Source organism: Heterodontus francisci, chromosome 12, assembly GCF_036365525.1.
Source record: "Heterodontus francisci isolate sHetFra1 chromosome 12, sHetFra1.hap1, whole genome shotgun sequence".
NCBI classification, from domain to species: domain Eukaryota; kingdom Metazoa; phylum Chordata; class Chondrichthyes; order Heterodontiformes; family Heterodontidae; genus Heterodontus; species Heterodontus francisci.
The window spans coordinates 67,136,040-67,208,128 of NC_090382.1; the positions used below are offsets into that span (position 1 = coordinate 67,136,040).

General features: G+C 41.5%; 1 long non-coding RNA gene across 1 annotated transcript; it reads right to left on the reverse strand.

Annotated features, from left to right (window-relative positions):
* Nucleotides 1-15,087: 15,087 nt before the first annotated feature.
* On the reverse strand, nt 15,088-41,173 carry LOC137375611 (uncharacterized). Its single transcript, XR_010976041.1, has 4 exons — nt 41,127-41,173; nt 22,731-22,767; nt 20,789-21,315; nt 15,088-15,635 (listed from the first exon to the last, which is right to left on the reverse strand). It is a non-coding gene; the product is annotated as an uncharacterized lncRNA (long non-coding RNA).
* Between the last annotated feature and the right edge of the window lie 30,916 nt (nt 41,174-72,089).

A 72,089-nucleotide genomic window follows, 5' to 3' on the forward strand; every position in this document is an offset into this window, starting at 1 on the left:
CTAAAGTGAGCGTGGGACCCTTGGAGGATGCGACTGGAGAATTGATAACCAGGAACAGGGAAATAGATAATTTAAACCAATATTTTGCATCGGTCTTCACGATGGAGGGCAGTATAACCATCCCACAGATATCAGGTAAGCATGGAGCTAATGGGAGGAAAGATCTTGTAACAGTCTCTATCACAAGGGACAAAGTATTTGACAAACTGATGGGACTAAAGGCAGACAGGTCGCCAGGACCTGATGGCCTACATCCAAGGGTTTTAAAGGAAGTGGCTGCAGAGATAGCAGAGGCATTGGTCGAAATATTCCAGAACTCACTGGATTCTGGGAGGGTCCCAGCGGATTGGAAAACTGCTAATGTAACGCCCCTGTTCAAGAAGGGAGGGAGACAAAAAGCAGGAAGCTATAAGCCAGTCAGCCTAGCATTGGTCATTGGAAAAATGCTAGAGTCCATTATTAAGGAAGAAATAGCAGGACATTTAGAAAAGCATAACGCAATCAAACAGTCAACATAGTTTTGTGAAAGGGAAATCATGTTTGACAAATTTGCTCGAGTTCTTTGAGGATATAACAAGCAGAGTTGATACAGGGGAACCAGTAGATGTCGTGTATTTGGATTTCCAGAAGGCATTCAATAAGATGCCACATAAAAGATTATTGCACAAGAAAGGAGCTCACGGTATTGGGGGTAATGTATTAGCATGGATTGAGGATTGGTTAACTCACAGAAGACAGAGTCGGGCCTAATGGGTCTTTTTCAGGTTGGAAAGACGTAACTAGTGGAGTGCCACAAGGATCAGTCCTAGGGCCTCAATTATTTACTCTCTATATTAATGACTTGGAGGAGGGGGCAGAGTGTAATATATCCAAATTTGCTGACAATACAAAAATAGGTAGGAGGGCATGTGATGAAGACATAAGGAATCTTCAAGGGGCTATAGATAGGTTGAGTGAGTGGGCAAAAACTTGGCAGATGCAATTTAATGTAGGAAAGTGTGAGGTCATGCACTTTGGTAGGAAGATGCAGACGGCAGACTATTTAAATGGAGAGACTCCAAAAAAGTGCAGCACTGGGATCTGGGTGTTCTTGTGCATGAAACACAAAAAGTTAGCATGCAGGTGCAGCAAGTAATTAAGAAGGCAAATGGAATTTTGGCCTTTATTGCTAGGGGGTTGGAATTTAAAAATAGGGAAGTCTTGTTACAACTGTAGGGTGTTGGTGAGGCCACACCTGGAGTACTGTGTACAGGTTTGGTCCCTGTGTTTAAGAAAGGATATACTGGCATTGGAGGCAGTTCAAAAGAGATTCACTAGGCTGATTCCTGGGATGAAGGAACAAAAACAAGAAATGCTGGAATCACTGAGCAGGTCTGGTGAGTGATTCCAGCATTTCTTGTTTTTGTTTCAGATTTCCAGCATCCGCAGTATTTTACTTTTATCCTGGGATGAAGGATTTGACTTATCAAGAATGGCTAAACAGGTTAGGCCTTTATTCATTAGAGTTTAGAAGAATGAGGGGTGACCTTATTGAAACGTACAAGATTCTGAGGGGGCTTGACAGGATAAATGTTGTGAAGATGCTTCCACTAGTGGGGGAATTTCAAACTAGGGGACATAGTTACAGGGTAAGGGGACACTCATTTAAAACTGAGATGCAAAGGAATTTCTTCTGAGGGTAGTGAATGTCTGTAATTCTCTAACCCAGAGAGTTGTGGAGGCTAGATCACTGAAAGTATTTAAAGAGGAGGTAGATAGAGTTTTGAATATCGGGGAGTTGAGGGCGATGAGGAGCTGGCACGAAAGAGGAGTTGAGGTGTGGAGCAGATCAGCCATGATCTTATTGAATGGCGGGGCAGGCTTGAGGGGCCGAATGGCCTACTCTTATTTCTTATTTCCTTTATGTTCATTCTTTCTCCCTCATGTGTTTATCCAGCTTCCCCTTAAATGCATCTATGTTAGTCACCTCAAGTACTCCTTTGTGGTAGTGAGTTACACATTATAAACACTTGCTGGATAAAGACATTTCTTTTGAATTCCCTATCGGATTTATTAGTGACTATCTTATATTTATGACCCCTAGTTCCGGCCTCCCCCACTAGTGGAAACATCTCTATGTCTATCAAACACTTAATAATCTTGAAGACCTCTATCAGGTCGCCCCTCAGTCTTTTTTCTAGAGAATCATTCAATCTTTCCTGATGGGTATAACCTCTCAGTTCTGGTATCATTCTAGTAATTTTTTTTTTTGCTCCTCCTGTGCCTCTATATCCTTTTTATAATATGGAGAGCAGAACTGTTTACTCTAAGTGTGGTCTAACCAAGGTTCTATGTGAATTTAGTATCACTTCTTCACTTTTCAATTCTATCCCTCCAGAAATGAACCCCGGTGCTTTTTCTAAATGACCTTGTTAACCTGCATCACTGCTTTTACTGATTTGTGTATCTATGCCCCCAGATCCCTCTGCTTCTCTAAACAATATAGTTTCTTATTTTTGAAGGAGTATGTGGTCTCCTTATTCTTCCTACCAAAATCCAAAACCTCACACCATTTATATTGAAGTTCATTTGCTAATTACATGCCCATTCTGCAAGTTTATAAATGTTTACCTGTATTTTGTAACCACCTGCCTCTCTATTAACTACACCCTCTCCCCACTCCCACCCCACCCAAATTTCGGGGTCATCTGTAAATTTTGAAATTGTACTTTCGATTCCTGAGTCCAAAACCTTTATGTAAATGGTTAATAATAGTGGTCCCAGCACCACTTCCCATCTTTTTCCATCTGAGTAACTACTGTTAATCCGCTATTCTCTGTTTTCTGCTTTGTAGCTAGCTTGCTATCCATTCTGGTACTTGTCCCTAGACACCACATGTTCTGACCTTAGTCATGAGTCTACTTTATGAAGTAACAAGGAATTGAAATGATTATTGTTTTTGTACACATTTAAACATTTGTATACAGTGATTTATCACACAGATTTTAGTAAAATATATTGGTGGCAGAAAAATGTTTTCTACTAGGTCTTGTTACGACTGGGTGAGAAAGGTGTCTTGGGGTCCTTTTTAGTCTTCACCTGGTGGTCTTGTAACAGGATTTAATTTTTAAACACTGTGTTTTGACCTCCCCCTTGGTGAATCCTTGTTCACCACTTTCCAATTATAAGGCAAAGAATTGAGCATAAACAGGCTTTCTTAGGTTTAAAGAAGAAAAGTGAAATTTATTAAGCCTTAAACTTGAACTCTAATTCGGTTAACGTCTACGGATACATGCTGCGCCCCACACTAGCATGCATATACGATACGCACATGCAAATAGAGACAGAAAAGAGAAGGAAGAAAATAAAGTAGAGAGGTTTGAGGCAATATCAGAAGAGTTATTTGTTTACTGTGCTTCGATCTCGGTAGTCCTATTGGTAAGTAGTCTTGCTTTTCATTGGGGCCCAATATTCTTCTTAAACCTTGTTCACTGTAGGAGACTTTTCTCTCTTGGGGTTCATGTGTCTTCAATGGGTCTTCAGTTCCGTGAGAAAGAGATGAGAGCAGACAGGAGACAGATGTTCTCTGTCCGGGAGCAAAGAACTTTGAGTTCAAATGCCTTGTGGCAAGTTCAAATTCAAAAAAACTCCAACAGTCATGTGACTAAACTGGTCTGACCACATCTGTTTGTGTATTCGGCCATCTTAGCAGTTAATCTGAAATGCTAGCCTCTCCCCCTCCAACGTCTGGTAATCAAAAGTTCATTGTGGATTAAATTGGAGCAGGGAATGGCCCCTTTGTCCGTCACAAGTACTGTCTGTTACTATGCAAAAACGGTCTTTCTGGCGAGGGGCCTGGCAATTCTTTGTGTTAGGCCCTCTTTTCTTTCCAGCAGCAATTTTAAGTTTTAATGTTCATGTGGCGAAATAATGTGTGCCTCATTCTTGGCAGTTGGGGGCCTGCATGACAGTCTTTTTAAAATGGAGGGAGAAAACCTCTGAGTGCAAATCTAAATTTTACCCTTCTGAACATATTGTGCCTGAAGGGAGCTATAAAATACCAGAGTGAAATCATGTTGATGTTGGGAGCAGTTTCAGGTGATGAGTTAACTTTTGGCTCATGTGATTTTTTTTTTGTTTAAATCTATAGTGTGTTGGTTGTAGCATGTTAAATAAGCCTAGTGATAAAGGTGCTACAATCTAGTACATTTTTCTGCTGAGGAAGGAGTTGTTGTCAAGGAAACTGCTGTGCATGAATTCTATTTCTTCAGTCTCAATTCTCTGTTCGCTATTTTTCTCTCCTAACTTTAGGAGTGTAGTGGTGGAGGAAGATAGAGAAAGAAGGAAAGAACCCAATATGGCCATGATGTATGTCAGTAGTTATCTAGGCAGTACAATCCAGCAGAGTGGACTCCCTTAGCTCCCAGTGGTGTGCGACAGCAAAAAAAAAACCCTTAATCATTTCAGCTCCTTGTTACTATTTACTAGTTTACTCCATAAAGTAGACTCGTGACTAAGGTCAGGACATGTGGAGTCGAGGGACAAGTAGCAGAGTGGATAGCAAGCTGGCTACAAAACAGAAAACGGGGGGTTAACAGTAGTTAGTCAGATGCAAAAAGGTGGGAAGTGGTGCTGGGACCACTATTATTAACCATTTACGGAAAAGATTTGGACTCGGGGAAACGGAAGTTCAATTTCAAAATTTACAGATGACCCTGGATTTTGGGAGGAGAGGGTGTAGTCAGTACAGAGGCAGTTGATTACAAAATACAGAAAAACATTAATAAACTTGAACGGGCATGTAATTGGCAAATGAACTTCAATACGCAAAAGAAGTTTGTGCACTTTTTGGAAGAGGGATCTCATTTCCTATGCACCCATTTCCCCCCACACCAACCCCGCCAAATTTTCTCCTTTCCTAAAAGTGGTTTGTCTTCCTGGCATGGTAGCAGCTAGGTCTCGGGCACTTCATTAAAGTAGCCATTCTCCAATATATGACCTGGACAGTGATTGTCAGTATGATGTTCTTCACGGCCAATCTGTCAGCAGTTTAGCTTCAATGTTAAGGCAGCAAATTGCTGAAATTAAACATCAAACACTTCAATCAGAAGACGATGGAGGATGGGAGCATCCAAAGAACAAAGAGGTCCACACAACAAAATCTTTTTAATGTTTCATTTTGTTTATTGCCCAAATCTTAGAATGATAACACCAAAGATGGAGTGGCTTCCCTGTAATTATACAATAAAATACATTTTTGAGAGATTAAAGAGAGTTCACCACATAGATGTCTTAGAAACTTGTTATACTATACCCATAAATCCACAATTATTCATTCCAGTTGGCAATAGCACTTGTTAGGTAATACTATATTTGAGCAATGCAATATATGACAGATTGATTAGAGTCAGGGATAGGGCTGCCAGGCAGACAAAGTTCAAGTTTCAAGGCCGGAAAACAATATACATTTGAGGACTAACGTATTAAAAGAAAAATGATCGATTGGAGTATTTGGACACCAATTAATCAGTTCATGAATTACAGATGGAAGCCAGAATGTGACAAAGTTGTCATGTGTAATTGCTATAGATTGCAGAGTGACTTTCATTTTATAAACTGGTGGATCAAAAACCATCATAGTCTAAAGTGTATATGTACCAGATGTAATGCATTTTCAAATAAATGTGTAAGTTTGGTATTTGAAAAGGGCAATGTGAATTTTAGCTGTTGAAGTGTTTGAAATATATCTGGTGATTCACAAGGCAGTTAGAAAGAAGATGGTTAGTGCAGAATATGATAATCTGCACACTTGCATATTTGGCTGTTGAAAGCTATGAACCATCTTTAAGCAAGTTTGCATCTATTGCTTACAGAACTAGGATTGTTGCATTTGTTGGGTTAGCTCCTTTGGTGGTAATCAAATAATTAGTCGGAGGGTTTCATTCTTCAAGAATTCTTCCCTAGTAGACAAAATTTAATTGCAGCAATTCTCAAACATGTGTTAAACACAATTTAGATGACACATCCATTGAATTAGAGGGCTTGGATTCAGGTTAAAAATGCATGGGCAAGTGAAACAATATCTGAAAGTGTTAATTGTATTGGTTGGGAATTGAGTTTTGACAGCATTTGAATGATCACAAGAGCACAAACGTTTGACCGATGGAGTCTGGAAACTGTTGCCAAGCAGGAGCACTGGAAATGAGGCAAAAGTACCAAGAGAAGTGTATACCAAAAAGATGTTTGTGATTGGGGCTTTAGCCCTTAAACTGCATTTTGTGTAGAAGTTGTATATTGTGTTTTCTGGCCTTGAAACTTAAACATTGTCTGCCTGGCACCCCTATCCCTGACTCTAATCAAGCTGTCATATATTGTATTGCTTGACTATGGTATTACCTAACAAGTGCTATTGCCAATTGGAACGAATAAATGTGGATTTATTGGTATGGTATAACAAGTTTCTAAGACAGCTATGTGGTGAATTCTCTTTAATCTCTCAAAAATGTAAGCAATGCATACATTTGTGGATTAATACTATGAAAGGGTCTCTTCTTAAAGTTCTGAAAGGTCAAAGCTTTCAATTCCTTTCATGAACCTCAACAACCCCATGTACAAAGAGGTGAAGGATTTCAATGGCCACTAAATCAAACTTAGTGTAACTAGGTTCAAGGCTTTGTTTAAACAATTGTTGGAAATAAAGACAGACCTTTTACGTGTCTGACTGTAAAGTGATTGCAGGCTAGAAGACAGATTTTCTTAATAAGAGTACATCCACTACAAGATTGGAAGACTTTTATTTACCAGTCTGTTCCAATTTGGGTACATCGGTTGCACACTGAGTTAGTGGCGATTTTGAGCTGCTGAGTAATACTTCAAAATGTTCATATTGTTTTTAGATTAGCAAAAGCAGTGCATCAGCCAGTTATTTTATTTTACATGCTGTAAGTGCACATTAGGCTGATCATCTGAAAGAAAAATATAAAACATTAGGTTAAACGTGACGTTTTATAAGAATTTAACTTACATGTATTTCTACATATTTTGTGCTTAATTTTAACTTATTGAAAGCATTGCAACATAATTTAAGTGATCCGTAATCATTTTGTTGCTGGTAATTCATATATAAAGTATTGAATTGGTATGAATACAGCAATCTAGATCAGCATTTCAAAGTGTACCAAATAAAATAAGACAGGTGTAAACTTAAACCCGATCAGGAACAATTTCTCTACTTAGTGAGTATTTGCAATAATCTACCAACCAATGTAATAAAAGCAAAAACTTTTTGGTTATTCAAGATGCAATTAAATGCTGTGATGGGAGTTAATGGAATTTAGAGGTGAGCCTCAAGGGACTGAATAGTCTATTCTCATCCCTGACATTGCCTATATTGTATTCAAGAGCTAAATTATCTGTGGAAGTTAACTGCTAGGAACTGTGACAAGTTCAAGCATTGTTCTACAACAGTGAACCCAGCTTGTGGGGAAGTAATAGAAGTCTGAGATGTTAGCTGTAATTGATATTAGTATTAAGCTTTTATGGAGTCAATAGTGCTTCACTTGGAGATTTTCAAAGAATTACCAGAATGCAGGGGCACGGAGGGAATAGTTTCTTGAGTGCAAGACTGAGAAGTATTTGCCAAAGTTGTAATTGCAAACTTGTCAGATTTGAAGAAATGCAGTTCTGTTTGATTCAGGTATAACTTGCTATTCTATACCTATATAAAATGTAATCTGAATGAGGATCTGGATCCATTCTTTATTCTGGAATATAATTTCCCTTTTTGAGAGTTGAATGCAAAAGTAGTAGATGTTAGTAATAGCCCTGTTTAGAATTTGAACTCATTTCCTTTACAATATATAAAGGAGAAAGTGAGAATCCTTACACTTGAAAGTCAAGAAAAGTCACTTTAAGCAGTTGCTTACTATTAACTAAAGTGATGACTTTTGTTGACTTTCGGTTATAAAGATTCTCAGTTGCTGCTTAATATATTGTAAAGAAAATCAGGCAATGAAACTAAAACAGATTTCTTAAATAAAGATGAAACTCTGGTGTCTAACATGCAACATGCTAAAACATGATCAACCGAATGTTGTAGTTTCAGTGGCTGATATCCTGTGCGGTGCTTAATTATTTTTAATTTATAGATTTTATGTTTATGAAAAATTGATGAATCTTGAGGCCTTTCAAGGTTGTCTAACTTCATCAACCATTTGAGATTATCATTTTGGATGCTGAAAAGGATGCAGAATGGGTCAGTAGTGACTCATCAGTTTGAGAACTACAAAATGTGATTAGTACAATCTTTGTCTTAGCCAATTATAAACTGTTTCTCTATTTTCAAATTGATCTTAAATGAACTGTTCCTTTTAAAGTAAGGATGCTCTAACAGTCTTGCTAGTATTTTACATTGAGTTCTCATACTTTCAAAAAAAGTTGAAGATCTTTCTTGTAATTGGAATAGAAACTGGGAAAGATGTAGCTCATGGGAACTAAAAAGAGGCAGCAACTTGAAAAAAGGTTAGGTTTAGGCCCACAGCTCTATTGATACCTTGTGTGGATTGCTTTGACCCAGATCGAAATACCTCTTTGACCCTAAAGTTAATACATTTTCCTCAGTGGATTTTTCCAACTTTAGAGTTAATCACCCTTTGGAGCCACTTCTGGGATGTTTTTCTATTTTTGGTGTGTGTTTTTAAATAAATGTTACCAATATTTTGTTTTTGTGTTCAAGCATTTCTTCATCCTGTTCCAGAAAAAGTGTTTTTCATGGAAGGGAGCCCCAGCAGTTTTGTCTGAAGATCCACAGAAATTTCTGAAATACAAAACTAGTTCAGTATATTGAACAGGATATCCAAGGCAGCAGAACATTCCTGAACCCCCTTCCCTGAAGAGCACCAACAACACTTTTTTTCAGACTGAAAAATATCAAGGGTTTTGGTCAGTTCTGTATCGTATTTGGAACATCAATGAAGAATCCAAGAACAGAAAAAATGCCGCCTTTGATGGCTATTGGAACTGTAATGTTGTCCACCCTGCCTGAGGAAAGTTTTACTTGTCCTTCCAAACCAAATCTACAGTCAACCATAGAGATGTTGTAGCGGGAAGTACAGAAAACCCGTGAGGTAGATAACCTCAATAGACTCAGGACTGACCCATGAGTTAAAGCAAAAGGGATAGAAGGAAAGCTTACACTCAAAACTATTGTTTAGGCATTAAACTGAACAAGCAAGATCTGCCTTGGAGGTGTTGAGGTGTGTGTGCCAAAGGCTAGTATACCCTCCATTCTGAATTAGAAGATTCCAAAGGGTTGTCTTGAGTCAGCAAAATCCTCGAAACCAGTAAGTAATTTGGTCAAAGCAGACTGAACAACCATTACAGCTGACAAAGACAACTGAATTGGGACACCATCCAAGGCTAGTACCAGTTACCTTTTTGAAGCAAAGGTTGAAATCAAGGCTTGTACGTCTTTGGGTCAAAACAACACTCTGGGCTGCCAAATCTCCATAGTGATATCAAGTCTAATTCTTTCATGGTGGATGATTTTAAAGGAGGGTGGTACCCATCCAAGAACTTTACAAAGTAAAGCCTTTCATCATCCAACTGCTTTAGGTCTGTTTCAGACAAAAGATTCCCCATAAGATAAAGGATTCAAGAGGATGCAGCAAACCTGTAATGTTGCTCGTGTTCTGTCTATGTTGGCCAGAGCAGAGGCGACTAAGTCAAAGACCTACCTGGAAATATGAGTGTTAGCCGGGGCAATTATAGATCCAAGGTCAGAGGTTCCTCTTGATGACACCTTCCTGACCGTGGTGGTGGTTGGAACAATCATGGAAGACATAATAGCAGATGTTGCAGCACTATGCAGTACCAGGGCTGTCTCCAGCATCTGCTGAGGTTACTGCGACACCATGTATTACCAGAGTCTACTCGGGTTTTGAGGCAAGAGCTGGAAAGACAGTTGTGTCATTGGAAAGTCTTGATGCTTCATAAAAGACAATTTACAACGTGATTTCATTGGTGTTGAAACAGTCGATGGTACAACCAATTACAATTGCTTACGGTGCTAGATGAATCTGTCTGACCTGGAGTGTTTGTGCTTCATTTTAGGTTTGGACTGAAGACAGACTCCTGGTGAGTTCAGGTGTATCCTGCAAAAACTTCTTGTGTTCAGCACAGCCCACAACAGGATGTGCAATATTTGAAGCCTGGTATGAACATGTAGTGGAGCACTTTTAATTGGAAAAAAGCAATGTATCAACACAGAAACTGAGGATGCCAAAGCTTCACAAGTTGCTGGGTAGATTTAGGAATTGTCTTTGAATTGTAAATGCCACACCATTATTTAAGAAATGAGGAAAAGAAACAACAGCAAATTATAGACCCATTAAACTGATGGATCTATAGTTAGACTAATATCAATTGTGGAGAAGTTACTGAAATCTAGCATGAGAGAGAGAGTAACTGAGTACTTGGACAAGTATGCACTGATCAAAGTCGGGATGGATTTGTCAAGGCTAGGTCATGTCTGACCACTCTAGTTGATTTTTTTTGAAGAGATTACTGTCATGATGGATAGGGGAATATTTGGATTTTGTATATATGGACTCCCAGAATGCATTTGATTTTCTACAGAAGAGATAATTAGCAAAAATGAGTGCATTGGAATTGGAGGTAACCATGTGACATGGATTGCTACTTAACTGGAAGGTAGAATTGATAGAATAGGGATACAGGGTTCATTCTCTGATTGGCAGGATGTGATGAGTTGTTATTATGCAGGGATCTGAACTAGGGCAGCAGCTTTTCACCGTTTGTATCAATGACTTGGATGAAGAAATAGTGTCATCTGCAAATTTGGATATACACTAAATTAAGAGGGACAGTGAGATGTATTGATGGAACCAGGAAGATACAAAAAACAAAACAAAGACTGAGCAAAATGTGGAGAAGTGTGAGGTAATCCACTTTGGATCTGAGAAAGATAAATTGGAATATTTTCTTAAGTGTGAAAAACTAGGAGCTGTGGGGTAGTAAAGGGATTTAGATGTCCACATAAATCATTAAAAAGCTAGTGCATAGGTACAAAAAGTAGTGAAAAAACTAATGGAATGTCTTGGTCAGACCCTATTTAGAGTACAGCATTCAGTTTTGACCACTGAACCTCAGGAAAGATATATTGAACTTGGAAGAGATGCAGCACAGATTCATCAGAATGATACCATGGCTTAACCAGTTAAATTATGAGGATGGGTTGCATAAAGAACACAAGAATTAGAAGCAGGAATAAGCCATTCAACCGCTCAAGCCTGCTCTGCCATTTGATAAGATCATGGCTGATATGATTGTGGCCTCAACTCCACTTTCCTGTCTGCACCCCCCCCCCCCCACCCAATAACTTGGGTTAGATTCCCTAGAAGGCTAAGATGTGATCTATTCAAGGTATTTAATATGATTAAGGGATTTAATATGAAAAATACAGAGAAACTCTTTCCTCTGGTGAGAATCCAGAACAAAAAGGCATAATAAAATTAGAGCTAGGACATTTAGGAGTAAAATCAGGAAGCAATTTTCATGCAAAGGATAGTGAAAATCTGGAACTTGCTCTCCCAAAAGGCTGTGGGTGCTGGGCCATCTTGAAATTTAAGACTAAAGTCAATAGATTTTGGTTAGGTAAGGATGTTGAGGATATAGAACAAAAGCGGATAAATAGATTTGAGTTACAGATCAGCCATGATCTAATAGAATTGCAGAAAAGGCTCGGGGCTGAATGAACTACTCCTGCTCCTTTTTGTTACATCTATATGATCATAATGCACTGTCAAAAAAAAGCTAAAATGTTAGTCCTGATAAGAAAGGTTAAGATTTTGATATGTGTAAACTTTTAAATTAACAAGTTATAGGTGTAGTTGGATATAAAACCCGTAAAGACAGTAAGTTTACTGTTTTGAAAAAAATAGAGAAAGCAACATTTAGCATTAGCATATACTTGTTAACCTATTTTGTACACAATATAATTGTGCGTAAACAAAATTTGATTCTTGTTTCTGTAAATTTGAAATGGGAATATGCTAATTGACTACTTTTTTCTGCATTTATAGTTTATTGAAAATTTACTCATTAAATGAAGAATGTGATTTTTTAATGGAAAAAGTACATTTCTTAAACCAAAACATATTCCTAGAATAAGTTTGTGCTAATTTGTACGAAGTTTTTGGCCTTTCTCCTGTTCATCTGTTAAAATATGTAAAATAACCTGGTAATTAGACCAAATGGGGTTATGGGGAGGTGTGGGGGGGGTGGGGGTGGGGAGCGGGCAGTAATCAGGGGTAAAATAGTGGTGGTGGTCTTTTCCTGCAATATGGAATTTTGCTACTTTCATCATTTTTTTTTGGAGAAAATATGGAGGAAAAACTGGCATTTTCTAGCCTTTCACTAAAAGAAATAAAATGAGAGCTTCGGATAGCTGGAGGTTGGAATGAACCTATCTTATTAAGATTAGGATTTTTTTGATTTGTTCAGGGGATGTAGGCGTCACTGGCAAGGCCAGCATTTTATTGTACATACCCATCAGCCACCATCTATACCCTGCCCCATTGAAGTGCTCATCTGAGTCCTCTGCAGTAGAACTCTTGTGTGACCTCATGCTCTGGGGAGTTGTCACCTGCGCTATCCTTGTCCCTGCCCTGGCTGCAAGCTGCTGATGCCCAGTGTCCCACTGTATGCAGATCCTGCCTCTATGCTGTCCTCTAAATTGCACGCACTGTCAATAACTGAACTGATGACTGTGAGTGTGAAATCAAGTGATGGTGCTGTGTCTTGATCATTACTACCTTGCTGTTCTTCCACTGCCTGGTCAAGATGCGCTTCTTATGCCTTTCTCCTTTCAGATGCCCATTGAGTAAGGTTGAGGTGCAGGAAGGGGTAAAGTAAGAGGTGCATTCTTATCCATCTGCAGCTTGTAAATCAGGAGAGTGTGTGGGCTGAGGAGGTGGTGGAATGTGTGAAGGAGGATTAGGTAGGAGGATATCCTCATCTTCGTTTCAGCACCTGTGATGGCCAAGATGGTCACTCACCATATTGGCCTCCTGCTCAGGCAGTTGGTGCCGGCTGGATGCTGCAGTCATGTTAAACAGCCTGCCTTGCAAGGGTTAATCCCTGCCCGGTTTCGGCAGCTATCAAATTTAGCCCACAAGTTCATTTAAACCACGTTCATATTAAGAAGCAAGATTGTAGGTTGTATTTAGAGGTTTCTGGCTATGAACTACTGAAGAGAAAACGTTTATCTACCGAATCTTGAAATGACAAGCTTAACGCGATATACAAGTTGTTTTTCACGCAGTTGAAACTTTTTTCAGTGGACGCTTTTGGTCATTTTGATAAGGCGTTTGATAAGGTTCCCCATGGTAGGCTATTGCAGAAAATACGGAAGTATGGGGTTGAAGGTGATTTAGAGCTTTGGATCAGAAATTGGCTAGCTGAAAGAAGACAGAGGGTGGTGGTTGATGGCAAATGTTCATCCTGGAGTTTAGTTACTAGTGGTGTACCGCAAGGATCTGTTTTGGGGCCACTGCTGTTTGTCATTTTTATAAATGACCTGGAAGAGGGTGTAGAAGGGTGGGTTAGTAAATTTGCGGATGACACTAAGGTCGGTGGAGTTGTGGATAGTGCTGAAGGATGTTATAGGGTACAGAGGGACATAGATAGGCTGCAGAGCTGGGCTGAGAGATGGCAAATGGAGTTTAATGCGGAAAAGTGTGAGGTGATTCACTTTGGAAGGAGTAACAGGAATGCAGAGTACTGGGCTAATGGGAAGATTCTTGGTAGTGTAGATGAGCAGAGAGATCTTGGTGTCCAGGTGCATAAATCCCTGAAGGTTGCTACCCAGGTTAATAGGGCTGTTAAGAAGGCATATGGTGTGTTAGCTTTTATTAGTAGGGGGATCGAGTTTCGGAGCCACGAGGTCATGCTGCAGCTGGACAAAACTCTGGTGAGGCCGCACCTGGAGTATTGCGTGCAGTTCTGGTCACCGCATTATAGGAAGGATGTGGAAGCTATGGAAAGGGTGCAGAGGAGATTTACTAGGATGTTGCCTGGTATGGAGGGAAGGTCTTACGAGGAAAGGCTGAGGGACTTGAGGTTGTTTTCGTTGGAGAGAAGGAGGAGGAGAGGTGACTTAATAGAGACATATAAGATAATCAGAGGGTTAGATAGGGTTGATAGTGAGAGTCTTTTTCCTCGGATGGTGATGGCAAACACGAGGGGACATAGCTTTAAGTTGAGGGGTGATAGATATAGGACAGATGTCAGAGGTAGTTTCTTTACACAGAGAGTAGTAGGGGCGTGGAACGCCCTGCCTGCAACAGTAGTAGACTCGCCAACTTTAAGGGCATTTAAGTGGTCATTGGATAGACATATGGATGAAAATGGAATAGTGTAGGTCAGATGGTTTCACAGGTCGGCGCAACATCGAGGGCCGAAGGGCCTGTACTGCGCTGTAATATTCTATGTTCTAATTTTAAACCGTCATGTAAGAGAAATCCACGACAATTTAATTCGTTTTATAAAAAAAGATCTGACGGTTGTTGCAATGTTATATAATTCCCATCTGTTGTGCTTATAGTTTTTATTTACAAATCATAGTTTCGTGGAGTTAGATCGTCACTTTGCTTTGCGTTTTTTCACATTTAAAATTCAAGATCAAATAATGTTTCTGTGCTGTATAACTCTAATAACGCAAGCCTTGTGAGAACCCTACAGGCTGATTGAAATGTGACAAACTGGTGTCTGTTGTGTACGGATAAATATATTTTTAATAAGTGTTTGAAAATCAATGAACTTGAGAAAACCCCGTTATTTATGGAATAGGATTTGATCAAGTCTCCACGTTAAGTGTGAACACGGACGTTGCTCATAAATCATAATCAGAATGTCTAAAAGCAGGAACCGACAGAAGGAGCAAATGTTCTAACAATTCTACGATTTGAATGGTCATTTTTGAACCAGTGGAAATAAGCGAGAGATCCAGTTTGTTTTAAAATACTGCTAGATCTTGTTACAAATAAACATTCTTTAATACCACCAGTGTTTGCAAATCGGAGTCGGGTAGTGTTAAATTTAATGCTGCGGCATCAGAGTTAAAAGATAGATTAAAATATACATAACATAAAACATATATTCTGCACATTATAGATATTAGTACAGAGCTGCAATGCTTCAATTCAAGGACCAGCAGAAAACTGGATACAAAGTGGGATCTTTGTTTCTAATTCCATTCCTTTTTATAATTATAAATGCATAAACAACATAAACTGCCACACCGACTGACAACCATCTGTCTAACTACAACCCCACAAACAAGTTGGCAGTGTGTCCAGTCTGTTTAATGACAGTCCAGTAGAATCATGCAATAATCGTGTTCATTCAGCACGGAAACCTGTTTGAACAAGACATTATCAGAGCTACAGATTAACAAGTCGTCAGTTGCAATAAAGCAAATCAAAGATGCATGGGGTGATTTAAGAATGCAGAACCACAGATTTCAAAGAAGTCATCCTTTGACTAAACATAAAAGTGTAGGAGGAATCTGGTTAGGAGTCGTGTTTCTGTCCTGGTTGATTGCTTTGGAAAAGTTAACGAACGTCCATGCTTATAACCTGTTAAAAAATGAGAGAGAAGTTCAACAAAGAAATCTTAAGCTCCAAATGTTATCGTTTTATGTTTCTCTTGGGGTCAGATTTTGTTGTATAAAGTTGTTTTGACTGAAGCAACTAACTCCCTGACAGAACTTGACAATTCTGTAGTTTAACAATTGAAGCCAATAAACATTACTGAGTATGAGTACGATGGATAACACCGCAATTTTACACCAGCATTATAGTCACTCTGAAATATCTTTTTTAATAGGATGCGTGTCTAGTCCTATTTATTCAGAGCTTTTCCCAAGCTCAGATTAACTTTAAGAATTATAATTCAATTATTTTAAAACAGCTGTTTTGAAATTTGTAGACCTAATTGTTGAGGTATTCATATTGTTTAGCTTTATTGGCGGTCTTTAGCAGACCCGATAACGAGTGAAAACAATTCAGTGAAACGTGGTGTTATAAAGCTAAGTATCTTCTTTTGTAGAAAAAGCTGTTATCTTAAAGCTGTGGTAAATATAGAACAATAATATTTAGTTGTCAAGTAGTTTTGAGATTTTTTGGCGCTCCAGGAAGAAGGCAAAATAGTCGGAGAAAAAGTTATAGCCCAAAAAGATAATGAAGAGTCGAAGATAACAGTGCTGGACTGGAAAACATTCAATGAGGTAGGAAGGGATCCGACCCAAATTAATCGATCAAAAAGTAGCAAACAGATGTGTGGGAAAATGAGATGCATCGAGTGCAAAATAAATATATTCGCATAAGGCAAAAAAGAGGATGAATCAAATTATCGAGTTCTGTGGATAAATAGATAGTAAAACGAATTTGAACTTAAAGTGGAAGTATATGATAAAATTAATCTAACAATACTAAAGATCATGAATACTGAAAGTTAGCGCAGGTTTTTTTGGTAAATGCAGTAGATGGATTTTTTTGAGAGATGTTTAGTAACGATATCTCATGAGAGGCTTGTTTAAGAAAAATTCAGGCGTTTGGTTTAAATGGAAATGCAGCAGCAGGGGTGGACTGAAAGGGAGCGGAATTCTTCGCTATTCGGAAAAAATGGGGTGTGGATAATACAGCGCTACGGAAACATTCGTACAGATAGATATTCAGCAAATCTCCCGATTTTCTATATGGCCAATCTGCTCCTTTGTAGCAGCATGAATGGAAAGCCGATTGATAGACAGGACATAAAGAGGGCAAATGGCTATTTAGACTGGACAAGAGTTGGAACTGGTAGATTCTGCGGTTCGTGCTGGGTCCAGTTTTGTTCGAAGTATATATAGATGTTTTGGGATTGGGTATATGGAGCACAGTCTTGAATTCTGCTGACAAAAACGAGAACTGTAAAATACTTCAGGAAGATATAGATTGGTTGGCAGGGTAGGAAAACAGGTGACAAATATAATTTAATGTGATAAGTGAAGTTTTGGGGCAAAAAAAAGCGAAGGATGGAAATATACAATTAATGGAAGAAAACCTGAAGGTGTGGATGAAGACGGGATTATATATGTAATTTTCTGAAAAATGCAGGAGGATAAAGCTGTAAAAACAGGCAACTGAATTTGTTTTTTTATATAAATAATGTATTTGTGAATTTACACAAACGTTAGGTCACAATTCGAATACTGTATGCAGTTTTGGGTAGTCCATTAGGGAAAGGACATTTAAGCTATATAGACCATTCAGCATAGATTCACCAGGGCAATATCAGAGATGGGAAACATGTAGATCCAAGGAGAGAATTGACATATTGGGACCATTACCATTGCAGCAGAGAAGGCTGATGGGAGACCTAATCGAGCTTTTAAAAATTATGAAGAGGTATGGTAGAGCAAATAGGTTAAGACCATCTCCTCTGTATAGGGAGCCCGTGAGGAGGGATTATCAGCTTAAAGCCATCACTAAGAGAGTGAGGATAGACATTAGGAAAAATTTGCTTAGGCAGAGGGTTGTTGTTATGTACAATGCTTTGCCATGGCTAGTGGATGAGGCAGAGACCATTTTTTTTAAAAGGGAAAATTCATTCAATATTTGAGGCAGAGAAATAGGGCTATGGGTAGAGGGTAGTACACTGGGATTAGTTTCGGAATTCTCTAACAAGTACTGGCACAGACATGATAGGTTGAATGGTGCCTTATGTGCTATAATCGTCTGTGGCTTTATTGTTGAATGCCCATTTTAGATTGGTTTAGTATGGTCAGATTGTTTCAAACTCTAATGGGTATATCTATAGCTTCTAATTCAATTACAGTTTTATCAATAGTGAATTTTAGAAGAAATGTATATTTTAATCTCTAACTATATGTTGAATAATGTTTCATCATGTGATCAGGATTTCTAGCGAGCCTTAAAATACTTCAAGGGAAACTGATATCAAACTTGAGCTCTGATTTTATTTTAATATTTTTAAAACAATAATACATCACTAGACTATGAAAAAAATTGATCATCTGCAGTAGAGGTACTGCAGTTGATTATATATGTGCAAAATCAGAACTTTTTAGAGCTTTAAAAAGATTAGTGAATGTGAAAAACTAGTTGAATGCCATTTCTTTAAAAGAAATACAGATGAGGTCTGATTTTATGTTATAGTTCCAAAGAGCTGCGTCATTCTTTGTATTTAAGGCACAGATAATAAACTAACTTTTCTGATACTGTACCTATTGTCATAGATCAGCTTTAGTATATTGTATTAATATTGATGTACACCTTTTGAGATTTTTGCAGTCAGGTATTGAATGATTCAAATTGAGTGCCTAAAATTTATTTTATACTATAAAATGTTTCTGTTTCTCTTGAATTAAATAACACAATTAGTGCAATTGACAACTAGCTTGATTTCACAACATTTATTTAGTATGAATGAATTAGCTTTTTAATGTTGAACAAATTCAAGCATCTTATCTAAAAACTTTAACAGATATGTCAGGGCCTACAATTCTGGATTATTTCTCAAAGCTCAATGTAATCAAATATGATTCATATGCACTTTATTTTATTTGAAAAGGTGTAGTATTCAAGTTGACTTGTGTTACTGATTTAATGTGAATTCTGAAAGCACTCAATGCTAGATTGTCTCTTTCTAACTACCTATCAGTATCTTTATTTTTTTTTTAAAGTCCAGCAAACTGCATATTTACTAAAGAATTGGTTTGGAAATTTGTTTCACTTGATAAGGGGACAGATAATGTGGCACTGAATTTTAGTGCTTGTCAGTTGCAATAGTTAAAATAAAGATTTAAAGTTCAAAATCTAAGCTAGTTGGCAAGAGCAGTTTATTTTTATCGGTCCATACTCTTGATACGTATCTCCCTACCCATTTCTCTCTCTCTCAGTACTCCCTCACTGATCCCTGCCACTGGTGTGTAGGGTGCTAACATGCTTTCTTCACATGCAGATGGACTTGGCAATCCTACGCCCAATCTCTTCACTGCTTGAGTAGTCTTTCCTACCCCTCACTGCATATTTACTTTTGCTCCCTCTCTTGTCCTTCCTCATATAGCAACATTGCATTTTTGTTATGACACATAATTACTAGGGTAATTTTGCTTGAAACAAGTGTGAAAATTTTAACTAAAAGATTGGTGAGAACTTTTCAGGATGATCCACATTCATTGAGACTTAATTTTCCCCTGAATATGACTGAAAAATCGACCTCCTCCTTTATTTTGAGGTTAATCCATCTCTGAACTCTTATGTCAAATTTCCCTTCCTTTTCATTTTCATCTCTGACCACTCTTACTCTAGTCAGCACTGCTTAAAACAATCACTCCATCTGTTTCCAAATTTGGGAATCATCCCTTTTGCCTGTACTTTAGGAGGGGAAGTTCGCAGCTAATATTATGCTTGTCTTGCTGCCTGTTCTTGTAGCCACATAGTTAGCCAGGCATAACAGGATCTAGTCTCAATTTCAGATCACAATTACACCCTGTAGCCCTCAGCTGACTAACTGCAGGATTCAGCACAATTGACAAGTACTGAAACAGCTATGATTTAAATATTCGTTTGGTGGCACAGAACTTGAGTATTACTAAAAACAGAGACATTTTGTCGAAGCTTTTCGTCTTTCACTCATCAGGATAATTTGCAAGAATACCAATGTAAGGATACAACAAATTTATACTATGAGAAGAGAGTGCTGATTGGTTGACAAGTGAACTCTGGTGGAGGCGTTGCCATGGAGAATGCACCAGTTTCTGGTGACTGACAATTAACCACCAAGCTTTGTTTGAAATTTAAACCAGGCAGTTTGATTCCCTTTCTTTAGGAAGAACATGTACACACGTTGCGCCTGTTTCAGCTAAACAAAATAAGTGACAGCCATTTGCTGGTTCATTCCTCTGGGCAATGTTTTGACCAATGAGAGTAAAACTGCCTGGTTTAAATTTCAAACAAAGCTTGGCAGTTAACTGTCAGTCATGATAAACTGGTGCATTCTCCATGGCAACGCCTCTACCACTCAGAGTCCATTTGTTAACTAATCAGCACACTCATAAGGTTGTTGCTTCTCTTACATTGGTATTCTTGTGAATTGTCTTGATGAGTGCAAGATGAAAAGCTTCAACAAAATATCTCTGTTTTCAGCAATACTCAAGCTATGATTTAGTTAATGATATTTACTGATCGGGGTGGGGGGTGGTGGAAAAGCAAAGTTATCTACTTCGGGTATGAATCTGACCGTAATGACTAGATGGTTAGTCTGACTATCCTTGGTACATGGACCCAGAAAAATGCCTTAGAGTGTAAATGTAAACTCAGTTTTGTAATATTTTGGATCTTTATACTATGCAGGGCACAAGTCAAATTTCATTTTTATTAAATTACATTAAGATTTTTACTGGTGCTTGCTGATTGAATTCTGGGCATTATTCTGTGAAAACCATAAATGTGGATCCTGCGTTTTAATTTTCCTTTATGTATTTAATTTTTATCCCTTACTACTTTTAAGGCTGAGAATACACAGAAAGATGATACACAATATGCACAGTTTGCAGGCAGACATTGGACATTTAGAAACACTGGATAAAGGGAATTTTGTTTAACTGTATTTGGAGAGCAGTCCTGCACTTAATTCGAGACACAAAATGCTAGAAACAGGTCAGGGTTGCTGTGCAGAAAGCAAAAAAAAAATAACATTTCAAGTCTAAACCTGAATCACTAACCTAAACTGTTTCAATTCTCCACTGATGCTGCGTGATCTGGTGAGTGTTTTCAGCATTTTCATTTTTTATTTCAGATTTCCAGCATCTATGCAGTATTTTGCTTTCTGCACTTTGAGGGCATAGGGAATGTGTTGGGCTTTGGTAACATTAGGAAATGGTCTGGTGTTCTACACAACTTGGATGGAGTAATAAAGTGGGGCTGCTGGTGTTGGCAATTGTGGAGGTGGGGAGGTTGGTCTGGCATCACTGTGTAAGGAGAACCTATGTTTGGAAGAACTGTTGAAGGCAAACCTGAGTTTTGGCACATCTAGGAATGGAATATGAGGCTTGACTGGTATCTGTCAGCAATGATGGGAGGGGGAAAGGTATGGGCCTGACAACACTGATTAGATGTCATGCACAGCAACACTATTTTGAATATATTAGGGGATTGCTGCAAACATTAATTGTGGTATTATGGTTTTTTTCACATGCTTCTCTCTCTGTCTTTCTCTCTCATTCCTTCAATGTCTGTCTGTTTCCAGCACCTGTAAGAAAATGTAAATATTCAAATCACAAACAATGCAAATTCAGTGATATTTATTTATTTAGAGATACAGCACTGAAACAGGCCATTTGGCCCACCGAGTCTGTGCCGACCATCAACCACCCATTTATACTAATCCTACATTAATCTCATATTCCTACCACATCCCCACAATTCCCCTACCACCTACCTATACTAGGGGCAATTTATAATGGCCAATTTACCTATCAACCAGTTAGAGATTTTCTGTTTGTTTTCAAAATTTAACCGCTTGCTATTTCAATTTGAAAAAAGAAAAATATCTCCTTCCACTGTCTGACAATTTTTTATACGTCATATGTTTAACGTTTCCAACCAGCAACAAAACACAAGTGCTAAGCAGCTGGTAATAGAAGACATTCCATTTGCTTTAAAACTTAACTATTTTTAAATAAACTCATATTAGGATGAGGAAAGGCCCTCAGATTTTCAGATAGCTGCTAGGTATAAAACTGTGATTGCAGCTCAGCTGTCCATTATAGAAATATCCCAATTTTAATTTCCTGGGTGGCAATTTGAAAACCCACTGCTCTATGTCTCTGCTATGCTTTCTAAACTTTAAAGGATGTAAAATATAATCTGTAACTGGAGTGTAATCAATACAGTTTGTCATTTCTGTTCCTGACACTGAAGTACACACCCTCTCCAGTCAAAAAAAAAATCACAAAATTTGTCCTTTTTTTCTTGAAATAATTTTGAAGAACAACTGAGCAGAAGCTGCTAGATGCTGAAGAATGTTCCAGTGGTTCAGCTGAGTAAATGCTGCTGATGCATCATGGGAAATTGGATGCACTGTACATAATCAGACAGCACAATCTGCCTTCAGTAACAGAGGCCTGGTTCGGGGCAAAAAAAAAATAAAGTTTCAGCCCAGATTTTTAGGAGAGCTGAAGCCTTTAAATAAAAACTTTAATGAAGATAATCAAAGACAATTCAAGTGAAAAATTTGATCATGATTGTGAAATATGTAATTACATGAATTTTTAAATTTTGTTTAAAACCATATTTCAGAATTATAAATTTCAGTTACTTCAGTCGCAGAAAGCATTTTGAATGATTTGTGAGGAAAAGATAAAGTGCCACCTCGTGGTATAACGGATCATTACAACTGTGTTGCAGGTAAGTATTGACATTTTAATATTGTAATTACCATTAGAAATTTTTGCATAACATTTAACAATGTGAATTTGTGACACAGGAAGTGCATGCCACCATATACAAGACTTTTAATGTAATGCAAATGTAATTGCCATAAACATTTCAAAAATGTGTACAATTAAAACTCTATTCTTCCTAATTTATGTGTGCATAGCACTGAAATATAATGTTGTACTGGCTGTGGGAACAACAGTTATGTGATATTACAGTTGTACTGACCTGACCCAAGGTCTACTGTGTGTCTTGGACAGATTCACTAGAAATGAAAGAAGGTTAAAGTTCAAAAAAGTGAATTTGATCAAAAATCATATTTTCACATTTTTGACTTACAGCTAAGTAAGTTTAATTAAAATAGATTGGTCTCTAAATGTTTCAAAAATTGATAAACATCTTGCACCAAGATACAGTATTTGACAGTATTACTGAAAATGGATGCAAATTTTATTTTGAACTAAATCAACTTTCTTAGATATTTTATGGAGTATTACTGAAAATAATTATATCATGCAGATTTGATTGTAACTTATAGCATTGTGTATTGAAAAAGGGAGTGATTATTTTAAAAATACAAATCTAATCAAATCAACACTAAATAAGCATTAAAATATTGTTTGGTGTATACTTATTACTGAATTGTTTAGTTTCAGCTCATTAAATTCAAATAAAATTGTGTACAAATAAAGGTACAGTCTCTCCTTTGTTGGACTACGCTTTGTTGAATTAGAATTGAAAACACACAGCATATGAACTTAAAATTAAGTGATACAAAAAGAACAGCATTTGATTGTTGTCGGTATGCTGTGTGTATGCCTAAGCACTCAATAGAGAGAATCACCGTGGATGTAGTCTCTAAAATGCTGATGAGCAAGGCCACTGATTTAGTTTTCACAAAAAAATAGAATCAAAGTTCAATCCCCAGAATATTAGTGAAGATCCCAGAATCTCTTATAATAAAATGGATTCCAACTCAGTCATTCTGTCAGTGGTTCCAATTATAAACAGAATAATATGGATAAAAATCCCAGATTCACATAATAAAAATGGAATTTAACTTATTCAGTCAATATAAGTAAGTGACCAATGTTGATGAGGTTGGGATAGCCACGTAATTCTTTGCTGCATCTTAAAGGTGTTTCCTCGGGCTGATACATTGGTTCGTTTTGTCTGTCATTACAGCGAAGAAAACCAATACTGCTGCCCTCTGTTTTATTGACAACAAAAGGTCCATGTTTTGGTTTCTGCAAACTAGAAGATATAGATGGAACTTAGACGATGTATAAATAGTTGCTGAGCCTTCAGTGTTTGTTTTCCAAGCATAACTCAGCATCTACACAGTTTATACTCTTCCATCCATACCAGTCTGCAGTAGTGCCAATAAATACCCATCTCCTGTCAGTGTCAAAAGTCCTGGGAAGTTTACAGAACCCAAGGATGAAAATCCTTGAGTCCTATGTGTTTCTAGGACACCTGGCCTTGATCTGTTCATTTTCCCCTGATATCGGATCCCAACTCTTTTTTCCAATATATTTTCAATACATTAACCCCATGACACATGTGGCTAATTGTCCAGATGTGGCTAATAGTATTTTGATGAGTAAATAAAAATGAGTAATAGACAGCATCATTCAGCATGTCACCTCAGTACTCATATTAGCCTGGTGTATGCATGTGTACTTTTAACACTTTTGCATAAATTGGTAAGATGAACAGTGTGAAAGTTTTTTGATCATTGTGCTTTCCTTCCTTGGTTACTGTTCATTGATTATCAACTAAAATGGTTTGAGACACGGGTGACAACGCCAGAATTCAGCACCATGGAAACACCAACTTTGTATGGAGAGGAGAGATATGATCATGGTCAAGTCAACCAACCAACAGAATAACCATTCAGCCCAGTAGGCCCAAACCGCATCCAACCTGGATGGAGAGCAGTGGCGTCTCTGACACATTTCGTGCAAGTCAACCTTCTCAATAATCACCCTGACGTCAAAGATACCACCTGCAACTGCTGGACAAAAATTTAGAGGATTCACTAAAATGTGCTTTGTCTGAAATTCATGCCAGAATTTAAACGTTGAAAGAGAAAGACTGCAAGGTTTTGAACTGATTGGTAGATGTTTAAGTGAATATGCACATGAAGTACATTTACTTGCATCATGTGTAAAACATTTTTCAGTAAAATTAGTACATATTGGGTAAGAGTGTTGTAGCCACATTGGACAACATTATCTTCGGGTAAGCCAGGCAGCACCAGGCATGAAGTCTCAAGATTGGAAGGATTGATACTGAGAGATGAGTGCTGTCTTAAGGTATGTGATCTTACATGTGGCATAGTCTTATAAAAGGATGCTGTTCCTTTTTAATATTTTACATGATAACCATACATAGACTCACAGATGCAAATTAAAACAACTTTATCACTAGTGGTATCTATTATGTTAGCACCCAATGCTGACTCCACCTTGTGTTTAGGTCTGTGTAAAATTCATATATTATGACTTGAAAAAGTATCATATTTAGTACAGACAATTGTTACAGCTGTCAAGGTCTTATCATCTGACCATGCACTATCTTAGAACAAGCAGGAAGCAGTTGTTTCTACCAACAGATATTAAACCCATGAGGGCCATTTAACCATGGCATAATAACTGCAAAACTCAACAAATGTGACCGACTGGAGCGTCATGGGTAATTCCTGGTAAGATTATTTAAAAAGAGCACAACATATCAGAACAGTGACAGCACTCCCATTTAATGAAGAATCTGAAAAGTGACATCATGGCCAATGCACAGGAAGAAGCAGTGGAGTAAAAGCTAAGTGTTCAATTGTTTATTCATGCTTTATTTAACTATATCATAGATTGAAGCAACTACATTTTTTTAAATTAATGTGCAAGAGGTAAGGCCAAAACCAAACTATCTGCTTTAAGTAAACAGACGTAACTAGCTAATCTACCAAACTGAGAAATACAATAACTAATGGAAACCAAATTATAGTTTAGTGTTGAAGGCAAATCAGAAAATAAATTTTTAAAACTACTATAATATAAACAAATAAATAGAGTGATAATGGCTGCACAGGGGTGTGTCAGGACTGCAGAAATTGGGAATTTGTGAACAGTGGGACTGTCCCAGATGAACACACAGGAAATTTCTGTCTCTTGATTCACTTTGGGTCAGAGGCATTGGGCTGGAGCACAAGTTAGAGACACTGCCACACATAAGTGGGGCTGGGGGCTGGGGGGTGGTGGTGGAGGTGGTGATGGAGAAATAGCTGGATAGCTGCAGAACACCATCACACCACATAGAGAGGGACAGGAAGAGAAGTGTGTGACTGACAGTCGGGCAATGAGAACCTAGCGGAGACAGAGAAGGAAGAACTGCAGAAATTGTTCCAGTCCAACATGTATAATATACATACTACCTCTGGGAATAAGGATGAAAGCTGTGGGGAGGATGACAAGGGTGCTAACTAGTGCACTTTGGAGCAGAAGGCAGTCCGGGGGTGGAGGGAGCTGCAGAAAGGAAATAATTAGGGGATATTTTCTTAATGGTGAGAGTCTGGAAATGGTTTAGAAGAAAAGGGTCCAAATTACTAAAAGCTACTGCTTCAGTACAAAAAGTAATCAAAAAGCTAATGGAATTTTTTTTCATTCTTACATGGGATGTGAGTGTCACTGGCAAGGCCAGCATTTGTTGTCCTTGACAACTGAGTGGCTTGCTGGGCCATTTCAGAGGGCAGTTAAGAGCCAACCACATTGCTGTAGGTCTGGAGTCGCATGTAGACCAGGTAAGGACAGCAGATTTCCTTCCCTAAAGGGCATTAGTGAACTAGATGGGTTTTTATGACAATGATTGTTTTATGGCACCATTACTGAGACTAGCTTTCAATTCTAGATATTTTTATTAATTAATTGAATTTAAATTCCACCAGCTGCCATGATGGGATTTGAACCTGTGTCCCCAGGGCATTAGCCTGTGGCTCTGGATTACTAGTCCAGTGACATTACCACTATGCCGCTGCCTCCGTGCAAATGTTGACCTTTCTCTCAATGGAGTTCAAATACAAAGGGGACAAAGCTACGCTTCAGTTGTATGCAGTCTTTGTAAAACCCCATCTGGAGTATTGCATTCAGTTTTGGGGACTACACCTCAGGAAGGATAAGAATATACAAAGAAATAGGAGCAGAAGTAGGCCATTCAGTCCCTCGATCCTGCTCCACCATTCAATAAGATAATGGCTTAACTTTTACATAAACTTCATTTTCCCACCTGATCTCCATATCCTTTGATTCCCTTAGTGCCTAAAAATTTATCACATTCAGTCTTGAATATACACAGCAACTGAGCATCCACAGCCCACTGAGGTAGAGAATTCCAATGATTCACAACCCTCAGAGTGAATAAATTTCCCTTCATCTCAGTCCTAACAGGCCACCCCTTATACTGAGGTTATGATCACTATTTCTAGACTCTTCAGCCAGGGCAAACAGTCTCTCGGCACCTACCCTTGTCAAGCCCTCTTTAAAAAAAACTTTATACATTTCAATGCGATTGCCTCTTTTTTCTAAAGTCCAAAGAATATAGGCCCATTAATCTCAATCTCTCCTTTTGGACGGTCCTTTTCATTCCAGGAATCAATCTAGTGAATCTTTGTTACAAGACAAGTATATCCTTCCTTTGGTAATGAGGCCAAAACTGTACACAGTGCTCCAGGTGTGGTCTCACCAAAACGCTATATAATTACTCTTATACTGCAGCTTCCTTTCAATAAAGGGCAGCATACCAGTAACCTCCTAGTTACTTGCTGTACCTGCATGCTAACCTTCTGCAAATGTATACAAGGACACCCAAGTCCCTCTGAACACCAACATTTACTGCTGTCTCACATTTTTAAAATATTCTCCTTTTCCATTCTTATTACCAAAGTGGATAATTTCACACTTCCCCACATTATATTCCATCTGCTGCCACCTTGTCCAATCACTTAACCAGCCTGAATCCCTTTGGATCTTCTTTAAACAGGATATATTGGCTTTGGATGGGGCTCAGCACAGCTTCACCAGAACGCTACCAGGGTTTAAAGGATTAAATTGAGGACATGTTGCATAAACTTGGGTTGTATTTCCTTCAGTTTTGAATCTAACAATAGAACAGATGTAGTGAAGCTATTTCCTCTGGTGGAGGTATCTAGAACAAGGGAGCACAACCTTCGAATTCGAGTTATACCATTGAGAAGTGAAATTATGAAGAACATTTTCCACACAAAGGTTAGTAGAAATAGGAAATTATCTCCCCAAGAGGCTGTGGATGCTGAGTCAACAGAAATCAGCAAATTTGAGATTGAACGTTTTTTTTTAAAATTTGGTAGGGTATCAAGGGATATGGAACAAAGACTTGTAAATGGAGTTGAGTTATGATCAACCATGACTTAATAAGATGCTGCAGCAGGCTTGAAGGACTGAATGGCCTTCTGTTCCTCTGGGGTTTATCACAGACACTGTCAATATGCATAAGTTGGGACCATTCAGTGTCACGAGGCTGGATTTTATGATGGTTGGCGGGGACCCATCCACTGGCTGAAAAGTCGGTGGCAATCCCACCTCCACCAGGCCTGGGGATCCAGACTGGATTTTACAATCCCCAGGCCCTTAATTGGTCTAGGGTGGGACTTCCACCTCATTGAGGCAGGAAGTCCTGCCTAATGGAGCTGCTGGCCAGTCAGCTCAGGGTGCCCGATCAGGAAGGCCCCCCAGAATGCCGCCTGACTTCAGGTGGGTTTTCTGAGGCCTCAGTCACCGCCAGCCAAATGTAAAATACCTGTGGCGGAGGGTGGAGGCTCTTAAGTGGAAGACAATTGGCCACTTAAGGACCTTGATTGGCCTGGGGCGGGTCATTTCTCGCTGCCCTACATAAATTGCCAGTGGAGGCAGGAGTGGGTTGGGAAGGGGCCCCCAGCCTCCCACTCCATTTTACAACCCCATGCCCATCCCCACTGCCCACACCACCCCACCCCCCCCCCCCCCCCCCCCCACCACCAGCCCACTCTTTTGGGGGGCGTAAAAATCTGGCCACTAAATTTGAAAAATGCCCTCCTGAGAGTTAATTGTCAGTGTATACTTTTTTTTAAAAAAAATGCATGTTAGGTTCTACAGATATTTTAGTAAAATGTGTAAACTATTGGAAATCAAACCAAAAAGTAATTTAATCTTGGCCCCCATTGTCAAGTACTTCAGAACCAGTTCAATCTCATTCATGCTCCAACCTTCTATCAATCTGCAAGAGCCTTCGCCATCCAAAAAATGCCATTTTTCCTTTTCTCAATCTAATGGCCTAAATCTCGATGCAGCATTTAGTGCTAGATTTACTGTCAACAATATCCAGCATGTCTAATGTAAGAAATGCCTTGTGTGGGGTTAATGTAAGTGCAACCTCAGTCCAGTAAGGTGAAAAGATAGATGCATGTTTGCATATTCCAGTAGCTCTATCTGTTTCTGTCAGTATATTGTAAGGATATACACCAGACGTCTTCAAGATACCCACTTAAAATAAAGGACAGTAGTTGGATTTTTACAGCACAGCCCAAAAATGAATCTGTTAAAAGGCATAATCCATTACTTCACATACGGATTATCTTGACTTGAAATTAATTTTCTTAAGGACAATATAAGTATCCTCAGCTCAAAAGCATAAAAAAAAATTGTTATTCATGTGTGGAAATACTGTCTCTGTGTCCTTTGAATTGCTTGAAGATGCTGTTTATTCAAGTTACTTAGGATTAGCTTGAAATAAAAATTGTCAAACTCATTCTTAAAGCTATGTATAGGATTGCCAACCCTCCCAGATTGCCCAGGAGTATCATACTGGAATTCATGCTTTAAGTTTCTCACCGCAGCAATGTCTACTCCCTCTCCATTCTCACTCCGTGACACCACCAACTCCCTCCACAGAGAAACCTGGCTTGGTAACACAACCCATAGTTCCCACCCCCACCCCAACTTGGCAGCTGCAGAGCCAGAAACAGTTGGGAGTCGGCCCTGGTTTGCAGGGGTTGCTTTGGAGTGAAGGAGGTACAGAAACAATAGTCAAGAAAAGGGAGACTGAGGCTGAAGGGATTGAGGAGAGTGAGGGAAATTCTGGAATGGTAGTCAGAAATGAAGGTTCAGGGGAAAGAAGGAGACTGTGAATGGGGGCTCCGGGTGAGGAGACTGAGGGTCGGAGGATTTGGGGCTCAGTCAGTGGGGGAGAGAGCAGGATTGGATAATGGGATGGATGTGATCAATGTTACCTTTAATTATTCTTTGTTTGCAGCCTATTATTTGCACTGTGCAGTCCCTTTAAGATTGCTGTGAAGTCACACACATGTGCATCTCAACGCGAACATTGGTTGTGCACAACCTGTTTGTTGCACTACATAGCATGTTCCTGATGGCTGCTCATATGCACAGCTCATAAGGAACATTGGACGTGGGGATCAGTATTTTCTGAAGAGGTGAGAACAACAGCTGCCACAGCAGAAGCAGTGCTAAGAGAGGAGCAGCCAGTAAAGGAATGAGTGAAACCTGGGGTCTTTACTGTGAGTGCATGGAGACAAGTAGATGTGGACAGTGGATTTTCACTGGAAGAACCAAGGAAGGAGAAGGAAGATTCTTGAACTGAAGACTGTTCTACCATGGAATACTTCATCATAAGTGACCATTAAGGTATTGACTAGAATATTGTTTAAAACAATGTGATGTGTTTGAAAAGGATGAATATAAAGTTTTTTATTCTTTCGTGGGATGTAAGCATCGCTGGCAAGGCCAGCATTTCTTGCCCATCCCGAGTTGCCCTTGAGAGGTGGTGGTGAGCTGCCTTCTTGAACCACTGCAGTTTGTGTGGAGTAGGTACAACCCACAGTGCTGTTAGGGAGTTCCAGGTTTTTGATCCAGTAAGAGTGAAGGAACGGCGATACAAATCTAGGGATGATGTGTGACGGAGGGGAGCTTGCAGGTGGTAGTGTTCCCATACATCTGCTGCCTTTGTCCTTCTAGGTGGTAGAGGTCGCAGGTTTGGAAGGTGCTGTTGAAGGAGGCTAGGCAAGTTGCTGCAGTGCATCTTGCATGTGGTACACACTGCTGCCACTGTGCATCAATGTTGGAGGAAGTGAATGTTTAAGGTGGTGGATGGGGTACCAATCAAGCGGGCTGATTCGTCCTCAATGGTGTCGAGCTTCTTGAGTATTGGAACTACACTCATGCAGGCAAGTGACGAGTACTCCATCAGACTCCTGACTTGTGCCTTGTAGATGGTGGGCAAGCTTTGGAGAGTCAGGAGGTGGTTTACTTGCCTCAGAATTCCCAGCCTCTGCTCTTGTAGCCACATTATTCATATGGCTGGTCCAGTTAAGTTTCTGGTCAATGGTAACCCCCAGGATGTTGGTGGGAGAATTCATCGATGATAATGCTGTTGAATGTCAAGGGGAGATTGTTGGATTCTCTTTCTGGGGGAAATGGGATTATAGGAGCAAGCACAAGCCTCAGGGCCTAAATGACATTTCCAGTGCTGCAATTTCTAGGTTTCTACGAAAACACTGAGTCTGAGCGGAGGGGATGGTTTCGAAATGTTGGTGCTGAGCTAGGTGTAGGGTGGTATGCCCTGTGAGAAGTGCCCCAAACACACTCCTTTGTGTGATCTCTCATTTTGCATCAGGTCAGTTTGTGCGACAGGGAATCTGAGTGTTACTTATGAGTGTAATTTCATTAGTTATATTTGGAATTAGTTCTTCCCACCTCTGGTTTCCCCTCTGCAAATCACTCCTACACCTTTTGGTTTCCCTTCATCTCCACTCTGTTTCCTGTCTTTGCCTGCGCGCGGGGGACCTGGTTCTCGGAACTTCTCGTATTAACAGTTGCTGACGCGACCACAAGCAAAGACAGTGAACTATAGGAGACCCAACCTTTATAAGGTAAATGCATAATTTTTGCAGATGTCACGTGATCCAGTCATGTAAGAGCGTCGTCTTCCAGCCAGTGTTAACAATCCTAGCCACGCAAGAAAGCATTACTTTGATGTGATCCTCTTTCACGACGACATACTCTTAAATTGCTCTTGCCCTCTTTTGCATTTTCCTGCAAAATATATTTAAGGACGTATGCAGTTTTCAAGTCTTAATTTTTGATCCTTTTACAATTCGTCTTTTTTTCATTAGAGAACGGCCACAGGACAAACCGACCACACACAATGCATTTTTGTTTATTATCAAATTCATAAGAGATGCTCATTGATTGGATCACGGTAATATCCTCTGAAATGTCATTGTCGTATCTGTATTGAGCAACCCGGAATATCCTGGAAGTAAATTGCCAGATGACGATTTCTTTTTCTATCTGTAACCCAGAGGTTCCTTCTGCAACAACGACATAATGCTCCTCCAAAATGAAAATTAGACCAAGGTTAGGATTTTAAAAAGAGCTTCAAACCTTTCTGGCATATGGAAACAAATGTAAAAAGTGCGGACGAATGTGGTGATTTGCGCAAATGCCCAATATAGTGTAGGTAGATTAAAATTCTGTTTGACAGATAAATCCAATATTAAAGGAATTCTGGAAACCTTTCAGCACACTGGTGCTTTAAACAGAAATCATCATTTCACTGAGAATGTTGACCAGTGATACTGGAATGTGGATGGTTGGAGTTTCGGAACCATTAAATCATGCCAATTATCAGCGATCACAAACTTGTCCCGTCCTGCGGGGAGCAATATTCCCCATTATCTAATGAGTTTTCTTTACAATTGAATATCCTACAATGTGACGATCGAACCTGCCCTCCGCTGTGGGGCAATCCCCGACGAGTTGAATTCACATTATCATTTTTCTATGCTATTTATTTTCTGTCCATTTTGAATCTCTGTTTCTCGCTAGACTCCATCTTGTGGATTTTTTTTTTTTGTTATTCACTCCGTGCTGCAGCAGTGAGCGCTCACGCCATGAGCGGAGCCTCGTTACTTGCCAGCCGGGGCGCAGCGACCTCAGCCCGTGGATCCCTGCAGCTCTCGCTTCTGAAGTGCAACTCAAGTCTCAGGCTATCAGAGACTGGAACACACACCATTTCAGATTAACGGATAAACAGGAGGGAAAGACACGCATTTTTTATTCTGGTTTAATTGTATTTTTTAACCTTGTTGATCCAAAACAGGCTGCTGTTAATATGCAGTTGATTTTGTTTTGTAACTTTCAGTTTAGACAAAATCGGTTCTTCTCTTACATCTGTCCCATTAATAATTTTGACAATACAATAACTTGTAATCTTCTAGGAAAATTCTTAGGGGATAACTATTTCAACAATCCAATGCAGCCCAAATCAATGGCAGATAATGCACCATTCGCCGAATTGTCAGCCTGTCTATTCATTCAGAGGCATTTATTGAAATCAGTACTGGAAATGTAGAGTAACTAGTTGCACATAATGTGGCAAGGGGTAGTTGAAGAGACAAAGAAGGATGAAATGCCGCAAAATAAAAAGACAACTAATACAAATGCAACGTAAAGCAAAACATTAACGGGAAGTAAAAGGGGTAATAAATGTGGGGGAGGGGTGGCATAGATAAGAGGGTTCTGAGTAGCTGCGCCGTGGACGTTTATCTCATTGGTTTTTTAAAAAAGGGGTTGGGAACAAAGAAGCAGGAGTAGGCCATTCAGCCCATCGAGCCTGGTTCTACACTCCCCAACCAGGGGAAACAGCTTGCCTGCATCTACCCTGTCTATCCCTTTTAAGTACTTTGTAGGTTTCAATGAGATCACCTCTCATTCGTTGAAACTCTAGAGAATACAGGCCCAGTTTCACCAATCTCTGTTCATAGGACAGCCCCACCATCCCGGGAACAAGTCTGGTGAGCTTTTGTTGCACTCCCTCTCTGGCAATAATATCCTTCCTAAGGTAAGAGGACCAAAACTGCACACACTACTCCAGGTGCAATCTAACCGAGGTTCTATACAATTGAAGCAACACTTCACTACTCCTGTAAGCAAATCCTCTTGCGATAAAGGCTAACATACCATTAGCCTTCCTAATTGCTTGCTGCACCTGCATGTTAGCTTTCAGGGTCTTATTGACGAGGACACCCAGGTTCCTTTGTACATCTACATTCTCTAATCTCTTGCCATTTAAGAAATACTCTGCACATCTGTTCCTCCAACCTCACATCACCTTTCCACATCATATTCCATCTGCCATGTTCTTGCCCAGTCACTAAATCTGTTCAAATCCACTTGAAGCCATTTTGCATCTTCCTCACAACACACATTCCCACCTAGATTTGTGTCATCCGCGAACTTGGAAATATTACATTTGGTCCCCACATCCAAATCATTGATATATATTGTGAACAGCTGGGGCCCAGTACTGATCCTTGTGGTACCTCACCAGTCACAGCCTGCCAATGCAAGAATGACACGTTTATTTGCCAATCTATCTTCATAACTGAAATTCCTCATCCCTGGACCCATTCCCGTGAATCTCTTCTGTACTCTCTCCAATGCCCCCATGTCTTTCCTCATGTGCGGCGCCCAGAATTGGACACAATTCTCCAGTTGAGGCCGAACTAGTGTCTTATACAAGTTCAACATAACTTCTCAAATAAAAGCAAAATACTGCGGATGCTGGAAATCTGAAACAAAAACAAGAAATGCTGGATTCACTCAGCAGGTCTGGCAGCATCTGTGGAAAGAGAAGCAGAGTTAACGTTTCGGGTCAGTGACCCTTCTTCGGAACTGACAAATATTAGAAAAGTCACAGATTATAAACAAGTGAGGTGGGGGTTGGGCAAGAGATAACAAAGGAGAAGGTGCAGATTGGACCTGGCCACATAGCTGACCAAAAGGTCACGGAGCAAAGGCAAACAATATGTTAATGGTGTGTTGAAAGACAAAGCATTAGTACAGATTAGGTGTGAATATACTGAATAATGAACATCAGCAAGTGCAAACCTGAAGAAAAACAACCTGAAAAAAACAGTGGGTAAGCAAACTGAACAAACTAAGATGAAATGAAATAAATGCAAAAAAAGATTGTAAAAAATGTAAAAAGGAATGCAAAAAAAAAAGGAAGAAAAAATGACTAAAAATGAAAGTAAAGTGGGGGGCTGTCATGCTCTGAAATTATTGAACTCAATGTTCAGTCCGGCAGGCTGTAGTGTGCCTAATCGGTAGATGAGATGCTGTTCCTCGAGCTTGCGTTGATGTTCACTGGAACACTGCAGCAATCCCAGGACAGAGATGTGAGCATGAGAGCAGGGGGGAGTGTTGAAATGGCAAGCAACCGGAAGCTCAGGGTCCTGCTTGCGGACTGAGCGGAGATGTTCCGCAAAGCGGTCACCCAGTCTGCGCTTGGTCTCCCCAATGTAGAGGAGACCACACTGTGAGCAGCGAATACAGTATACTACATTGAAAGAAGTACAAGTAAATCGCTGCTTCACCTGAAAGGAGTGTTTGGGACCTGGGATAGTGAGGAGAGAGGAGGTAAATGGGCAGGTATTACACCTCCTGCGATTGCAAGGGAAGGTGCCCTGGGACGGGGACGAGGTGGTGGGGGTAATGGAGGAGTGGACCAGGGTGTCGCGGAGGGAACGATCCCTTCGGAATGCTGACAGGGGAAGGGAGGGGAAGATGCGACTGGTAGTGGCATCACGCTGGAGGTGGCGAAAATGGCGGAGGATGATCCTTTGGATATGGAGGCTGGTGGGATGAAAAGTGAGGACAAGGGGAACCCTGTCACGGTTCTGGGAGGGAGGGGAAGGGGTGAGGGTAGAGGTGCGGGGAATGGGTCGGACACGGTTGAGGGCCCTGTCAACCACAGTGGGGGGAAATCCTCGGTTGAGGAAAAAGGAGGTCATATCAGAAGCACCGTCATGGAAGGTAGCATCATCAGAGCAGATGCGTCGGAGACGGAGAAACTGGGAGAATGGAATGGAGTCCTTCCATGACGGTGCTCATATCCAAAGGATCATCCTCCGCCATTTTCGCCACCTCCAGCGTGATGCCACTACCAGTCGCATCTTCCCCTCCCTTCCCCTGTCAGCATTCCGAAGGGATCGTTCCCTCCGCGACACCCTGGTCCACTCCTCCATTACCCCCACCACCTCGTCCCCGTCCCAGGGCACCTTCCCTTGCAATCGCAGGAGGTATAATACCTGCCCATTTACCTCCTCTCTCCTCACTATCCCAGGCCCCAAACACTCCTTTCAGGTGAAGCAGCGATTTACTTGTACTTCTTTCAATGTAGTATACTGTATTCGCTGCTCACAGTGTGGTCTCCTCTACATTGGGGAGACCAAGCGCAGACTGGGTGACCGCTTTGCGGAACATCTCCGCTCAGTCCGCAAGCAGGACCCTGAGCTTCCGGTTGCTTGCCATTTCAACACTCCCCCCTGCTCTCATGCTCACATCTCTGTCCTGGGATTGCTGCAGTGTTCCAGTGAACATCAACGCAAGCTCGAGGAACAGCATCTCATCTACCGATTAGGCACACTACAGCCTGCCGGACTGAACATTGAGTTCAATAATTTCAGAGCATGACAGCCCCCCACTTTACTTTCATTTTTAGTCATTTTTAGTTATTTTTTCTTCCTTTTTTTTTTTGCATTCCTTTTTACATTTTTTACAATCTTTTTTTGCATTTATTTCATTTCATCTTAGTTTGTTCAGTTTGCTTACCCACTGTTTTTTTCAGGTTGTTTTTCTTCAGGTTTGCACTTGCTGATGTTCATTATTCAGTATATTCACACCTAATCTGTACTAATGCTTTGTCTTTCAACACACCATTAACATATTGTTTGCCTTTGCTCCGTGACCTTTTGGTCAGCTATGTGGCCAGGTCCAATCTGCACCTTCTCCTTTGTTATCTCTTGCCCAACCCCCACCTCACTTGTTTATAATCTGTGACTTTTCTAATATTTGTCAGTTCCGAAGAAGGGTCACTGACCCGAAACGTTAACTCTGCTTCTCTTTCCACAGATGCTGCCAGACCTGCTGAGTGAATCCAGCATTTCTTGTTTTTGTTTCAACATAACTTCCTTGCTCTTGTACTCGAAATTCCTATTAAAACATACAGTATCCTGGGCTTTATTATTAACTGTTCTCTCAACCTATCCTGCCACCTTTAATAACTTAAGCACATATACACCTAGGTACCTCTGCTCCTGCACCCCTTTTAGAATTGTATCCTTTATTCTATATTGTCTCTCCATGTTCTTCCTACCAAAATGAATCACCTCACATTTTTCTGCATTGAACTTCATCGGCCACCTGTCTGCCCATTCTACCAACTTGTCTATGTCCTTTTGAAGTTCTACACTACCCTCCTCACAGTTCATAATGCTTCCAAGTTTCGTATCATCTGCAAACTTTGAAATTGTACCCTGGACACCAAGGTCTAGGTCTTTAATATATATCAGGAAAAGCAAGGGTCCTAACACTGATCCCTGGGAAATTCCACGACAAACCTTCCTCCAGCCCAAAAAACATCCATTAACCACTACTCTTTGTTTCCTGTCACTCAGCCAATTTCATTTCCAAGTTGCTACTGTCCCTTTTATTCCATGAGCTACAAGTTTGCTCACAAGTCTGATGTTGGTGCTGTATCAAGTGCCTTTTGAAAGTCCATGTACATCACATCAACAGCATTGCCCTCATCAACCCTCTGTTACCTCCTCAAAAAACTCCAGCAAGTTAGTTAAACATGATTTTTCCCTTAAGAAATCCATGCTGGCTTTCCTTAATTAACCCATATTTGTGACTATTGATTTTGTCCTGAATTTTTTTTTCTAGAAGATTTCCCATCACCAAAGTTAAACTGCCTGGCCTGTAGTTGCTGGGCTTATCTTTACACCCTTTTTTGAACAAGGGTGTAATGTTTGCAATTCTCCAGTCCCCTGGCACTACCATCAGTCTAAGGAAGACAGAAAAATTATGGCCTTCCTCAGTAAATATAAACACAAATTAATCATTTAGCTTCTCTGCATTTTCTCTATTCCCCATTATAAATTCTCCTGACTCTGCGTGCAATGGTCCCACATTTGTGTTGGCTAAACGTTTCCTTTTTATGTACCTGTTGACGCTTTTACAGTCCATTTTTATGTTTTTTACTAGTTTACTCACACTGAAGAATACCTGCAGAGTCTCATCGACAGGTTTGCGTCTGCCTGCAATGAATTTGGCCTAACCATCAGCCTCAAGAAAACGAACATCATGGGGCAGGATGTCAGAAATGCTCCATCCATCAATATTGGCGACCACGCTCTGGAAGTGGTTCAAGAGTTCACCTACCTAGGCTCAACTATCACCAGTAACCTGTCTCTAGATGCAGAAATCAACAAGCGCATGGGTAAGGCTTCCACTGCTATGTTCAGACTGGCCAAGAGAGTGTGGGAAAATGGCGCACTGACACGGAACACAAAAGTCCGAGTGTATCAGGCCTGTGTCCTCAGTACCTTGCTCTACGGCAGCGAGGCCTGGACAACGTATGCCAGCCAAGAGCGACGTCTCAATTCATTCCATCTTCGCTGCCTTCGGAGAATACTTGGCATCAGGTGGCAGGACTATATCTCCAACACAGAAGTCCTTGAAGCGGCCAACATCCCCAGCTTATACACACTACTGAGTCAGCGGCGCTTGAGATGGCTTGGCCATGTGAGCCGCATGGAAGATGGCAGGATCCCCAAAGACACATTGTACAGCGAGCTCGCCACTGGTATCAGACCCACCGGCCGTCCATGTCTCCGTTATAAAGACGTCTGCAAACGCGACATGAAATCGTGTGACATTGATCACCAGTCGTGGGAGTCAGTTGCCAGCATTCGCCAGAGCTGGCGGGCAGCCATAAAGACAGGGCTAAATTGTGGCGAGTCGAAGAGACTTAGTAGTTGGCAGGAAAAAAGACAGAGGCGCAAGGGGAGAGCCAACTGTGCAACAGCCCCAACAAACAAATTTCTCTGCAGCACCTGTGGAAGAGCCTGTCACTCCAGAATTGGCCTTTATAGCCACTCCAGGCGCTGCTTCACAAACCACTGACCACCTCCAGGCGCGTATCCATTGTCTCTCGAGATAAGGAGGCCCAAAAGAACTAGTTTACATTCATATTCTGTTCTCCTTTTATCAGTTTTTTGGTCCCCCTTTGCTGTATTTTAAAATCCTCCCAATACTACTATTTTTGGCAACTTTATAGGCCTTTTCTTTTAATCTTATATAATCCTTAACTTCCTTTGTGAGCCATGGTTGACTGCCTTTTATTTTGGGGTTTTTGTGCCTTGAAGGAATGCATAGTTACTGTAAACTATGTAATAATTCTTTGAAGACTATCCATTGCCTATGTACTGTCATACCTTTTAATATATTTCCCCAATCCACCTCAGCCAATTTTCCCCTCATACCTTCATAATTTCCTTTGTTCAAATTCAACACCCTGGCTTCAGATTGCATTACCTCACTTTCAAATATAATGTAAAATTCTATTATATTATGGTCACTCATACCTAAATGTTCTTTTACAACAAGATTATTAATTAACCTTTTCTCATTACATAATACTAGATCTAAAATAGCCTGTTCTCTAGTCGGTTCCTCAACATACAGCTCTAGAAAACCATCTCTAACACACTCCAGGAATTCGTCCTCCATAGCATTAGTACTCATTAGGTTTACCCAGTCTATATGCAGATTAACGTCACCAATGATTACTGTATTACCCATGCTACATGTTTCTCTAATCTCCTGATTAATACAATACCCAAACTACCACTACTGTTGGCCTATAAACAACTACCAATGTTTGCTGCCCCTTGCTGTTTCTTAGCTCCACCCAAACAGATTCTACATTTTGTTCTTCAGGTCTGAGATCCTCCCTTACTAATGTACTAATCCCATCCCTTATTATCAGTGCAATACCATCTCCTTTTCCTTTTTTCCTGTCCTTCCTAAATGTTGAATATCCTTGAATATTCAATTCCCAGTCTTGGTCACCCTATAGCTACATTTCCGTAATGGCAATTAGATCATACCCATTTACCTCTATTTGTGCCTTTAAATCGACTACCTTGTTGCGAATGCTGCATGCGTTCAAGTAGAGTGCCCTTAATCTTGTTGTCTTGACATTATTCTGCATTCTAAGCCTAGTTTGATGCTCACTTTTGTTTTGCATGCCTTCTAATGTCACTTGCTATTTTTCTACCTCCTGTTACCAGCTTTACTTCCTTCCAATTTGAGCTGCCTTTCAGGTTCGCATCCCCTGACCAGCTAGTTTAAACCCTTCCCAACAGCACTAGCAAATCTCCCTGCGAGGATATTAGTTCCGGTCCTGTTAGTGTAGCCTGTCCATCTTGTACAGGTCCCACCTGCCCCAGAACTAGTCTCAGTGCCTCAGAAATCTGATGCCTTCCCTCCTACACCAATTCTCCAGCCATGTGTTCAATCAATCAATCCTACTATTCCTATGCTCACTAGCACATGGCACTGGGAGTAATCCTGAGATTACTGGTCCTGAGATCGTGCTTTTTAAGTTCTTTCCTAACTCCCTAAAATCTGCTTTCAGCACCTCATCTCTCTTCCTACCTATGTCATTGGTACCAATGTGGACTATGACCTCTGGCTGTTCACCCTCCCCCAGAAGGATGTCCTGCAGCCGCTTCGTGACATCCTTGATCCTGGCACCAGGGAGGCAACACACCATCCTGCAGTCATGTTTACTGCCGCAGAAACACCTGTCTGATCCCCTGCCTATCGAATCCCCTATCACTATTGCTTTTCCACTCTTCTTCGATACCTCCTATGCAGCTGAGCCACCCATTGTGCCACAGACATTGCTCTGGCTACACTACTCTGAGGAACCATCGTCCTCACCAAATGGAAAACCGATTAGAAAGCAAGATAAACTCGGGGGACTCCTGCACTGCCTGTCTTGTTCTCTTAGACTGCATGGCGGTCATCCATTCCCTCTGTGCCTGCATGCTCCTAACCTGCGGTGTGACCCTCTCTCTAAACATGCTATCCACGTAGTACTCCACCTCGTGGATGCACAACAGTGACTCCAGCCATCACTCAAGTTCTGAACCCCGGTGCTTAAGTTTCTGCAGCTGGTGACACTTCCTCCAGATGTTCATCTAGGACACGTGGTGTGTCTGTGGCTTCCCACAAAACACAGGATGTACATTTCACTTGGTCGAGCTGACCTGCCATACCGTAACTTCAAAAACTATTTAGTACAATTGGAATAAGTAAAATAACTTACCAGTCACTCACCAATTAGCTTCTTGTCCTGTCCCGCAGAATGAGCCAGCTACTGGAGGCTGAACAAAGCTGGAAGAAAGATGACACTGACCGCCACGCTGTGCACCAACAGAGCACTGAGGAAGCCCTGCTTTTCTACTTTCTGCAAAACAACTGATTCGAGCTTCTGAAATCCAGTTTATGCCAGCTACCTAAATAACTAGCTGCAGCTGCTCCCAGAGAGCTTGTATACCTCTGTTTTAAGGCTGGAATAAAACTTAACTTCTCTTAACATAAGGAATAATTTTAGTTAACTGCTAAATTGAAGAAAAACCGAGACTTTAGATAGAAATTAACCCTTAAAACTCCTCCTTACCAGACTCAGCAGCTCTCAGTGTAGACCAAACTGTCAGTGTTTGCCATCAATATTCCTCTGAAACTGACAGCAACTGCTAGAGTTCTCACATGGGTAGTTAAACACAGAAATCCAGAAGCTACTTTTAGTGAGTTTATGCTTCCCCACAGGGTGTGTTGTAAAGCACCACCACCCCCCCCCCCACCACCCCCATTCTCCAATTAAGTAGAAATCAATCAACTGACAAGAACTTGGCTCTTTTATGCTATTAGTCTCACAGTAAAACCCCTTGGAAATGTTACACGTTGTTGCATGACGTGTAACTGGGTTTTTAATTGCATAGTAAGTTCATAGTTACTACTAAACATCCTCACTGGCCCTGAAAACTAATTTTATATTTGTGGAACATTAAATTTCTCTGTGATAAATGCAGATTTTTAAAATTTTGTTTTAGCTTTTACTTTAACCCCCCTGTTAATGTCCCAATCACTTATTTCGCTCTCTGTCAAAGTTTAATGAAAAATGAAAAAATTAATTGCAGTTTACTTCCTGGTTTGCTGTCACTGACAATGTGATTGGCTGCTTACCCTTCTTGATGATATCGCTGTTGCTGGATGCCTGGAGATCCTCTTGACTTAGAGCCAGATTCAAATTGACGTTGAGAAAGGGGAAATCCATATCACAGAAATCACTAGATCTTTGTGAGCAGCTTTCTTCAGTCAGTGGCGAAGGCGAGCACTATCACTTCACCACTGACTACAAAATCCATTGCCAGTACCTAAGTTGTTTGTTCACTAAATTGGGTTCACTGGGGATACAATTTTCTGTAGCTGCCATCCCGAGACCAGCAGATGTCAAATTAGTTCCAGCTAGGCAGTACATTGATTCATACTGCTTGGTTGCCAATGAGATTCTGATCAGGAAAGAGCTCAATGCAAGCAAAAAGAGCTCTATTTCTGCTAAATTCGAAAGGGTGGAATTGGTCTTTGGCATTAGTGCAAAATGGGTAATAATGAATTGGCTGCCAGTTTTACACTCCATCCAATTCTCGGTCATTCAATACTGCCAAAGAGATGGCCGCTCTTCTGATGCACCGACTTCATTTACATCTGGGCAAAGAGCTGTGGGGCACCAAAAGGTAATTTGCATGCAGCTTGACCGATTAAGGCTGGCCAATATTGGTTTTCTTTGTTTCCCAAAAATATACTTTATTCATAAAAATCTGTTTAAAAAAAAAATTATAAAACAGCTCCAAGTTGATATTCCAGAAAGTGCAAAGGAAATCAGTTTTCTTCAATACAGAAGTGAGTTGCTTCACAACCCTTTCCACTTTATATGCGATGTGCATTTTACAGCAAACCCATATTTTGGTGCATACAGCCCAAGGGGTTTTCCACGGGTTCCAGCCTCTCTGTTTACTATGGCGGGAGGACCTTACACAGTGGTCTTTCCCCAGTGAGCTTTTGCAGCGGCTGCACCAAGCTTTAGTGTGTCCCTCAGCACATAGTCCTGGACATTGGAATGTGCCAGTCTGCAACACTCGGTCGTGGACACCTCTTTGCACAGCAAGACCAGCAATTTTCTGGCAGACCAAAGAGCATCTTGCACCGAAATGTTCCGCAGGTAGATGAGGGTGATGATGCCTTTCCTCATGGATTCTGACATGCTGCCTGCCAGAAGCATACTCTCGTACAATTCTGGCAGGTCTGAGCTGAATACAACTCAACCGGTAAGCCGACACCGCCGGGAATTTTACTCGAAGGACCTAAAAGCCTTTGTCAGCTTGTCCAGGGTTAGTGGTTTGTCCAGACTCTCCCGCATGTTGTCATTTAAGACCTCCATGATAGATGACAGGAAGGACTGGGAGGCTTTGCTGTCTGTAGGCTTTACGTCATACAGCCTAGCATAAAAGGATTTGCTATGTCAAACTGCGAAGACTTTACCGAGCCGTCCTCTTACTTCAGGCTGCTGATCACAGAGCTCTCTCTGTGTACCTTTTGGAAGAAGAAACGTGAGCACATCTCATCCTGCTCAACGGAGCGGACACTGGACTGGAAGATGACCTTGGAGGCCTCCGTGGCAAAGAACGAGGCCTGCTGGCTCTTCACCTCTTGGAGATGCTCCTTGACCTCGACCCCCCATCGACTACAGCCAGAGCAGATTTTGCCGCCTTTTCTGGAGTTGGGACATTTCCCTGTCTCTCTCTTGCCCTCTGAACACCTTTGAGGATAAAAAACCTCTTGATGCTCACCTTGATCGCTTCCCACCAGTGCACCGGAGACTCAAAGAGGGGTTTCACGGTTATCCAACCTTTGTAATCCCTTTTGAGTTCCTCAATGTTCTCTGGGGTTAGCAGTGTAACATTCAGCTTTCATGTCTCCCTGCCAACCTGCTGGTCATCCTGTAAGTGACAGTCAGCCAGTGAGATGCAGTGGTCAGAGAAGAACACCGGCTTGACGTCGGTGGATCTGACCTTGAAAGCATGGGACACAAACAGGAAATCAATCCTGGAATGGGCAGACCCATCCAGTCTTGACCAGGTGTATCTGTCTGCAGGTTTGCTGAAGACGTCATGCAGCTTGGCATCTTTTACTGTTTCCATTAGGAATCTGGACGTAGCGTCCAGTTTGCTGTTGTCGCTGCCAGATCATCCAGCTGCATTAATGATGCAGTTGACATCACTGCCAAGAATGACCGGCCTGGATGTCGCCAGCAGCAGTGGGAGCTGCTGGAGGATGGTCAGTCACTCGTTGCATTGAACTGGGGCATAACTCACTCCTTAGGCATTACATCAGCTATGAGGAGGCCACCACCTCCTTAACTTCAGAGGTGGTGAAGTTGACTCCCTGCAGCAGAATAACCAGGCCGGAGGAATGGGAATCATTTCCCCCTGACCAGATTGATGGCCCTTGGGACCACCATCGTGACCATTGCCTGTAGGTGCTGAGGTGTGGTATTCCATATTCCTGCAGAAACAGCAGGTTGGTTTTGACCTTAGCGAGGTAGTCCAAGGTCAAAACACATCGTGTACTGGATTTAACGCTACGCACCTTAATCAAAGCAATCTTTATACCCATTTTAAAGTTGGGTGTTGCATACCACACAGGTGTCCTTGCTAGTCTCACTCCTTAGGCATGTTCCTGCATACCCAAAGTGTACACAAACTGTTTCACATTTGATGGGATCAGAAACCCCTCCTGGTTACTCATGGGGTGGTGGGGGGTTGTTCCGCTGGGGTGACATTGGGGGGGGGTCTTGTAGGCAGCAAGGCTTGGGCAGTCCTCTGTTGGTGGTGTCTCTCCCCTCTGTTCCTCCTTGAAGACATCTTTGCTCTCGGCTTTCCGGAGCTGGAGTACACCAGACCCTTCGCTGCTCTCGGTCCCCCGGAGCTGGGGTGCGCTGGGTTCGGCACTTTGGGGTTCGGATGCACTGGGCCCGTCACAGCTTCCAGTGTCTTGGAGCTGGGGGGCTTTCTCTTCCAGCTCCTTTGAGTTCTGCCATTTCTTTTGCAGGTGCCACCTTTCCAGCCCTTCCTTGTCCAATGAGCAGGAGCTGCTGTAGTCTGTTTCAGACGGTAACCTCCTCTTGCCACTGGTTTGGATGGTAACCTGTTCCATTATTGGAGGCTTCCTTGTGGATTTCCTTTTTATCACTTGCCACTGACCAGTTTGTCCATTTGCTGCCGCCTTCTCCATTGATTCTGTCTGTAGAGGAGGGGTTTCCGGGCACGGGGTAAGTGTTTGGTCACTGGTTGCAGCTGCCGCCCCTTTCTTCTTCTCAGGTGGACTTTCCTTGCTGCAGGAAGGATTGCTTGTCTCCTTCCCAGCACCAGCCACATTCACCGTTCCTTCTCCCAGCCTTTCCTTGGACCTTGCCGTCTGTGTATAACTGGGGCAGGTTTTGTAGAGGTGACCTTACTCTGTTTACATTCCTTAGTCTGATGGCCTTCCTTCTAGCAGTTCTTGCAGACGACTGTGCTGCAGTTGGCCGCCACATGACCAGATTTGCTACAGTTGCGACAAACTCTGGGCTGCCCCGCATAGACCAAGAAGGCTCGACTTCCCCCGATAGCGAAACTAGAGGGGGGATGGATGATGGCTCTGTTGGCATTGACCTTCAAGGTCACCTTGCTGGTCCAAATCCTAAATGGGTCCTTGACATCAGTACTGCTCCCAGACACCTTGATGTACTTGGCGAAGAAGGTGAGTACATCCATGACAGGAACATGAAGGTTTCCTTTTTTTTGTTTCCAAAATATACTTTATTCATAAAAATCTGTATAAAAAAAAAATACATTACCAAACAGTTTCAAACAGCACCGTCAAAAAATACAAACAGTGCAAAGGAGATCAGTTTCCTTCAATACAATCATGAGTTGCCTCACAACCCTTCCATTTCATTTGTCATGCCATATACATTTTTACATTTTCCAGCAAACAAAAATTTTCCCAATACAGTTCGAGGGGTTTTCCATGGATCCAGCCCCTCCATTCAGCTTGGGGGGTTAGCACCGCAGCCTCATAGCTCCAGCGACCTGGGTTCGATTCTGGGTACTGCCTATGCGGAGTTTGCAAGTTCTCCCTGTGACCGCGTGGGTTTTTGCCGGGTGCTCCGGTTTCCTCCCACAGCCAAAGACCTGCAGGTTGATAGGTAAATTGGCCATTGTAAATTGCCCCTAGTGTAGGTCGGTGGTAGGAGAATGGTAGGGAATATGGGATTATTGTAGGGTTAGTATAAATGGGTGGTTGTTGGTCAGCACAGACTCGGTGGGCCGAAGGGCCTGTTTCAGTGCTGTATCTCTATGACCTTACACAATGGTCTTTCCCCATTGAGCCTTTGCTGCGGCTGCCCCAAGCTTTAGTGTGACCCTCAGCACGTAGTCCTGGACCTTGGAATGTGCCAGTCTGCAACACTTGGTCATGGACAACTCTTTGCGCTGGAAGACCAGCAAGTTTCGGGCAGACCAAAGGGCGTCTTTCACTGAATTGATAGTCCTCCAGCAGCAGTTAATGTTTGTCTCGGTTTGCGTCCCTGGGAACAGCCCGTAGAGCACAGACTCCTATGTTACAGATGAACCTCGACAAAAACCACTGCATCTCTTTCCACACCTGCTTTGCAAAGACACATTCCAGAAGGAGGTGGGCAACCGTCTCTTTCCCACCACAACCACCATTGTGGTTGTGCAGAAGGGATGAGACTTCAGGCATGCAGGAAGGATCTGATGGGGAGGGCTCTTCTCACCACCAGCCAAGCTACATCTTGGTGCTTGTTTGAAAGTTCTGGTGATGAGGCATTCCGCCAAATGACTTTGGCGGTTTGCTCAGGGAACCATCCAACAGGATCCACCGTCTCCTTTTCCCGTAGGGCCTTGAGGACATTCCGTGCAGACCACTGCCTGATGGATCGGTGGTCAAGGGTGTTTTCCCGCAGAAACTGCTCCACAAAGGATAGGTGGTATGGCACGGTCCAACTGGATTGAGCGTTCCACGACAATGTGACCAGGCCCATCCTTCACAACACCAGGGACAGATAGAACCTCAGCACGTAGTGACACTTGGAATTTGCGTACTGGAGGTCTACACACAGCTTGATGCAGCCGCACATGAAGGTAGTCATCAGGATGAAGGCCACATTGGGTACATTTTTCCCGCCCTTATTCAGAGGTTTGAACATCGTGTCACCATAAAGGTATATATAGGGGACTGTGGCCATGAAAGGGGGGGGGGGGGGGGGCTGTGGCAGGGGTGGATCCCGGGTTGGCACTTTATTTTTGTGCAGCCCAGAGGAGCATTCCTGCTTCTCCAGGTCACACACAATTAAATTAATCTAGGCTAAGCCTCTTCAGCCATAATACCCATGGAAAAGATCTGAGTCTGCACAGAGCAAGTTCTGATGATTTCCAGCTGAAAGTGATAATTGGCATCTTAAGGCCCTGATTTGCATATTGAAATATGCTTTCCACCTGAAACTGGCTGGCCACTTTGGATGCAGAGTATACCCCTTTTAAAATGGCTGAAGCCACATTGACCTGCGTTAATGGGGTGCGAACTCTCCCAATACAAACTTGAGTCTGTTACCACCCAGTTAGTGCGAAGTGTTAGAAGTTAAAATCAACTCCAAAGTCTTCCAAGAGTATTATGGAAAGCGAAATACTTGCTGGAAATAAACAGCAGGTCAGGCAGCATCTGTGGAGAGAAAAACAGAGTTAACGTCTCAGTCAATTAGCTTTTGTCGGAACTCCTGAAATGTTAACTCTGTTTCTCCACAGATGCTGCCTGACCTGCTGGGTATTTCCAGTATTATTAAGGGTCTCACTGGGTAAAGTATATCCATATGCAACCAGTAACAGCTAAAGTTGCTAATATTTTATCTTTAACTGCGCTGCATGTACTACTTTTACTCAACATTGGTTGTGTAAAAGATTCAGCTTTTGGTCGAAATCAATAACTAATGATGTGTTGTTTTATCATAAAGCTGTTTGACCTTCAAAGAACCTAGCCATATCAGCAACAGACAAATTTATCAGACATGGAGATTAAGCCAAAACTGATGACACCAAAAACCTACATGTTCAGGAATGATTTTTAATTATTTCCTGTATCTCTTGAAGTATCATCAGAATTAGCAAAGTTAGTCTGGGGGAGAGATCTTCAGCAGAATTTCTAAAGATCAACTATTAATAATTACTATTATGAAACATTCTTATATAGCTCCGACAGAAAATGTTCAAACTGAATTTCTATTTAACATGCAGCTTCACTGGACTATTTTACGTCACTAGAATATCTTATGTACAATGTTGTTTTCCCATTTTCGATGTTCACTAGATTTTGTTAATTTTGTAGTAAATCTTGTTTGTTCTGTTTCAATGTCTCAATAATCTTTCCAAGATTTTACCGTCCCCAGTCTAGTTTCACTCATTTGTGTTCTCGTAGTCTTAAGTTTGCCGTTTCGTTTACTCTGATTCTCTGAGAACACTAGCAGCCTCCGTTTTGGGAAGACGCCAATTGCCACTTCCAGCTGGAAATCGTCAGAACTTGCTCTGTGCAGGCTCAGATCTTTTCCATGGGTATTATGGCTGAAGAGACTTAGCCTAGATTAATTTAATTTTGTTTGTCGCAAGCCTCGAATCCCCATCCCACAGTGTAGCGGGACTCCCCGCAGCTATGGATATGTGAAACAAAAACAAGAAATGCTGGATTCACTCAGCAGGTCTGGCAGCATCTGTGGAAAGAGAAGCAGAGTTAACGTTTCGGGTCAGTGACCCTTCTTCGGAACTGGATATGTGAAGCTCACTATAAGTATCTATCACCATAAACTGACCCCAGTTGCCAGAAAAACAAAATGATCGATCATAAGCAGAAGATTTAGCACTGACGGCGGTGTGGGATGTCAAAGTATTCTCTTGTGGAAAGCGCAACAGAGGATTACAGGAAAATGATATACGCTCCATTTGTGGTAGCCAAAATCATAAATTGGGCGGTGCTATTAGGTGTGAGACTTTCTTTTCATCAGTTTAAGCTATAATAGTTTACCAATATATCGAGGCTTAGGTCGATTTGTTACCGTTTCTGGAAAATTGATGAAACTTTGACCGTTCCTTTTAACTTGCTACATTTAAGATTGCCAATTCTGGTTGCAGGCAGTCTTGGAGTTCTGATCATGTGAAATTCTACCCACGTGACATCTGATCACCTGGCTTATACAAATGTTATTGTATTTACCTTATTAAGGTCGGATACCCTGTGGTTGAGTATTTTTGTTCATGGTTTTGCGCTAGCAGCTATTGTGCGAGATGTTCTGAGAACCAGGAGGCGACTGGCGAGCAGGCGAAGAGGGGAAACGGAGGAGCAATTCACAGACGGGAAACTAGAGGTGGGAGGAACTTTGATTCCACTAGTAACTAATAGTAATTATGAAATTCCACTGATAACGAATAGTAATAGTGGTAACGCTCAGATTCTCCTCATAACCACCAGTACCAGTCTATAAGTAACTGGTAGTAATAGGTGTGAAGTCTATATCCTACCTGTAACAAGCAGTAATCTTATAGCCTGCTGATATTCCTGAAACCATAGCCAGAATCCCCCTGCGCTGCACAAGGTGCAGTCAGGCTCCCAGTCGATGTCACTTTTATCAGACCCAGTCTATCTCTCTCTCCTTGGATTCTGGCTTGGACTCCAATTCGGTGTGAAGATGACAGCTCTGAACTGGGAACCTGTCAGCTGATCTGTACTTGGACTTCACATGTCAAAACCGAGCTGCACAGATTGACCGGAACCAAACCGAGAAATCACACTAAGGACAGCATGCTCCGTCTCTGGGGCATTTCCCATAGGGCATGTCACCAGCACCAACATTTCTAAACCTATCCGTGAGCTCAAACTCAATAAAGGACAGTTTTCATAGAATTATAGAAAATTACAGCACAGGAGGAGGACATTTGACACCCGGTCCTGGCACTCTCTCCTGTAACCCCATTCTCCAGATGTTTTTTATATTCCTCCCTTTCAAATAATTATCCCATTCTCTTCCAAATTAAGTCTGAGTCTGTACATCAATATGATGAAGTCTCCCACGGTCTAACAGCCCTCAGTTCATGAGCCTTCCTCCTTGCCTCTTGTTTCTTCCAGTGAGAATCCTTGGTTTCCATCTCCTAGTTCCCCATTAACCCCCAATGGAAACACAGTAAGGTCTCCAGGATTTACCCCTCTACTGGCTGCTGCTCTCTTGGTGACGCTTCCACTCACCACGTTGAGGATGCTGCTGCCGGCTCTATGGGGAAATGCTGGGTCCCAGGCACACTCTATTTCACGGTCGCCATCTCTCCATCTGATCTTCAGGCTCCCAAACCCGCCCCCTTCCTGGTTTCAGAGACTACCCATCCATTTCAGAGTGCCACCATTATTCCCGAATCCAGACTTCAGCCCCCTCCCTCTCCACTCCACGCAGCTGCAGTCAGTGGTGGTTGGAAGGAGTCACCGAGACGGAGGCTTCTCTAGCGGCAGCCAGTGACGGTCACAGAGTGGGATGGATGTACCATGACAGGAAATATAAATCACTGATCTCTGGGGCTGCTAAAGGCTGCACTTGGTGAAGGAATCCCCGATTCCGGGAAGCTCCCGATCAATCCAGGAGTGTTGGGATTCCTCGCTGTATTGCAGATTCCACTGAAAGCAAATTCCACCTTCCTTTTTTTTTACAAACCTATTTTTAACTTCTGTTGGAAGCTAGTTGTCCTGCGGTGTATTGCGGGATCGTCAAGGCTGCCAGTGATAGGAGAGAAGAATTTGGAACATGTTTGGATGTGGGAAGTGGCATTTCTAGGTCCAAGTGCTATCAGGAGTCAGGTAGCTCATCTGATTCAATGTTTATACTTCAACCTTAATATCATTCAAGTTGGTGGGTAAATTCACCTTTAATCAGATGAACTCAGAACATAACTGTCAACTTCAGTAAACAGGAAACTAATGTATTCTAGTAAATCCTTTTTTCATTGAGAGTGAAATTTACGTGGTAAAAATTAGAAACCTGTTTATGTAAATAGCTTTGAGTATTTAGTTGGCGTGTTATTGTTGGCTACTGTCCAATAATTTCAGATTTTATCACCCCTATACAGAAATGATTTATAGTCAATTAAAAATAATGTGTAATGCTGAATTTCTTCATTATTCCTAATTGCTTGGGGCAGACTGGAGCAACGGAAAAGCATGAAACTGAATAGATTGCTTTATGTCCTGCTACGAGTTCCTTAGTTATATGCTGTGAATCGATAATGAACTACTGGGCAGTGTACAGCAATCGTTTAACAAAAATATCTTCCAAGTAAAGTTTCTGTAGTGGTAAATTAAAAGTTCCATTACAATTATTATATACTGAGTATATATATCCAAGACCAGAACTTATCAAAAACTCTTCAGGATACCAATCTGTACCTTGTACAAAAATACGATAACAACAATGTTTCTAGCAGAAATGTTAAGACCTGAAGTTTTACTGCTGTAGTAATTGTTCCTGATGAATAATTTAATATTTTTGATGTATGTGCAAAGACGAATTTTTGCATAATATTAAACATGCTCAGTTTCAGTTCTCCTTTAGTCCTCACAGGGGGTACTGAGGATGCAGGAGTGGCTATTTTTCTACCCTTTGATCAGGGTTTAGGGGCATCTTGGAAGTTTCTTCCTTAATAGGACTGTTTGACTAGACCCCACCTGTTATAAGTTTATGTAAAGTTTTCAGTGGGCCCCAAGGATCCTTGTATCTCGATTCTAATTTAATAATTTTTGCATCTCTATTGATCTGTGTTTTCTCAACAGCCCCAATTTTCATTGTTTCCTCTTTTTTTAAAACCTCCTCAGAGCCATATCAGTTCGTCACTCACACAATGATGGTACACTCAACCTTAACGCATGTGAATTTCAGCAGCAACTTCTAAAAAGCATTTAATTGTTCATATCTCCTGTCTTAAATGGGGATTCCCACTGTATAATATATTGGCTACCAGAGTTTCTGCTGATCTTGAGACCTTTCCCAGAACTAAAACTGCTTATTAGATGTTGCAGCATGTTATAGCAGTTCTCTTATGGGTCATGTTGGCAGCCAACATAGAAACATGCTGTACTACAATACCATATACTGGTTATCCCAATATTAATTCCTTCATTTTTTAAAATAAAAAAACTTGTGTTTATATATAAGAATTAATTCAAAAAAGAGAGAGAACTTAAGTTCATAATGTTTTTCCTTTGGTTAGTAACACTGACAGTTGTTCAATGTTGTTATTCCCCCGTCTCCAGAGTGAGTCATAAACCAAAGGAACACCAATTTACAAAGAAGGCAGCTGTAGATGGCTACAAAAGCATCAAAATTGTGAAAGTGCTACCCTGCCCTACTATTCAGATTTAAGTTCACTGATAATGGAATTTATCATCTCATGAATTTCTCTTTTCAGCTTTGCAAAGTTATGAGGTTTTAATCCATCTGGCTGGAATGGGCACAGACTGACTGACCCCTTGGTTGATGGTAAAGTTAAATGTCAAGTTAAGTGCTCCAGCTGTAATATGTAAATGTGCAAGAAAAAGTACAGTGTATCTTCTTTAGCAGATGCCACCACTCAACAAAGATTTATTTGATGGCATCTATCCAAAATTGTGCAATAAATGACACTTCATTGGACCTTTTCAATAAACAGATTAATTTAAGCAGAATTTAATTTGATTTCCAGTCACTGATATGATCTATCAGCAAGCTGAGTCTGCCACTGTGCCCAGTTTTCTATTTCTCTATTAACCATGGGCCAAACTATTGTGCAAATAGGTTGTTCCCTTAATGAAATCATTTATGTGCTCATTCCTTCATCTTTGGTCATGTAAGAGCAATTTTGGCTTTAAGAAATATCCATTCTGTAGTCATATTTCTGCTCAGAATGTGGGTTTAATACACACTAACATATATAGTAGTTGGCCTGTTTGCAGTGTACATTTACACAAGTGATTATTGGTAACTTAATGGATATTATCCTTTGAGCACATACTCCAAGGAAACACATCTATCCCCAAATATGCAAGAATGTTTATGTAATATTTCGGTTAATGTGCTGCACAAGATTAACTAGAAACATAGCATTATCGGTGTTTCATAAACTGAAATAATGTTCAGCTTTAAATGTAAACATTTGGTTTCTATTGGTATAATCACTTTTCATCCACAGTCTGAAAAGAGTGTGGGTTCTTTTGTGGAAAGAAAGCTGAATATTTCTTACATTAAGGTCCTGGATTTCCATGCCTGATTGGAGCTTTCTTACCACATCAAACTGTATGGATCTGCATAGTCTAGTAAGTCTATCAAAACCAAAAGAAATTCCTGTTCAACCACAAGGGGATAATCATTCTTCTATTTGTGGCTAATTAAATATAATTATCTCAGGAAGGACTGTGGAGACTTAAAGTGATGAATGATATTTCCTTAATGTTGACTTTTAAAAAAAAAATAAGATTATATAAAAGCACAAAAGGCTAATGTTTGGTATGTGAAGTCATTATACAGCTTCTGGCATTGTGGTTGTAACCTATGTTTTGGTAGACACATACGACATTTATCATCTTGGCGATAGTTCCAAAATTACACATCTGATGCTGGCAGTTTGGAACCAAGTCAGTCCTCTGTGGCAAATTCAATAATCTAATACCTGAGCTAGGCAGGTCCACAGTATTCTTGGGCATTTTGGTTGACCAACCAGGTTAACTTACTAATGAAACCAGGAGGAGTATAGCTGCCACCAGGGACTGGAGTTCTTTGCATTTGTTTTCAGGTAAACCTGTAAAGCAGCATTCTAATGGGTAGGATGGTACTTGGTTGACAAGCAATGAGATGCTTACCAGTGCACTCTGAATTCTAGCAGTACCTTGGCACTCAACTGGAGAGGGGAATCTTTAAGTTTTGGTATTGTTGCCGCTCAATAATTTTCATGTTTCTCTTTCAGTGCATTATGGTGATGCAATGGCTACGATGGAGACATAAATAATAGTGCATTTATAACTTTTAATAAAAATTTCCAAGATGCATCACAGGTGTAATTTGACAAAACATGGGTGCCAAGCCAACATAGGAGGTATTAGGAGGGGCTTGATCAAATAGGTGCGTTTCAAGGAGAAGAAGCAGTTGGAGACATTAGGTGAGGGAATTCCATGGAAAACATAGATGACTGAAGGCATGGCAGCCAATGGGGGGGCTAAAGGAATGGGGGGAAGGGGTTGCACAAGAGGTCAGAGTTAGAGACATGCAGAGTTCTTGATGATTGCAGAGCTGGAGGAGGTTACAGAGATGGGGAAGAGTGATCTGAATATGATAATGTGCATTTTAAATTTGAACTGTTGGAGCCAATATAGTCATTGATCACCGGGTTGATGGGTGAGTAGGACATAATGTGGGATGGGATGCAGTTTCTGATGGACAGAAGCAGAGGCGGAGTCGGGCATTTTTCTATCTTAACTGCATTCACCTGTATCCTAATTCACACCAAACCTTGTTCGTCTCCCTGCACTTGCTTGTGGTCCAGCAATGTCTCGATTTAAAAAATTCTCATTCTTGTTTTCAAATCCCTCCTCCATTGCTCCTACGTATCTCTGTAATCTCCTCCAACCCTGCTACCTTCCAAGACCTCTGTGCTCCTCCAATTCTGGCCTCGTGCATGTTTATAATTGGTGGCCATGCCTTTAGCTGCCTAGGGAAGAAGTTACACTTCTCTACCTCGGTCTCCTTTTTAAGACACTACTTAAAACCTACTTCTTTAATTCAGTCTTTGTCAACTGCTCTAATATCTCCTTATATGGTTCTGTCAAATATTGTTTCTTGATCGTTCCTGTGAAGCACCTTGGGAAGCTTTACTATGTTAAAGTTGCTATGCAAAAAAAAAAGTTGTTGTTTCCTTTGTTCCCTATCCCTTGACAACGTCACCAAACAAAAATCTATCTATCTTAATCTCAAAAACTTTAATTATCCCAGCATCTGCACCCTTTTGGATAGCATATTCCAGATTTTTACTCCCTTTTGTGTGGAAAAAGTGTTTCCTGATTTCACTTCTAAAAGGCCTAGCTGTAACTTTAAAATTATGCCTCTTGTTCTGGATTCCCTAACCAGAGGAAATTGTGGAGACTAAATTTGATAGCCCCCGAAAACGGGCATGAGGATTGTGATGCAGAATTAACCTGCACCTGTTGCTTCTGATGCAAGCAGCACGCCAACCTCGTGCAGCCTGTTAGTTAACATGATTTCAACATGCAGCCAGCGCTAAACCCGCTGTTGAGTGGCTGGGGGCCCAAAATCGTGAAATGCTTGCACTACCTAAAGCTAGCCTTCACTTCTTAAATGGGGGAGAGTCCATTGTGGCTGGAGCAGGTTCTGGAAGTCATTCTACAACTGATTCTGACCCAGGAAGAACAGAAGAATGGCATAATGTGGGAGAGAGTTGGATCCAAGATTTTCTAATGCTGTACTCGAGCACTTGGTCAAGGAAGTGCAGAGGAAAGATGTGCTCTATCCAGAGGGCCAAGAGCTACTCCAGACCAAGTCTCAGAAGGCAGTTGGACCAGATAGCCATGGTGGTCAATGTCAGGAGTCAAGCCTTGAAAGCCTGGATGCAGTGTCACAAGAAGTTTAATGACTTCACACAAGTGGTCAAGGTCAGTGAATGCATCTTCAAATGCCACATCTTACTAACAGCTCCAGTTGTCTCGGACACTGCTTAATGCACCACACCCCTACCACTCACCTACCAACAATCTCTAGCAATCAGGACTTGTATCTAACATTCAAAGCTTTACCCCATCCTCACACACTTAGCACTGCTGCAAGCCACACACTCACAGCTTGCACACACTGTCAATTATTCAACCATGATAGTCACATCACCAACGCATCACTGTCACTGGTACACTTTCCTCTGTTTTGCAAGACAAGGTAGTGCACAACCTGAAGCAGAATGTGCTAACCGGTGGGGACAGGCAAGGCTGAATGTCCTTACCCACAATGAGGAGACAGTTCTGACCATCATTGGAGTGGCCATCGTTGAGGCTGGGGCCAGTGGCAGGGCTGAAACAATAGATGACGGTATATGAACATACGGATTAGGAGTAGGAGTAAGCCTTGAGCCTGCTCTGCCATTTGATAAGGTCATAGCTGATCTGAATGTGGCCTCAATTCCACTTTCCTGTCTGTCCCCCTCCCCGCCCCCCCCCCCCCCCCACCATAACACTTGACTCCCTTGTCTATCAAGAATCAATCTAACTCCGCCTTGAATATATTCAGTGACCCAGCCTCTACTGCTCTCTGAGGAAGTGAATTCCACTGTCTAACAACCCTCAGAGGAAAAATTTCTCCTCATCTCCATCTTAAATGGGAGACCCCTTATTTTTAAACTGTGTCCCATTGTTCCAGTCTTGCCCACAAGTGGTAACATCCTTCCAACATCCACCATGTCAAGTCCCCTCAGAATCTTGTATGTTTCAATAAGATCACCTCTCATTCTTCTAATCTCCAATGGGTATAGATACAACCTTCTCAACTTTTCATCATAAGACAACCCCTTCATCCCAGGAATCAGTGGAGTGAACCTTCTCTGAACTGCTTTTAATGCAATTTTATCCTTTCTCAAATAAGGAGACCAAAACTGTACACCGTACTCCAGATGTGGTCTCAAGGCCTTGTACAGCTGTAGCAAAACTTCCCCACTTTTAAATTCGATTCCCCTTGCATTACATGCCAACATTCTGTTCACCTTCCGAATCACTTGCTGTACCTGCATACTAACTTTGTGATTGATATACCAGGATACCCAGGTCCCTCTGTACTGCAGAGTTCTGCAGTCTCTCTTCGTTTAAATAATCTGCTTTTCTATTCTTCCTGCCAAAGTAGACAAGTTCATATTTTTCCACATTATACTCCACCTGCCAAATTTTTGCCCATTCCCTTAACCTATCCTTTGTAGACTCTTTGTCCTCTTGACAACTTACCTTTCTACCTATCTTTGTGTCACCTGCAAATTTAGCTCCTTACAGTCAATCCCTTCATCCAAGAACAAAGAACAGTACAGCACAGGAACAGGCCATTCGGCCCTCCAAGCCTGCGCCGATCATGATGCCTGTCTAAACTAAAACCTTCTGCACTTCCGGGGTCCGTATCCCTCAATTCCCATCCTATTCATGTATTTGTCAAGATGCCTCTTAAACGTCTCTATCGTACCTGCCTCCACCACCTCCCCCGGCAGCAAGTTCCAGGCACTCACCACCCTCTGTGTAAAAAAAAACTTGCCTCGCACATCCCCTCTAAACTTTGCCCCTCGCACCTTAAACCTATGTCCCCTAGTAGCTGACTCTTCCACCCTGGGAAAAGCTTCTGACTAGCCACTCTGTCCTGTCACTCATAACTTTGTAAACCTCCATTATGTCGCCCCTCTACCTCCGTCGTTCCAGTGAAAACAATCCGAGTTTATCCAACCTCTCCTCATAGCTAATACCCTCCAGACCAGGCAACATCCTGTTAAACCTCTTCTGTACCCTCTCCAAAGCCTCCACACCCTTCTGGTAGTGCAGTGACCAGAATTGTACGCAATATTCCAAGTGTGGCCGAACTAAGGTTCTGTACAGCTGCAGCATAACTTGTCAATTTTTATACTCTATGCCCCAACCGATGGAAGGGAAGCATGCCGTATGCCTTCTTGACTACCTTATCCACCTGCGTTGCTACTTTCAGTGATCTGTGGACCTGTACGCCCAGATCTCTCTGCCTGTCAATACTCCTAAGGGTTCTGCCATTTACTGTATACTTCCCACCTGTATTAGACCTTCCAAAATGTATTACCTCACATTTGTTCGGATTAAACTCCATCTGCCATTTCTCCGCCCAAGTCTCCAACCGATCTATATCTTGCTTATCCTCTGACAATCTTCATCACTATCCGCAACTCCACTAACCTTTGTGTCGTCCGCAAACTTACTAATCAGACCAAGTTATTGACGTAAATTATAAATAGTTGAGGCCCCAGCACTGATACCTGTGGCATTTCACTAGTCACATCCTGTCAACCCGAAAATGCCCCTTTATCTCTCCTTTCTGCTTCCTGTTAGCTAACCAATCCTCTATCCATGCTAATATGTTACGCCCTACACCATGAGCTTATTTTGTGTAGTAACCTTTGATGTGGCACCTTAGCAAATGCCTTTTGGAGATCCAAGTACATTACATCTATAGGTTCCCCTTTACCCACCTTGCTTGTTACTTCTTCAAAGAACTCTAATTAGTCAACGCGATTTCCCTTTCACAAAACCACGTTGACTCTGCCTGGTCGCATTATGATTTTCTAAATGTCCTGCTATAACCTCCTTAATAATGGATTCTCACATTTTCCCCTGTGACAGATGTTAGGCTAACTAGCCTATAGGTTTCCTGCTTTCTGTCTCTCTCCTCTCTTGAATAGAGGTGTTACATTAGCTATTTTCCAATCTGCTGGGACCTTTCCAGAATCTAGGGAATTTTGGAAGATCACAACCAATGCATCTGCTATCTCTGCAGCCACCTCTTTTAAGACCCTAGGATGTAGGCCATCAGGTCCAGGAGACCTGTCGGCCATTAGCTCTAATAGTTTTCCCAGTACCTTTTCCCTGGTGATTGTGATTGTTTTACGTTCTTCCATCCCTCTTACCTCTGGTTTTTCAAGTATGTTTGGTATGTTTTTTGTGTCTTCTATAGTGAAGACTGACAGAAAAAACCTGTTCATCGCTTCCACCATTTCCTTGTTACCCATTATTAATTCCCCGGTCTCACTCTAGAGGACCAACGAGCATTTGAGTTACTCTCTTCCTGATACCTAATCCTCCTCCTCACATCCCACTTCCCCATCATTCTACAATCTGTTCTGTTTTAGAAGCATCAGATGGAGTAAACATACGCTTCCTACTTTCCTCCTCCCCTCACCACAACCCTGATCCTTTGTGCTTTTCTCCTTTCAGATACCCAAGAACTGCAACCTGGCCATGCAGTGATGGAAAAGCAGGAAGACAGTGATGAAGAAACGTCACTCAATCTCACACTCACGGTCACCAGCTCAGATAGTGATACTGTGCATGCTTTAGATGATAGGTTACCTTATCAATAAATCAGCATTTTACAAAGAGAATGAAAAACTAATTAAAACACTTCTCTAAGGTGATGAAGGAATTGGGCTTTCAGCATACCAAATAAGATGATTAGCTTTTGCTACAATGGTTACATTCTCTCACTTGAGCACGCTCTGGCTACCACTCCTGCAAAATTAGGACTTCAAACAAGAGCATTCAAGGATTGGACAGTAGAAATGCACACTCATTCAGTCACTAAAACATCAGTGAAGCACACCTAGGACAACAAGGTACCATGTGTTACATACCAGGTACACTGTACACTATGTATGTCATATGCAATTTATTGTAGTGAAAGAATTGTTTTTAAAAGGAAGTCATAGATTGTTTCAGTTTTTTCTGAGATGAAAGCCAGATGTGCTAAATGAGGAAAATTCCTGTGTTTTATTTTATACTTTGTTATGATCAGGTGAGGAGGGTTCAAAGGGCTCCCCTCTTTTCCCTCCTTGTTTGACCACACAAGGTTTATTTCTTAAAGTGGATATACTTGCCAATTCAGTGAGTGTTTATCTATTTACGTGCTATGATCATAAAAAGAATCAATCGGACAGGTTTTTTGAGTTTAACAAAGAAAGAGGTTAGCTTTATTGGAGTTAATTGATCTAAGTAAAATAATAAACTACGCTCCAACGTTCGCACACACACACTCGAGGTTCGCGCGCACACATCGGTTACAGAGTGGGGAAGGATAGATTGGTTGGATTAGCGTCTGGAGCAATAAAAATGGGTATACAGTTTGTGGAGGTTGGTGACTCTGCTGATTTCAGGCTGAATTCGGCAGTCCTGAGGCTTCCAGTTTGCAGATGTAGATGGCTGATTCGGTGGTTCTCCTGGAAACAGTGATGCAGATGATTTCCTTCATGTTGTCTTTGTTTGCAGCAGCGATATGCCCAGATGGTTACGGCCAGCAGGCAGGGTTCGAAGCTTGCAAGGTGGATTGGAGAGAGAGGGAATAGGGACCCCACTTAGTTCTTTTCTTGTCAGTGTCCAGCTGCTTGTCTGGTTGCTGCACAGAAAACACACAGATGGTGGGCCTGTCACATAACCATCACCCAATGATTCAACATGATGGTTACAAGTGTGCATTCCCTCTTGCAACTTAATCAGTCCATGTATAGGACTTTCCCTCTCTCAAACAGGGTCCCATTATTCAAATGATTAAGTTTGAGTGGTTTGTCTCCTTAATGTCTTGCTAATGGGAACAGGATAGGTAGTTTACCAAGATTCCCTAGGTCATTGTTCTTACAAAGTAACTCCTGAAAATGCAGCCCAGCACCGACTTCATCAGAGCGCTCCCAGCTTTGCACATGCACAGAACAGACTCTTGCTCTCAGTATGGTGCTGCACATGTGCAGCCTACGTCAGCACCCAGCTTGCCAGGACTAATTCGCGCATGTGCGCGAAAACGCCATCCCATACTGCAACATCTCGCCACTCGCTTCCCCCTCAGCCGCTCGCTCCCTGCTTTGCGCAACCCCCCCCCCCACCACTACCTGTTGGCCACTCGCTCCCCACCTCGCCACTTCTCCTCACTCTGCTCTGCCTCTGCTCCCTGTTCCAGGTCCCCGCTCACTCCCGCGATCGCTGTCTCTCTTCCCCAAACGGAGGAAGCGGGGGAGAGAGAGAGTGACAAGATAGGCAGGGGAGGGGAGGGAGAGTATGAGCAGGAGGAAGCAAGGAGCAGAAGTGTGAGGGAGCTTGGAGCAAAAACGGGAGGGTGAGGGGAGCAGAGCAGAAGGGAGGATACGGCAAAGCGAGTGGGGGATAAGCGGTGAGGCGGGGAGTGAGTGGAGAGCAAATGGGCATGGGAGGCAGTTGCGAAGAGAAGTGTGGGAGCGGGCAACTGTTGGGGGGTGGGATGGAAGCAGCATTCACAGCCACTGGGGATTTGAGTTTCATTTGTTTTTGTGATAAATTGAGCAGCACCATCTTTGCTACTGGCAGCAGCCAAAAATGTCGCAGACAGTGATGTTTCAGTGCATGAGGCTGCATTTGCACATGTGCAAGTACTGCACCACCTAGTGGTTGCATTGTCAGCAAACACAGCCTTGTTCTTAAGGGACTGGGAAGACAATTAGTCTCCACCTTGATGCTTTGGAATGTTGAGTATAGTGATGCAAATTGGGGTGGCCTTCTGGATTTTAAAAAATTCATCATTCGACATAACACAATTTTGTCACAACTATTTTGAAGTAATTAAAGTTAAGTTAAAGGCTAACTTTCCTTGCCTAACTTGAAATTAATTGGCTACTGGACTAGGCCAGGTTATTTGATGCAGAAACGTTGTCCTACTTGATAATCAAATTATTATTAATCACATTTAGAGATAAGCCTCGATGAGGTATGACCATCATTATATTGTGAAAGATGCATGACTGTTTTATCCAAAAGCTGTGATGAACTGTGGAAGAAACATGTTCTATTTAATTTCTTTTCAACTGAGACTTTATACTGTTTTCTCAGTACTTGTATGATCAGTACCTTAGTGTATCTTTCTGCTGTTACATATTATCTTACTTGGAAATAAATTGTTTTGTTTTGGCCTCTAGGCAGTGGTGTAGCAATATCATATTTATTGCCGCCTTGAGTAGACAGGAGAATGTGGTGAGCATACCACATAATCTCTCTATTATACCATAGTTACAGGATAATTGTTGGTCCCATGGTGTTCTTTCACTCATGGCACAGGAGGATGCAAGCTTTGGTTTATGCAAGGCTTAGCCTGGTTATGAAAATTACATATGTTATGGCCACACAAGTTAAACCATGACTAAACTAGGTCAAGATATTTCCATAATTTGTTGGAAAAAAATTAACTTTGGAACTGTTTTTCAATCACAGACTAATGGTAATAAGCCCCAAAATACAGAAGGAAACAGGTATATGAGGTACAGTTAAATCTGTTGTAGAAAAACTAGATTGAGTTATATTATCTTGAAAAAATATGAAAATAAGAGAAATAATGGGGAAAATGGGAGGCCAATGGGAGCAGAAGCATTGTTTTAAATTAATTGATGGGTCATTTGGCCTCCTTCTGTGCTGTTCTCACTCTATGACTCATTTTTGTGTTTGTATCTGTAGGTTTATGTTAGTGGTAAATTTATTTCTGATATTTAAATATCAATATTATTTCAATATTAATGTTTGTTTCTGCGTCACAATGTTCAAGGTAAAAAAGAAAGTAAGGCTAAATCTCTCAACATGGTTGTTTCCATAACCACTAAGTAGGTTTTTACTTTGTGATGGATTGAAAGTGAGTTGGTGGATGGGTTAAGTTTTGTTGCCTCTACATATTTAAATAAGAAAGAAGAGCAAGAGTATACTTCTCTGGAAATATGACTATTTTTAAAGACAGTATATAACATTTTGAGTACAAATCCAGGATAAACTAAGAAAGAATGTATGCACTTATCTTTGTTTACCAATTAAAATAATCAGCATATTCTGGGGATGATCATCTTTGAAAATATACGAAGTTTAGAGCAGTTATGCATGGAACCTGAGGTTGACCATAAATATCACATGTCTTTAAAACTTTGTCATTTCCTGGAATTGCCAACATTTGGAACCACTTTGATTTAAAATGTTAGCACTTCTTGAAATACTAGATCAACAAGGACTGGAAATTTCCTCAGAGCTGATCCCAGTCTGCTGTTGTAACATTGTTGGACCTGAAGCAGAAATCCTATTTAAGTGTGTAAATGAGGTTTCTGCCGTACTTTCCAATGACCTTACGGCAGCCGAGCAGGCGTGGCTTCAAGATTCATTGGGATTTAGCTGAACTAGGGCATCTCATGACGTGCCCCATTAGACTTTTTTTTTGCAGCCTTCAGGTGAACCATTTTTTTTTTGTGTGCCGTAATTTGCTGGAAATGCGGACTATTAGCTGCGTGATAAAGGCACAAGTATTTGGGACCTTGTGAATGGTGAGACCAACTATGTATCTTCCTAATAAAAGCAAAATACTACGGCTGCTGGAAATCTGAAATAAAAACAAGAAATGCTGGAACCACTCAGCAGGTCTGGCAGCATCTGTGGAAAGAGAAGCAGAGTTAACGTTTCGGGTTCCAAAGAAGGGTCACTGACCCGAAACGTTAACTCTGCTTCTCTTTCCACAGATGCTGCCAGACCTGCTGAGTGGTTCCAGCATTTCTTGTTTTCATTTATGTATCTCCTTAACCAATGAGATTGAAGGACTGAGAAAGAAATGGCGAAGGAGGATGAATTATAGTCAAATCTGATACAGAAAGGGAAATAGAGAAAGAAAGATTGGATTAAGAGACAGAGAAAATAGAATGGAAAAGTAAGAAAAAAGCTAAAGGTAAAATTTAGCATTTTTTAAAATAAAAAAGAATAATTCCACATGAAGGAATGTGAACGCCACAGTTTAAATTGTTCAATTTCTGAGTCAGAGAGGTTGATTGGCAGTCATTAACAATTATTTCATTGTTAACAAGGTACTTATACTCAATGTTCCCGCTAAGCTGCATGCTTGTACAGCTGCATAGCAGCCTGAAGGGTTCGGCACAGGCCTTGTTCTGTATTAAATACTACGCCTGTGCAGCCACACAGAAACACTGGCCATGCGCAACAAGATTTTCCAGGAAATATTGCTTACACACTTAACTATCAGACTTAGCTATGTTTAGCAGGTTTAATGAGCAATTGATTTGCAAATCCAGCAAGTTCTTTAAAATGCAGGGAGGCTAAGAGCAAGATGCCCTTTGCCTGAGGCAAATGACAGAGTGGTGTAAATCGCTGAGCATGTTCTGGAAATTTGCTACTCTTGTCGTATCCCTTAATCTCTCAATCCCCTCAACTAACTGGCCAATTTGCCCATTAATAATGGCACAAAATGTTATTTTTTGAGCAAAGTCAATTATATCCCTAGCAGTTTAAGAAATTTGGATTTGAATTTTGTCCACAGATATTTCCACCAAAAGATGGCGCCATGTTTGTTCAAGATACAGGGAAGCTATATTAAAAATCAGTAGATGCAGTTGAAAATGTTACAGATTCTGTTTTAATTCCCAGGAGATTTTTTTTTCTGGATGTGGAAGATATTTATATCATATAGGTGTCAGCCATGATCTATCTTTTTAATTCGATGGTATGTGGGCATTGATGGCATTTGTTGCCCATCTCTAATTGCCCTTGAGAAGGTGGTGGTGAGCTGCCTTCTTGAAATGTTGCAATCCATCTGGTGTAGGTACACCCACAGTGCTGTTAGGGAGGGAGTTCCAGGATTTTGATCCAGCAGCAGTGAAGGAACAGCAATATATTTTCAAGTCAGTTGGTAGCTCTCTTGCCTTTGAATCAGAAGGTTGTTCAATTCCCACTCCAGAACTTGATCACTAAAAATCCAGGCTGACACTCCAGTGCAGTAATGAGGGAGTGCTGCACTGTGTTGGAGGTGCCGTCTTTCAGATGAGATGTTAAACCGAGGCCCAGACTGCCCTCTCAGATGGACATAAAAGATCCCATGACACAATTTCGAAGAACAGCAGAGGAGTTATCTTTGGTGTCCTGACCAATATTTATCCCTTAATTAACATCACAAAAACAGATTATCATGATCATTATCACATTGCTGTTTGTAGAATCTTGATGTGCGCAGATTGGCTCCCAACTTTTCTACATTACAACAGTGACTATACTTCAAAAGTACCTCATTGGGAGTAAAGCATTTTAGACATCCTGTAGTCGTGAAAGGCGCTGTATAAATGCAAGTCTTTATTTCTTTATTGCCCTTCCCTAGGTACTCTGAGAAGGTGGTGGTGGGCATTCTTGAGCTGCTGCAGTCTTTGTGATGATAGTACTCCACAATTGTGTCAGGTAGGGAATTCCACGATATTTGGTCTAACAACAATGAAGGAATGATGATGTATGTCCAAGTCAGGAATTGAAATACAGGGAATTTGGAGGTGATGGTGCTTCCAGAACATAGCTGCTCTAATCCTTCTTTGTCTTAGAGGTCATAGAGCTGAGAGGTGTTGTTAAAGTAAGCCACAGTTGCTCCAGTGTACCCTTTGCATAACGTATCTTGCCTCCACAGTGTGCAAGTGATGGAGTACGTGGGAGTTTTCCATGGTTCCTTCCTTCTGACTCAATTACGTCTCTGTAAACACTTTGAGACACATGAGTCAACAGGGGTTGCTGCAGGGCAAGTATTGGACATGGATATTATCGTGAGATACAGTATATGTTTGATATAAATTAACTCTACACTCTTAATACCAATTAATTGTTGTTGCTCTTCATGAAATACTTAATGTTATGCATTTTTCTACATTACAAGTGACTACATTTCAAAAATATTTCATTGGCTGTGCAACACTTTGGTCATGAAATGTGCTATATAAATGCATATTCTTTTTTCTTTGTCAGATCATGCAACTTAGGCTATAAACTACGAATCAGATATAATGAACAAATAAAACAGTAGCAAATCATTTCACATGATTATTGTTGTCACTAGCTGTATTTCATGTAGACCAATTTCGAGCTTCAAATCTTACATTAGAGTTCCCATGTTAAACAAACTCACATTATGTAAATCCTAACAAGGCTGTGCAAAAACAGGAATATGGCATTGTGTTTGCTGTCAGTAATATACCTCTGGGCTCTGAGCCTCATTTTATCATGTTTGGGGAATATGCATTTCTGCAGCTTACCATGATCTCTCTCCCTTAAGTTTCTCTGCACTCTGACTCTATTTTGTCTCACCACAGAAAGGAGCCACATGAGGCAGCAGCACATGTTTGTTTTAAAACTGAACTGGATGGGTTAATGGAGCAGCTCAACAGAGCGTGGGAAGGATGAATGTGGCCGGCAATATGCTGATACTTAACCAAAGAGCTGAACTAAGTAGATACTGAGTTTAAACTTTGACTGTTCATGTAAAATGCCAATAGTTGACATGTACATAGCTGGCATGGGTCATCTGTGGTCATGGGTTGTGTGGCTGGTGGCACGCATGGATCTCTATTTTCTGTAAACCTGTATTCGTTTTCAGTAGGAAGTCCTATTAAGTCCACAATGTGGCAGACATTCAATCTTTAGAAATCTACCCCTCCTTTTTATTGTATGCCTAGAACATAAAATAATTTATGGACAAGAATCCTTTCAAATGACAATTTATTTTCAGGCCTGTATGGAAACCAATTTTAATGAAAAGGTTGTTATGTTCCTAAATGTCATCCCAAATACAATCTCTGAATGTATTCTATTGAATATATTACTCTTGTTAGTATATTGCCCTCTGCAGTTGCCTTTGTAAATGAATGACAACATGTTTGACTATTCTTAACATAAGAATGATTCAGTACTGCAGGAGATAAGGTCAGGTTATGGGCAGACATATACTATGAAAATGCGCCTTTTAGAGGCTGAATCTGGACATGGCATTTTTTAACTAAACTTTGAATTTTGTTTCATGTTAATATTATGGAAATAAAAGATAGTAGATTGGCCTTTAGTTTGGCATTCACAATCACTGGATACTGTGTGCAATTATTAAAATATTTTCCAGAAACAAATTGGATAATGTGAATATCAACTGAATAACACAGTGTAATAGTATCATTCATATATTCGGGGAAATCTAGAAGGAATAGATATTCTGTACCACTGCTCAGCCAGCAGGGTGAGATTTATCAAACAAAATGCATGAAAGGATCCAGCTGAAAGTAAAGACTGAAACATATAACAAAGGAACCTGACAGAGCAGATCCCATCAGTCACCTTGCTGCTTTGTTTTGTAAATACGAATCTTAGCCAAACCTGCCCTGTGGAAACTCTTGGGATGGAATCGTCTTCCTGTTTACAACCCACCCGATTTGACTTTCCATTGAAGGTGGGGTGTAAATCTGGCACTGCTCCAATCCTGTGAGTTTTCCGTTGGCTGGGTTAGATTAATATTACAAAACATAAAATGCAGGAAATACTCAACAGGTTTGGCAGCTTCTGTGGAGAGAGAAACAAAGTTAACATTTCAGGTTGATGAGTTTTGATGAAAGCTCATTTTCTGTTTTAATTTCAGATTTCCAGCACCCACAATATTAGGTTAATTTTGCCTTGCTCAATTTGTACCTTAGTTCAATAGAAGCAGCAAGTACATGAGCCTGGCCATGAGGATTTGGCTGCATTGCATTATTGAAACAACTTCCACATATTACTGGGAATTTGAGGTACCTTATAAAACAGACTAGCAGGAAAAGCAGGCGAAGAAATATGACTAGTGCCCAAGATGGGCGGCAAGTCAGTGGAGCAAGTTATTCTACGTGTCTGTTGGTCCAGGCCTGAGCCAGATTCTGCATTGGGCCTACTTTGAAGAGAAGTGGCGAGCTGGCATCCCGATGCAGCTAGCTGGGCATAGCCTGATGAATGCCAGCCTGCAGGCAGGTCTTTGGTGGAGGGGGTGGTGGGTAGCTGTGTTGAAGTCGTGGAGGGGCAAGCCTAGGCCAGCAGTGGCGGACCAGCAGTGGCTTGCAGTATTTTGGTGGAGCAAGGAGGACCACTGCTACTCCAAGCTCCTCAAAAATATAACTTTTAAAAAGATTTGTGGCTTCAGCAGTGACCTAAGAAATCAGCTACTGCAAGGCAAATCCACACTTTAACACCTGGTTGACCATCCACAGCAATTTATAAACTGTACACATTTGCACACATTTTGTGTGCCCCACTACAGAAAGATTTAAGACAAAGAAGGAGGCCATTCAGTCCATCATATGCTAGCCCTTTCCTGGCCAGCACAAACACAAAGGGTTCATAAGATCATAAGAACTAGGAGCAGGAGTAGGCCGTCCGGCCCCTCGAGCCTGCTCTGCCATTCAATAAGATCATGGCTGATCTTTTCGTGGACTCAGATCCACTTACCCGCGCTCTCACCGTATCCCTTAATGTGTGAACTTTTCTATGTTTATATAGTTGGGTGCAAAGTGTGTGCAAATGTTTACATATTATAAATTGTCGAGGATGGTAAATCAGCTGTTCAAGTGTGGGTTTGCCTTGCACTAGGTGATTTGCTGCCCCCAAGTGACTTGCTAGGAAATCGCGACATTCCATTCACGAGTGTGATGCTAATTGCCGATCCCAACTGTTGTTCTTACTTTGCTTCCACTTTGTTCCAGGATTGAACTTTGAGCTGCAAGTGAGAATTCCTTGTGTCATGAAAAATCAAGAACTGCCACACGCAGTCAGAGTCCAATCTTCCAGGTAAAACAGCATCATCAGATAGGAACATATCAGGAGATTAGAAACAAACCAAGAGTTAGGGTAAAAGCAAAATACTGCGGATGCTGTAAATCTGAAATAAAAACAAGAAATGCTGGAACCACTCATCAGGTCTGGCAGCATCTGTGAAAAGAGAAGCAGAGTTAACGTTTCGGGTCAGTGACCCTTCTTCGGAACTGACAAATATTAGAAAAGTCACAGGTTATAAGCAAGTGAGGTGGGGGTGGGGCAAGAGATAACAAAGGAGAAGGTGTAGATTGGACCAGGCCACATAGCTGACCAAAAGGTCATGGAACAAAGGCAAACAATATGTTAATAGTGTGTTGAAAGACAAAGCATTAGTACAGATTAGGTGTTAACGGACTAAATATTGAACAGCAGCAAGTGCAAACCTGAAAAAAAAACAGTGGGTAAGCAAACTGAACAAAGATGAAATGAAATAAATGCAAAAAAAAAGATTGTAAAAAAGAAAAAATAACTAAAAATGAAAGTAAAATGGGGGGCTGTCATGCTCTGAAATTATTGAACTCAATGTTCAGTCCGGCAGGCTGTAGTGTGCCTAGTCGGTAGATGAGATGCTGTTCCTCGAGCTTGCGTTGATGTTCACTGGAACACTGCAGCAATCCCAGGACAGAGATGTGAGCATGAGAGTAGGGGGGAGTGTTGAAATGGCAAGCAAGTTAGGGTTGATGTTTCGAGGAGGAAGAATGGCTCTGCCTCTGTGAACAAGAAGGTTGGGCGGGGATAGCGGTTTTGTGAACTGAGATGGAAGTGCCTGTAATAAGATGGAAAATGCTGTTTGGGTAGCATTCGGGGGAGTCTGATCGCCTTTTGAGAAGGAAAATCCCTAATTACACATTTTGGATAAAAAACTATCAAGTGTGAAATACAAAAGTGTTTAATATTAGCTGAAAAACACAATTTTTAATGTAAGGTTCAAAATTATCTGAGGTACTTTGCTGTCCTCTCTCAAACTCCTAGAAGTGTATCACCAAAGGCCACTGAGGAGTGGGAGAATTTTACTGCAAACGTACCTGCCTTTCCGATCCTGAGAGGAACCATCAGACTTGTAGCATTTTTAGCTTCTACATATACTCAGGCATAGGTAACGTGCACCTTCCATATTTAATTGTAGTAGCATCATCTAGTAGAAACCACATCATAATGTTGCTTGGCATCCTTCCATCTATGAAAGATGATGGACACACAGCAAACAATCCATTTAGGTGGGGTGTCTTCTCTTGGTGCACCTTTGCTGATGGCTGTGAAGGCCAATCAGTAAGAGGCAGATTCTGCCTCAAGTGCTCCGCATGAAGCTGCCAAGAGACGCAGTGAGTTGTTGTTTCTGACGTTGGCGCCTGTTGCCAAGCTGCTGTTGCAACTGGTCATCATGGTAGTGCACACCAGTCCACAGGATGTGTCACCGTTTCCCTCTTTCGCCAGCTAGTGACTCCCAGATGCGATAGTCGGCATTTAGGGCCTTCAGGTCACGCTTACAAACATCCTTGAAGCGGAGCTTTGGGTGTGCCACTGGTCGTCTGGCCCCGGCTACCTCAACATACAGAAGGTCCTTTGATATGTGACCGTCTTCTATCCTGCAGACGTGTCCAATCCACCAAAGCCACCTCTGTTTGATAAGTGCCAACACACTTGGGAGCTCTGCCTTTGAGAGGATTGCCACATTCGTGATTTTATCCTGCTAGGATATACCCAGAATGCACCGCAGACAGCGGAGATGGAAATTATTAAGCTTCTTTTCCTGGTAGCTGTAAGTCGCCCATGTTTCACAGCTAAACAGCAAAGGGCTGAGAACACAGGCTTTGTAAACAGTGAGCTTGGTGTTATCCCATGTATGTTTTGTAAGTCGGCCAAAGGTGGTGGTTGCTTTCCCTATGCATGTATCGAGCTCTGCATCAAGGGGCAGATTGTTCATCACTGTGGACCCAAGGTAGCAGAATTTGCGAACCAGTTCCAGTGGGGTGTTATTTAGTGTGATCAGGGGTGGAGATGCAACACTTTGTCTCATGACCATGGTTTTCTTGACGCTTATAGTCAAGGAGAACAAGTTACAGGCACGGGAGAGGCAGTCCATGAGTCTTTGTAGCTGAGTTTCCATGTGAGTGACTAGCACAGCATCATCAGTGCAGAGGAGTTTTCTGATCAAGATGTAATGCATTTTTGTCTCTGCTTTTGGCCTTGATAGATAGTAGAGCTTGCTGTCTGACATAGTGTGCAAGTAGACTCCTTCCATATCTGCAGGGAAGGTGAAGGTCAGGAGCATGGAGAAGAAGATGCCAAACAGAGTGAGGGTGAGGACACATCCCTGTTTCACTCCATTCTTCACTCCAAAACTGTCGGAAGTGGAGCCATCAAACTGTACAGTGCAGTGCATGTTGTCATGGAAGGAGCAGATGAGACTGAGGAGTTTTGGTGGACAACCAATTTTTTCCCATAATCTTTTATAGACCCGCTCTGCTGATGCTATCAAATGCCTTAGTGAGATCTGTGAAAGTAAGGTAAAGGGTAAACTCTGTTCCCTACATTTCTCTTCTAGCTGGCATAGGGAAATGATCATATCCACAGTAGATCTGCTGGCAGGGAAACGGCACTGCACTTCTGGGTACGCTTAGTCTGCAAGTAAATGGAGTCTTTTAAGTATGACCCTAGAAAAGGCCTTCCCCGTAATGCTAAGGAGTGTGATGCCGCTGCAGTTGTTGCAATCTCCTTGGTCGCCTTTGTTTTTGCATAGTGTGATGATTTTGGTGTCACACATCTCCTGTGGAACAGTGTCTACTTTCCAGCAGAGAAGGAGAAGGTCATAAAGGTGCTGCAATAGATGGGACTTTCCGTGCTTGAGCAGTTCAGCAGGGATTCTGTCCTTGCCAGGTGCCCTTTTGTTCGCGAGGAAGTCTACGGCGTTCTCGAACTCCAGTGATGAGAGTTCTTCATGACAGGAAGTTGCAGGAGTGTCTTGAGCACTAACTGGGAGATGTCCAACTCACAGGAGTACAGCTCACGATAGTGTTCAGCCCAGCGGGACATCTGTTGATTTCTGTCGGTGAGTACTTCACCATCTGCTGACTTCAGGGGAGCAACTTTGGTTATGGTAAGGCCAAGCGCCTTCTTGGTCCCTTCATTCATAACTCGTAGATTTCCTTTGTCATATGCAGTTCCTATTTCTTGACATAAGTTGATCCAGTGTTTGTTTGAGCAGCATCTTCTCCTTTGCACAGCTGTCATGCAGTGTCTTGGCTGTTGGGTTTATGTTGTGCATCATGTAGGCATTACTTTTTGCATCAATGGCAGATATCATCTCAGCTGAGTAGGTCTCAAACCAGCCCTTGTTGCAGGTTCTGCCTTTACCAAAGGACGCTTCTGCTGCTTCATAGACGATTGAGCTTAGTGACTTCCAAGCTTCGTCAATGCCAGTATCAGTGCTTCCCATTACGGCTTTGGTGGGTAGCAAGCATTCTAGTGACAGTGTGAAGTGTTGGTATTTGGCATCATTGCTTATTCAAGGGATGTTGATACATGGCAGGCCGTCGTGTTTGGAGCTGTGGAACTTTTGGGGGTGTACCTTCACTCCGCTGCTAATACGAGAGTGGTTGGTGTTGCAATATGCGCTATGGTAGGTGCGGGTGGGCAGATCACGCCTACTTGTGATGACTAGTTCTAGTTGGTGCCAATGTCCAGACCTTGGGTGACGCCGTGATACCTTGTGGCAGTTTCTGCCCTGGAAGAAGGTGTTAGTGATGCTGAGTTCATTCAGGGCACAAAGCTCAAGAAGGCGTTGTCCGTTACCATTTATCTTGCCCACCATATGATGACCGAGGCACATTGGCCATGAATCATTATCTGTCCAATGCGTGCGTTGAAGTCAGCCAGAATGAATAGCCTCTCACCATTTGGAATGTTCCTCAGGACATAGAAATGCTCTTTATCTGAGATGCTGGCATTCAGAGTTAGTGTGTAGATGCATATGATGTTGACTGTGCCTCTGTCAGATGATAACCACAGGGAGATGAGGCGCTCCGAGGTTGCTACTGGTGGCTCAATTGATTGTGCCAGCCGATTG